This window comes from Mastigoproctus giganteus, chromosome 14 (genome assembly GCF_048544385.1).
Source record: "Mastigoproctus giganteus isolate SK-2022 chromosome 14, ASM4854438v1, whole genome shotgun sequence".
In the NCBI taxonomy this organism is placed as follows: domain Eukaryota; kingdom Metazoa; phylum Arthropoda; class Arachnida; order Uropygi; family Thelyphonidae; genus Mastigoproctus; species Mastigoproctus giganteus.
Window position 1 is genome coordinate 102216506 of NC_143588.1, and position 65116 is coordinate 102281621.

The 65116-nt window shown below is 34.2% G+C and overlaps 1 protein-coding gene across 1 annotated transcript; it reads left to right on the plus strand.

Moving 5' to 3' along the window:
• Positions 1–375: 375 nt before the first annotated feature.
• Positions 376–51926, plus strand: LOC150075452 (dynein axonemal intermediate chain 3-like). Its single transcript, XM_090388491.1, has 11 exons — positions 376–480; positions 10745–10935; positions 11605–11733; positions 12130–12309; positions 19309–19464; positions 28684–28841; positions 29511–29622; positions 33960–34038; positions 41787–41911; positions 46224–46403; positions 51786–51926. The coding sequence occupies exons 1-11, from the start codon at positions 450–452 to the stop codon at positions 51924–51926; spliced, it is 1482 nt and encodes a 493-aa protein (XP_090244617.1). The 5' UTR covers positions 376–449.
• Positions 51927–65116: the final 13190 nt, after the last annotated feature.

Consider the following 65116-nt stretch of genomic DNA (forward strand, 5'->3'; position numbering starts at 1 on the left):
TTCACAAGACAGACAGAATACAAGAAACAGCACCGTATTTAGCAGTCATGGGCTTGAACCCCGGTCACTCAAGGCGCGTGTACTTATGCACCGGCGCGCTGACCACTCGACTACGGCAGCCAGAATAATTCATTTTCTTTTCAAGTGAAGTATTCAACTAACTTCTCGGGGGTGAGGTGTTCCAACATACATTGGATGACAATAAAAAAATATGCAGTAAGATTTTGGGAAATTTAATTTTTTCTTTTTATCGTATTGCTCCATTATATTTTTCTATCTCTTGGGATGGTGGATCTGGCAGTACAGTAGTTTCGCCGCTGTTATCATCAGGTACCCTGTTTGGGTACAGGGAGCCTGCTGTCATTGGATATCTTCGGCGCCTTAGCAGCTGCAGTCACGCAGGCGTCTATGAGATTTCTTTTTGATTGTAGGAAGCCTTCTATTTTCAAATGATTTTTCACGTTGATCTTAGATTGAAAGGTATGAAACTGTAACCAATTGGAAATTATTTATGAATATACTACGAAAATTAATTATTGGAGAATTTCTCTTAATATTTGAAGTTTCACGTTGCAGGAAAATGTCACAGTTCATTACACTATGTGGCACTTTTCGTTGTTGCCCTTAGCAACGGCGCCACGCTACTTGTTTGTGTACTTTGGAACATTTAAATATATATTTTTAAAACAGTAACGTAATTATAACTTTAGTACATTAGATAAAATATTCTTGAAATGTAATTTAAATTTCGTTTTTATTAGTAACATAATGGGAGCGAAAAAAAAGAAAGAAAAAGAAAAAACACCACCACCACCTCCAGCTGAACTTACTCCCGGTAAATGAAATCGATATTTGGGCAAATTATACGAAAGTTGGGAATTGTAGAGCTGTGTTATTTAATCGCGGAGGGGGAAGGGGGTTGAGAGGGATGATTTGGCTGTGTTTAATTTATGCACGAAACTATGCAATTACAGATATATTAGCGCCGAGAGGTAATTTTCCTCAAGATAAATCATACAAAATGAAATTTATATGTAGGTGTGCTTGCCTTCAAATTATCAAATTGAGTAAGGATGAATACAATAACAAAATAACATGAACGTACTTAGGTGCTGGACTGGTAGTTTGTTGATTCAGCAGTTGTGACTCATTTAAAGTACAACATGATTTCCATTAGAGGCATAACATAAAAATTTGAGGACTAAATCTGGGAAACCCAGGATCACCCAGGGTCCCGAGCTGGATATCATCATTCTTCTCTTTCTTGGTGATTCCTTTCTACTACTTCTCTCTCTCTCTCTCTCTCTCTCACTCACAGGGTAACTCAGGAATTTTTTTTGGCTGGTGCAGCATAAGCCTCAGGCTTCCTTGCACAATATGGCTAATAATAAAAAAAAAAAAAAAAAATATTCCATCCCCTGACTAAATATGCACCCACACACATACACACACAGAAACTCTTGAGTTGTGATCTTGGACTTTGATTTTACAGTTGGGCTGGCTTTTATTATTATTACTGAAATTACATAATAATGCAAGGAAACAAACTTATTATACATCTACTAAGTGTTAAATCTTTCTGTAATGTAATTCAAAAGCCTTTTTTATCCAGAACATCCTTTAATCCCTCTTCCCCTAGTCTATAAATTACTACTAGGTTTTTTTTTCTCCAAGCGCAATAATTTACATTTGGTAGCATTAAACTTTAGCTGCTATTTTTTAGACTATTCTCGCAGTTGGTCTAAATCCTTTTCAATCCGCATAGCTTGGTTCTGATCATTAACAATCCTCTCAACCCTTTTAGTCATCAGTGAACTTTCATATCTTTAGCATTAGAAGTGGCATAGGATGCAAGAAAGCAAGCTTATGCAGCATCAGCCAAAAAAAAAACAAAAAAACTTCCACTTCACCCCTCCGGTCGTTCGAAATACCTGTCCAGCTGAGTCTTAAATTTATTTAGGCTATCAACTTCCACAACAAGGGATGGAAGTTTGTTCCACCAACCAACTACCCACTGGCTAAACGCAAATTTCCGCACATCTATAGTACATCTGTCTTTCCTCAATTTGAATTTATGCCCTCTCAGGTGATTATTCTGAGCAAGAGGCAGAATCCCATCAGCATTGAGCATGCTCAAACCATTCAAGGCTTTATACACCTCTATCAGATCACCTCGCCGGTGCCTATTCTCACTGTAATTTTCAAAACTTAAGCCTTTCTTCGTAAGAGCAACCCTTTGTTCCATTCAATAATCTTGTTGCTCTTCTCTGTACTCGTTCCAGCAGCTCTACATTCTTCTTGAAATGATGCCTCCAGACCTGTATACGGTACTCAAGGTGTGGCCTGACCATTTCCTTATACAAGGGAATAATCACCTCCTTATCCCTGCTCAGAGAACTTCATGTCTGCCTGTACAATTACCCCCAGGTCCTTTTCATTCCACAGAATTGATACGTTGCTCTGGGGTTGCTGTTTCCCATATATAGCACTTTACATTTGTCAATGTTAAACTTCATTTGCCACCCCTCAGCCCATCTGCTCAACCTTTCCAGATCCTGTTGCAGCAGCATAGCGTCGGTAGTGTCCTTAACAACCCTGTCAACCTTTGTATCCTCTGCAAACTTGGACATTAAGCTTTATATACCATCATAAATATTATTTATAAATAGAGAAAACAACGATGGACCCAACACTGAACCTTGAGGGACTCCACTAATAACATTAATCCACGATGAGCAGTGTCCATTGATTACCACTCTCTGTCTTCTCCCCCTCAACCACCCCTTTATCCATAGCAGCAATTTGCCTCCAATGCCACACTGCTCCAATTTGTGCAGCAGTCTTCCGTGTGCAACAGAATCAAAAGCCTTTCTAAGATCCAAGTATATAATATCAAAGTTATACCCTGCATCCAGTTCTTTTGTGACTGCATCATAGTATCCAATCAAATTGGTCAAGCAAGACTTCCCCTTAACAAAACCATGCTGTGTCCGAGCTATAACTGAAGTCTTGTCCAGATGATCCTGCAGTGCTTCTTTAACCAGGGCCTCCATTAATTTTCCGGGAACAGAAGTTAAACTCACAGGTCTATAATTACTTGTGTCCACCTTTGATCCTCCTTTGTTAATTGGGGTAACATTTGCATATCTCCAGTCTATGGGTACCTCCCCTGAGTCTAAGAAAGCTCTCATAATTATGGCTAAGGGTTTGCTTACTTCCTTTGCTGCCTCCTTTAATATAACTGGATAGATCCCATCCATCCCAGGTGCCTTTCTTGAGTTTATCTTCAACAATTTCTCCTCCACTTTACTCTCAGTTATTACAAGATTATCTAGCTTAATGCCAGAGTTGAATACACCTCTGGCATTCCCCTCGCTGAATAACTCCTCATGTGTGAATGTCGATGCAAAATATTCATTTAGTTTGTTAGCTACCTGAGTAGGATCCTCAACTGTTGAACCATCAATATCCTGTGGACCAATCTGATTCATCCCTTTCCTTCTAGAGTTTACATAGGTAAAGAACTCTTTGCTGTTTTTCTTTGCATCCCTTGCCAAAGATTTCTCATAATCTGCCTTCGCCTGCCTAACCTCCTTTGTAACTTGGTTGCATATCAACTTGTATCTATCATAGGCTTCTGTGTCATGTGTTAATTTGTAAGTATCCCATGCATTTTTCTTCTCTGCCATATGCCTCATCAGTTCATGTGACATCCATTTAGGCCTAAACCTTGAACAATATTTCTTAGTTGGTATGTAAAGCCTAATAGCTTCCAAGATAAGTTCTTTGAATGCTTCCCATTTTGCATTTGCTGTTGGTAACATCATCAGTTGGTCCCACTGTATAGAATTTAAATACTGTCTCAGACCATCATAGACGCCTTTACGAAAGCAAAAACCCTTCCCTTTACTCCTGATGGTAGTTACCTCTTTGAGTAAATTCCACTTCAGCACACTGTGATCACTGCCACCTAATGGTTCCTTTATCTGCAGATTCTTAATGCATGAAGAATCACTACTGATAATCAGATCAAGAGTATTACTCCCTCTAGTTGTCTCCCGATCATGCTGATGTAGAAAACAATCATCCAACAAATCCACAAAAGCCTTGCTAGTGTGTGAGTGACCAACCCACAAATTCCAGTCAATATCTGGGAAATTAAAATCCCCCATTATAAGACTCTCTGATTTACTGGCCCAATCTATTTCCCTGTACAGTTTTTTATTGTACTCATCAGAGTCATTAGGCCTATAGCACACTCCTACTCTCAATTTTGATCTCCCAATGCTTATGTCACACCAAACTGACTCGACACTGCACTGTCCAGCGATGTCGACTGGCTTCACTTCCTTGGATTTTATGTGTTTCTTAACTAATAGAATAACCCCTCTTCCCTTCCTATCCTGTCTATCCTTTCTGTAGATGTTGTACTCCCCAAATTTTCCAGTTCTGCATTCCTTTAATCTGTGTGACACCATGTCTCTGATATCCCAACAATATCCGCCTTTGATGCTTTGAGCAATACCTCAAGTTCATCAAATTTATTTACCAAACTCCTAGCATTGGTGTACACGCAAGTATACATGCACCTGTTCTTTTTCTTAGCTACCCTAACACAACCCATGTGTTTACTTGTACCATCATGACTCCCAGCAGTCTCTGAAATATCCTGCTTCTTGTTTTCCAGGCTTCTGCTCATTCCAATAGAAGCAGTGCAAGAATCACTTGCTCCTCTGCCAGTGGCTACTGTTAATCTATAAGTCCTTGTATCCCCCCAAGCTAGCAGTTTTCCGACCCACCTAACACTGCTTCGATAGCATCAGCAAATATTCTTGCACCCTTTCTATTTAAGTATATCCCATCCCTGTAGAAGCAGTCCCTTCTGTTAACAATATTTTCCGTGTATTCCCTCATTAGTATCATTTAGTAAGATTAAGTATAATTTAGAATAGAAAAGACCTGAGCACAGATTTCTGGGAGACTCCACTTGCTATTTCAGGCCACTGAAGAATGCCATTTACTTTTGTGTCCTGTATTTTTTTTGGCAATAATTTTTCATCATTTTTTTCTATAAGACTGCCCATATAGGGCAGTCTTATAGAAAAGATTCAAAAATATAACAAAATAAGGCTGTGATTCAGTTCACTTGGAAGTGCATCTCCTTTAATAGAGCTAATAAAAACCAGAGAATTAAAATTGAGGGGATAAAAAAGCTGCCCCACAATGTTTATATGGAAATGAGGGATATATCTCATAACCCCATCAGGTGTGGAGTAATGGTTGTAAAAGTTAAATAATCTTACATTTAAAAATGCTCCACATTAACAGCTTATTCATGGCTGCAGTTCTTAAAGAGTATATGCAGGATAGAATTCCATCATACTTTCACCAACTGCCAATAAGTTGCAGGTAAAAATTTGAAAAGGGAAATAATCCGGTTTTTTAAAATTACTTGAATATTTGTAGAAATGTTCCATATTAATGATTTATTCACTTCTCTAATTTTTAAAAACACCAGCATAAGAGGAGCATGTCCCTCTGCTCCTAATAAGTTAGTGGGTAAAATTTTGAGAAGTGAAATAATCTTATTTTTAATAATGTTCTTTATTAAATCAAGATGATATTATTGTTGTTATTGTATTATTTTTCCCTCATAGGGGGGATTTTACCCAGTAATGAGTACTGGTACCAAGTGCACAGCATGGTTGTTATGTCTGGTGTTGCTGTTGGTTGAGGAACTGTCTGACTATTCTACTCGTGTTCAGGATTACAACTTTTTGGAGTTTCTTGTAGGTGTTTTCTGAGAGACCTACTGCTGCTAGGCTGTTATGTAGGTTTTTTGGAGGTTGCCAGCATTGGGCAGCACTATGTCAATCAGATAGGTAGGCTTTTCTTTGTCTACAGGGTTATGTCTGGTCTGTTGTGCAGGATTGCCTTGTCCATTATTATGGTGCAGTCCCAGTACAGCTTGTGGGTTGGGGTCTCTAGTACGGCCTATGGTTTGTACTTGTAATACGGTACACTTTCTTTGATCAACTAGTGTTTCCCCACTAGCCGATATATTATCGTGGCTACCTGGTACTCAGTCTGGGTCATCACTCTGCATCCTGCAGTGAAGTGTAGGATTGTTTCTGAGGCCAGGTAGTATTGCTGACATATGTCATCTGACACATGTTGTGTTATTAATATTATTATAAACGTTTTCTCCTTTATGGGATTTTTTTCACCCTGTGATGGGTAATGATACCCAGTGCATGGGGTAGTTGGTTGTGTACAGTTACTAGTTGGCCAAGGAACTCTCCTACTATCCCACAGGTGTTCAGAATCATGGCTTTCTGGGTTCCATGTAAGTGTGGTCTGGAAGGCCTGTTGCTGCTAGATTCTTATGGAGGCTCTTTAGCCCATGCCAGTGTTTGACACTGTGATCGGGATGTTCATCACTTGTTCCATCACATTTCTTTGAGTACTTCCTGATCTTTGAGGTTTGAGTACTTTCTGATCTTTTCCTCTTATGTTTTCTGGAAGTTTCTGGTGTTGGGCACTGCTATGTCAATTAGTAATAGGTAGCCCTTTCCTTCTTGTATGTGAAGGTTATATCTGGTCTCTTGTGTGGGATAATCTTGTCCATTATTGTAGCATGGTCCTGGTACAGTTTTTGAGTAGAGATCTCTAGTAGAATCTGAGGTTTGTACTCTTAAGATAGTACATTTTCTTTGATCAACTGGTATTTTTGCACTAGTTTCTTATGTATTATTTTTGTGACCTTGTTGTGTCAGTGAGTGTACTCCACCTGGGTGATCACCCTGCATGCAGTGTTGTGCTGGATTGTTTCTGGGGCCAGGTGGTATCAGCAACATGTGTCATCTATTATTCTGGGTCCTTTGTGATGTATTTCCTGTTGTTCCTGTTGTTTCAGGATTACCTGGTTTGGATGGCAAGCATGAATACTGTGAGCCATGCATTAGAAGCCATCTTATCTATGTAACCTTAATGGAGGGCACTGTAATGATTACCATTGAGCATCTTCTTGGCCCATTTTTCTGCCCTTGTTTCTTCTGTCTGTGTAAGTGTGGTCTTTTTAAGGTTGAGTGTTGTTTCCTTTTTTTCCATCTTTCTTATGGCTTGGTAGATTGGTACTGTGTTTTCCAGGAAGTAATCTCATAGATTCTTAATTGCCTTCATCTGTTGTTCGGTGAGTTCAGTTGTAATAATAATAATAATAATAATTATTATTATTAGTAGTAGTAGTAGTAGTGGCATATGATGCAAGAAAGCAAGCTTATAAAGCATCAGCCAAAAATAAAACCCAAAAAAACCCCCTCCCACATCACCTCCAATAATTTGTTTAGTTCTTCCTTGAATTTATTTAAACTGCCCGCTTCCACAACACCATATGGAAATATGTGTCAACAATCAATCTCCTGCTGGCTGAAGGTAAACCTCTGCACATCTGTCCTGCAATGACTTTCCTCAATTTGAATTTATTCCCCATCATGTGTGCAGTCTAAGCAAGAGGGAGAATACCATCAGCATTGAGCTTGCTCTGTGCTGATGGCATAGAGCAAGCTCTATCCATTCAAAGCCTTAAACACCACAATCAAATAAACTCACAGCTGACTAGTCTTCAAATGCTGAAATTTGTAGAGTAGAACTGAAGCCTGTTTTGTTAAGACTACTCTTTCATTCCCTTCACCAATCTCATTGCCCTTCTCTGCACCTATTCCAGCAGATCTACATCTTTCCTAAAATGAACCCTCCAGACCTGTATCAGTACTCAAGATTTGGCCTAGCATTGCTTTATACAATGAGATAATCATCTCCTTATCCCTGCTAGCAGAGTTCCTGTATTTCATAGACAAAATCCCATGAGTTGTCCTGGTAGCCTGTGTGCATTGCTCAGAGAACTTCATATCTGACTGCACAATTACCCCCCCCCCATGTTTTTTTCATATTCCACTCCCCTGAATATAGTGTACCAAATTTATAATGTACCAAATATCACACATTTGGTACATTATAAATTAATATATAAATTAACTGTTGTAATCAACTAATTATGTCTTAAATTAAACACTTTTATGTCATGAATATTTCTGCTTAATGCAAAGTGAAAGTTGCAATATACTAACAGCCACTATCATATAAGCAATTAAAATGAACAAATTAGGGAAAGGTGAAATTGCAAAATGAAAAAAAATGAAGATCTAAATTAACAAGCATGAGCCAGTACTCACCTAGGAAGCATGGCAGCGTAAGATCTTGCAAAGGCGAAACCACTGCCAAAATAGTGCTAGGAAATCCTGCTAATCCTCTACAACCTATAAGCAAGTACCACAAAAGAAAGTTTTGTGCAAACTGCAGTGACATTGTGGGATCATCTGCCACTTGAAAAGTCTAAAACCTCAAGTTAGCACCACAAATATCACTTGTTGCATTCAGCAGCAATCTTTCATACATGCAATGGCACTACACAATCCTATAGTGCAGGTGGTGCAGCTGCACCACAGCTCTGAGTTCAGGAGAGCCCAAAATAAAATGAGAAAAGTTACCTTGATGGTCAATAAAGAAATGTTGTATCAGGCCTAAGCTTGTGATGATGTGCTACTGATACATGGTATAAATGTGTAAGTTTAGACACATTAGTTCTGTATTTATTTTGAGGGGTATATTATTATTGTTATTAGCCATATGGTGCAAGGAAGCCTGAGGCTTATGCTGCACCAGTCAAAAAAAATTTGAGTAACCTGAGAGAGAGAAGTAGGAGGGAATTGCCAAAAGAGAGAAGAAGAATGATGATATCCAGCTCAGGATCCTCCTGGATGTGCAGCCGACCGGGCTAGCCGAGTGGGTAAAGTACCTGCCGGCAACCCAAAGGTCGCGGGTTCGATTCCCGCCTCGGGCTTGGATCAAAGTACTGCAAAAACCTTGGGAGGTGCAATATGGCCACAGAAGCCGATGCGCCAACAACTACCAAATCAAATCAAATCAATCCTGGATGTGCCAAGCCCATACTCACCAGATGTGAGTCCCTTGGGGGTTCCCATCCTTTGGATTTTATTTCTATGGCTTTTTCTTGATTTACTTGTTTAATATGTTTGAAATGCTTAGAATGGGTAGGTGGCCAATGTTACTATCCTCTCCTCAATGGCTGTTATACACATTCGCAAACTCCCCTTTTATGTGCATTTTCACCAGGCCCTAAACTCAGAATGGGTCCAAAAGGAAAAGAGAAAGTTACATATAAAAATAATGTTGCACCATGGCCCAAGCTTGATGTGATACACTACCGTATAATACTGTATAAAAGAATAATACACTTACTAAAAATTAAATACATATAAAAATTAAATTAAATTTATGCTTAATCAATAAATTTTTTGTCTTTAACTTAGTGATGGGAGGGTAAACTCTCTTCATTAGCAAATTTAAAATATAGGTGGAGTAAGGTTACACTTCAGCCCTCAAAATTACTATATGTGTGGCTGTTGTTAACAATTAACAATCTTATAGTTGAGACAGCATACAATATATTATAAGATTAATTAATTTATTAAGGAAGCACTTCTATTGTGTGTTCTGCAATTAGGTGTGAAAAAGTATAAATTATATTTACAGTGACTGTATGCTGCCAGTTTTTTTCCATGCAGTTTGTGTATGTTTGTATCTGTCTTCTATAAATTGCTACACTGAGTCCTCTTTGTTTTATTTGTTGGAAGTGAAGTAATCTTATTTCTTATTTTAAACTTATAATGCTCAGATGTAATTATATCTTTTAATCATCATCAGAGTTGTAATTAAATATTTCTATGCCTTGGGTAAAATAAAAATTTTGCAGCTCCTAGCTTTTTTAAATAAATGCTATACATTAACAGGAATAAATAGATAATAAAATACTGAAAAATGTGTGTTGCACTTACCCTTTTTATGGTATTTCAAAAAGAAAAAAAGTAAAAATAAATAAATATATATAATATTATGTTTACCCTTCTGTTACTAACATGTTGCCTGATAGTCACCACTTTTTAAAATTTTTCTGTTATTTTTTTAAAATTTGTAAATGAAATAAAATCCTCCTATGTATCTTTGCCCACCGAAAATACTGGTTATACAGTATTTTCTGTTCTCATTTTGATATACTGTGAATTACAAGATATTACATTTTTGTTTGGCATTTAACAAACATCAGGTAAGCAAAAAAGTGGGAATGGGAGGTGCCTTCCTTCTAGGCATCCTCCAATCCCCATTGCCATTTGTGAAATACTGGCAACAGGTGTCTAATCTTGTTGTACAGCTTTTGATTTTATTACTTAAATATGAACAGCTGCCAAAAATACAGATGTTCACATTGTGTTTGCCAGATGCCATGTGAGTGTTTGGGTTTCAATTAGGAGAATCAGTGACCATGAACATTCTAAAAAATACAATAAAAACTTCATTATTATTGTTTTCTCTCATTTATTTTTGTTTGATATTTTTCTAAATAGATTTAGTAAGTCATAAATAACAGATCACTATTTTCAGATTAGAGCTAAAAGGGCTATGCCCTTCCTTTATGATGATCAAATAATGTGGATTTTTTTTACTGCTGTATGATGATTAAAGTTTAATGATTCTTTGGAACTGTTTTAGCCCCCCATTCATTATATACCATCCCTGTGTATGTTCATAGCATTTTAATTAGATGACAGAGCTATAAATAACATATTACTGTATATAGCTATATTATTATTATATATATTTTTAGAGGAGATATTGGCTAAAGGAGTGAAACCACTAGTCCTTACAGGCAAGACTCAGGAAGAATATAAGTGTGTTATTGATGAAGATGTAACTGAGGAAAACCCAAAATTATTCTTTAAAAAAGAAGATCTGATCAATGACATGAAGAAAAAAGCTGCAGTTTCTGATTTTCATCCTTTGAAACAATCAATTCTGGTAAAAAATATAATGATAAAAGCATCTTTTACAAAAATGAAATTTTACTGAATATTATTCTTTTATAAAAGTTATATAAAAAAAGCAGTCATTAAATGTTTTTGATACTCATAGTTTTTATTCATTTATAAAACATTTATAAAACCTTTGGAAATTAAAGGTGAAGTGTTGTGACAAACATGTGGAACAACAATATTTTGAAGATGTTGAGCGATTAATTCTTATTCATGATGTTGATTTAATTCAATTATATTATATTATTATTTACTGATTATTTTTATTAATTATGATTTCAATTTTAGTAAATAAATAATTATGATAATTATTGATTATTAATAAATTAATTGTGTGATGGTATAGTGGTTTTTCTACCCAAAAAAAACTCAAGCCCAAATAAAGTTGCTCCAGTCTATAATGGAAATTTATTTTCTTGAGACAGTAGTTAACTAGTTTTATCTAGAAATAAAAAAAAATAAAAAAAAAACCTGGATGAATTAAAAAAAAAGGAAACATAATTATTTTATTTAATCTTTATGACTAATATCAGCCTTTCATAAATGCAGTTAGATTAATAAAAATAATTAACTATGTATATCTATTATTATCTGTTAATATTAATTTATTATAATTATATTTATTGTTAACACTGAATGTTTAATGTTTAAATAGGATTATCCAGAAGAAGAAATTCTGGTAGTATATGATGTGGAATATAGATTTGGACAAAGTTTTTTTATGTGTATCACTAAGGAAGCTAAAGAAATTATTCTTAAGGAATTTGAAGCACAAGAAAAAAAGGTATTGCTTCTCTCCAGTTTTAATATTTTTAATTTATTATTTTAATCAAAATTTTTAATTGATTTAAAATTTTTAAATTTAAATACATGTAAAGTATTTTTAATTTAAAATAAAAATACTTTACATGTATTTTTATTTTTAAGATCACTATCATTTTGGCATGTAGTGTATACCTTATATACTCTGACTGTGTACCTCTATATAGATATATTGAGTGTATTGCTGGAATTATTAGACTGATTAAGTAATTGTAGTACATCAGTGACTGGCCACTTTAAAGTAACAACATTAGTATTCACAATAAAAATTGAACAAGATATTTACATTTTTCCATATGGTTCATTCATTATAACTTTTATAAACAGTGAAACCAAAATATTGTACTGAAATTTACAGGCTGAAGAAGGAAAACCAGCAGAAGCAGGAGCTGAAGGAGAGGAGGAAGGAAAAGTAGGTGAAGAAAGAGAACCAGAAATTGTTGTAACTGAATATGAGCCTCCTAAGTCTAAAGTGTGGGTTTCTTTAGGCAGTGAGTTAGAAGTTGAACAAGAAATGGTATTTGATTCTCGACCAAAGGTAAGTACTCATTTATTTATAGTGATAATTTGTACTTTTTCTACAGATACTGATGTTTTTCAGTTTTCATTTAATCATTTCAACTTATATTGTGTTTGAATAATAAACCATGTAGCAATAATTTTAAATAAAAACAAAACAAAAAAAAGGGTATTTATGACTTTTCATATATTCTCAAATATACATTTTTTAAAATTAAAATCATAATTGTTAAAATCCTGATTTTTTTTAAACATTTTATTTCATGGTTTTCTTAATTGTAAAAAAAATTTTAGATTTGTTGAATATCCCTCCATACCAAGATAAGATATACTGTGTGTATTATAAAACTGCTAATTATCAGCTGATGACCTCAAGCAGAAATGTTCAGATGAAAACAGAACTTATTTTTTTTCACTTGTTATCAGTGAAAAAAAAAAAAAAAAGTTATAGAAAAAGCAAGTTAGAAAAAGAAATAAGTTAGGTAATGTATGCATTGTTTTACAATTCAGGTAGATTCAGTTATCAAATAACAGGCCTAAGATCCTCTATACTATACTTAAAAAGGTTTATTGAGACCCGATGTTAATGATGCGTTGGGTAGTCATGAGGTGAGAATTGTATAGTGTGAGAATAGCATGTATAGTGAGAATTGTGTACATAGATTAGTGTGAGATTTGGTACTAAGGTGCAGAAGAATATTCCAAAAAAAAAAAAAAAAGAATTCTCGAAAAGGATTAGCACTGCTGTTCAAAATTTATTGCTCTATACCTGTGGGGAAAAGATGGATATGGAATTAGATTTAAAACTTCCCTGGATGGAATTGGCGTGCATTTGACATTTCATTGTCAAATGCTGATATATTTAACCACTACAATAAAACAAAACAAAACAAAAATAAATCAAAATAAATAAATAAATAAAAATAAATCGCTGCAGAGGAGAATCGATCGAAAGATCAGTCTGCCACCTGATCCCCAGATCGAACCGCCAATGCAGGGGAATTGAACAGCGGTGGTCCTGATGTAGCGAAAATTAAAAATAATTAATATTGTTATATAATATATTATATGTAATTGTATGTTATAATTATATTATATTATAATTATAACTTTATTTTAACTTAACTTAAAATTAATATATAATATATATTATATATTAATTATATTATAATTATATGTTATATAATTAAATAATATATGTACTCCCGCTGAATATCCCCAGCTCCTAGAAATTCTATTTTTTTAAAGCAGTTAGGTAGCTTGTGGGGCTTAGTGCTTGAGGGGAGCTGCTGTACGAAAATCATAACAATGGTCACTGACAGTGATAATAAGGTACAGGGAAATAAAAATTAATAAATAAATAAATATCCCCCTTCCACAACTTAGATTTTGTTTTCTCACAAAGCTTAACCATCAGTCCCTTTGTTTTGTTAATACAGATATAGTGCCATAAAAAGTCAAAAAGGAAATAGGATTTTTTGAAGATGAGGGAATGGGGGGGGGTAAACTGCAACTTGTAAACTACGACTATCTCAGTACAAAGCACCAACCAGCACAGAATCGAAAAAGACATTTTCTGCCACTAATTAAATATGTACCAAAATTAGATCCAGTTTAAACAATAACACTATTGAGGTTCTTAAGAGCTCACTTTATTCGGACAGGTAGTGTGAATGCTTATTTTTTTGTTTTTAGAATAAATGTATGTTTAATAATTTTTGCTAGAATATTTATTATTGTAATAAAAGTTTGATTTAAAATGTGAATTCAAGTAATTACTTGTTTTTTCCTTTCTTTATTGCACTTAATTGTCATCAAAATTTATTGCAAAAAAATGTTTTTTTTTTGGAATACCAGTATCCCTGTTTCATAAATTTAAAATACCAAAATACCGGTATTAAGATTTTTACCGATATTGTGAGCCTTATGTGCTCCCCCCTGAGGGCACCAGTTCATGGAAAAGTGATCATAGTAGAGTATGATTCAATTTTAGTGAAAAATTTTAGTGGCTATAACAGAAACTGCTTATGAAGAAGAGTTGAATTCTTTGTGATGGTTAAACAAAAGGATTTTGGAGACTAAAGCGCTTTTAAAAGAATAGAAAGAACATAGAGTGAAAGTTGATACTGACTAGCTTTCTCTTATTTCTCGTTTCTCTGATTTTTAACCCTTGCTCCTTCCATTTTACAAGCATGCTAAGCAGAAGAAGTGACATTGTTTCTATACCTTTACATAGACTAAATACTGAAGAGATCATTTTTAACTTCTGCTTATCCAAATCAAATATTCATATTCAGAAAAAATCATTTTTGGTTGATTCAGATTCTTTAAAAACTTTTAAGTAATCAACTTTAATAATTACTGAGCACATGTCTTTTCCTCTAAAATCCAAATATCTCAAAGCAGAAGTTGTAGTTTGAAAATACTGGAAGAATGAGTTACATGCTCATGAAATAACAGGAAGATCTGAATACAAAGATCTATATAGAAAGTTGGTCTTCTTAATTATTTACAAGTAACATAATGATGATAAAAGGAGAAGTAGTACAAAAATAGTGCTTCCTGTTTTTTTCCTTTAATAAATATAATTTCATATTCAACTATTTTTATATACAGATTGCATGATGAAAAATATGAGGTTGTTTTCCATACAGTCTCCATCAACTGTTGAATCAGGTACTATATATGCACCAGTGTTATCAAACTCCTTGTTACAGTGATGATGGAGCCCAAAAAAGTTCCATTTATTCTCCAGAATGACCACTAAGTCAGAGGGGTTTACAACTAATCATTTTGACAATAAATATATACATAATTAAATGGGCCGCCGTAGCCTAGTGGTTAGGCGCGCGGGTGCATAAGTACACGTGCCTTGAGTGACCGGAGTTCAAGCCCGTGACTACTGAATACGGTGCTGTTTCTTGTATTCTGTCTATCTTGTGAACTCCTCTGACCGTTTGGTCATCCCGGAGTATAAACAGAAAATTTATTTATTTATTTAATTGCATTTAGCAGACTGTGGTCCAGTGGTTACTATGTATGCCCATAAGTAAGAAGCTTTTGGATTCTAATGTTTCCACAAAAAATATATGGCCCATTCTGATTGTGGCATTGTAAATCTGGCTGCCTTTAATAATTCAATATGTGGTTACAATGAATTTGTAAACTCTTCTGATCTGATATATCTAGAGAATAAATGGAAATTTATTTATTTATATGGGTTCAAACCATAGTCAGCCGAAATGCTGGTGCTACTGTATTCCCATGCTAACCACTCAGCTACATAATATGTTATGTTGTTATTTTTGGTTTTTAGGAGCATTAGCAACTAAGGCCATATTGCTCCGGGGATATGCGGTGGTCATTCCCTGACCTTTCTGCATCCTCCGTATTTGGTGGTCACAGGCTTGAACCTCGGTCTAATCAAGAAGCTGCTGCTCCTGCCCACCTGGCTATGGAGGTGCCTTACATAATATGTAAGCTCAAGATTTCAGTTCAAAAATCAAATTTGTCATGTGAAAAATTTTTGTTGAAAAGTTCATAAATTGGAAGATTATTATAATTGCATTTGCACACTTTTCCAGTTCAAATTGGTCATGAATAATTTGAAATGTAGATAAAGTACTATAAACAGAGTACTTTAGGAACACATAAAGAACATTGAATTTTGTGTTCTGGCTGTACCAGAAGTCTCCTTCTTATCCACCTCTTTTCTCTGAGGTCAAGCAAGTAATATACAATTAAAAAGATCTGGGTTAATTGTATAGTCAGATATGAAGTTTTCTGAGCAGTGCAAGAGGCTGTCAGGACAGCTCATGAGATTTTATCAATGATGTCTGGGGGGGGGGATCAGAAAAGATTTGTATTCACACAGTAGTAGGCTGAAGGCTGAATAGAAGGCTGAAGCAAACACAATATTACAATTTTTCATCATAGTCACCAGACGAATGACACACTTTTGCCACCTCTCAATGCATTTCTGTAGGGCAGTTTTGTAGAAGTCCTCTGACTTTTCTTCAAATCACGACTTGGCAGCAGAAATCACCTCATCATCATCAGCAGCAAAGTGTTTTCCAAGAAAAATGTACTTCAGAGCAGGAAAGAGAAAGAAATATAGGGGGTGCAAGGTCAGGAGAATAAGCAGGATGCAGCAATATTTCAAACCCACTTTCAATGCCCCACCTCACTACAGCATGCAAGGAATGCACAAGGACATTATCGTGAGATAGATGCACACCTTTTGACAGCTTTTTCCATAATTTTTCTTCTATATCAGCAAGTAGCTTTATGAGGAGGTTGGAATAATGCTACCCTGTCACAGTACAGTCCTTTTGTTAGTATTACACCATGCTAATCTCAAAAAACTGACAGCGTCACCTTTCCAGTAGTTTTACCTTTACCTTTTTGTGAGGAATGGTAATTCGGCATGCTTCCATTGTTTCGACATTTGCTTAGTTTTGGGATCACAGTGATGGATCCTAGTTTCATCTATGGTGACTATCCGTGAAACAAATCTCTCTTGCTTTTCCTGGCATATCAACAACATTTCATGTGCACATTGTGCCTTTTCCTTCTTCTGGTAAGGGGTCAGGAATCTGGGAATCCATCTAGCAGACACTTTACTCATATGCAACTGTTGCTAGATGTTCTATGCAGACTCTACACTAATTTGGAGCTCTGCAGCTAGTTCTTTGATGCTAATACTGTATAGCAATCTTCCAGGATTAATGCCAGAATTTTGCAACTCTCTCTTCTGTTACAGTAGTTGCTGGCATCCTGGGATTTCTTCATAATGCAACTGAGGTTCTTCTATATTTGAACTGTTTATTCCAGTGTTCAACAACACTAATTTGGGCAGTCTTCTCCATAAACAGTGACCATTTCTTTATGGATTGTTTTGGGTGTTTCCCTTGCAGAAAGAGGAACCGAATCACTGATCTGTATTCCACTTTTTCCATTGTGACACTTCATTCAGTGCTGCAGAAAAAAAAAAAAAATGTCAGATCAAAACCAAAATTGTGTAGTTGTGCTGTAGAGATTTCAAGGTATCAAAAAAAAGATATTTCATCTTTCTATCACAACTACTTCAGAGTGAATACAAATTTTTTTTTGCACCTCCCTTGTACAAGAATTTTGCCAGTAAGGATAGGGAGTTGATTATCCCAGTGTATCAGGCAAAGGTAAGGGCCACATATTGAGTATTGCATACAGGTCTGTCAGCCTCATTTTAGGAAGGATGTGGATCTGTTGGAACAGGTGCAGAGAAGAGTAACAAGATTAGTGAGGGGAAATAAAAGTATGAGAAATGAAAGCAGAACTGAAGCCTTTCCTGGTAAGGAAAAGTTCTGAAAATTGCAGCACCTAGCAACTAGGCACCTGCAAGGAGATCTGATTGAAGTGTTTAGCCTGTAAATTCAAATTTACAAAGTGTGGTTTCAAGATTGATGTATGGAAATTTGCCTTCATCCAGTGGTTAGTTGATTGTCAGCACAAATTTCTGTCTGATGCTGAGGTGGGTGGTTTGAATAAATTCAAGGAAATGAGGAAAGGTTTTTTTTTGGCTGATGCTGTATAAGCTTGATTTCTTACATCATTGCCATTACTAATACTAACACTGCTAAGCCTGCTTGTATATGTGGGATTTCAAAGAGTAGTGTTATGGTATATTGCTATGTTATTAGGATGGCCACTTTACAACCAGGGAGGAGCAACATTAGGGAGGTCCTTCCTGGTTCCCATCCCTGCCATGAGAGGGTAGGCCTTCATCTATATGTAGAACATGGGCAAGACCTCTCCAGTTTGCAAGAGCAGGAAATGGAGAGCTGAGATGAAAAGAAAATAAACAGTAAATGTCTAGGAAATGGCTAGAACAGGAGAAGAATAAAGAAGACAGGATGGATGCAAAAAAAGAAAAGAGAAAGAGGGGACAACAGACCTTTTCTTAAATTCTACCTCTACTGCCAGAGGTCAGCAAAGAAAGTGAAAGGAAGAGAAGAAAAGGAAGAAATGAGAGATAAAGAGGAAAAGAATAAATAGCGGGGGGGGGACCCACAAAGGAGTGACTCATAGTATAGCATTATGGTATTCACAATGAAAATGGTGGTGTTACTAGTAACTGTGCACATGGCTCTGTAGTACTGAAAGTCAGAGTGCTTTGCCTGAGCCATTTTTATTCCTTTAATGATAAAGCATGATGTACATAAAATCACAAAACTGAGGCAACAGAACTGTTTTTAAAAATAACTTTTTTTATTATTATTATTAAATCAGTTTATTGACCCAATAGGTATGGTCTCAATCCCTTACACGGCCATTCAGCCAGGAGGGCGATCTGTAATGCAATTAATTATTTACATTCTATATAAACAAACAAGTTTACATTATATATGAAAAAAATATGAATCAGTTTTAACAATCAGTGGATGTCACAAGGTCAACTTACATAATAACAGCCATAAACAAGAAATATTTACAAATTTCAGTAGCTGATTTAACAGTAAATAAATTTACAAATTTAGGTACAACTTCAGCAGTGGGAGTCGGCGTGAACCTGGATACATTTCAGTACCTTGGTTTCTCAGACTTTTTCAGTGGGAGTAGATGTCATAGCTCCATCCACGTGAAAGTTTCCTGCAGTTTCTCTGATCTCTATACTTTTGAGTCGCAGAACTTGTCTAGATCAATTGCTAGTCTGTTGATAAGTTGGAACATATTACTTAGGTGACCTAGATTGTCTAGTCCTGCTTGAAAAGAATGGTCTGCCTGGCAGCATCCTGCTGTTAGCATTGTTTTTAGTAAATTTTTATTGGGACAAATAAAAACACACAAAAAATAGAATTCTTTAAAATTATGCATGAAAAACAAAGAACAAAATCAAAATTGAAGTTTCATTATATGATGTACGAGTTGATACATTTAGCTATATGGTTATTTGAATTTTTAAATCATTATTAGTCTTTATTAGTGATTGCATATATTTATATATATATATTTTTTATTTTTATTTTGCTAATGATAGATATCTATTCATGCTAAAAAGTCACAAAAACCAAAACCTAAAATGGTATTAGAACATAAAGGTCCATATCAGTTTAAAGACCTTTATGTGGAAATCCCACCTGCTGAAGAAAAACCTACGGGAGAATCAAGGATGTTAATTGATAAAGGAATTCAGGTAATGAAGATACAAGTAAATGAATTATATAATTATATGATTAATTGTATGTGATGATAAGAATCATCATATATCAACACATTTTTTTTATTGCACAATATCAGTTTAGCTTTTATCTGTTCAATTATTATTTATTGCATCTTTATTTCAATTTTTATCTATAGCATTTCTATTTGTTTACATAGGTTTATTTTCTGACCATTTTCACAACAAATTCTGAAAACAGATTGATTCCACTAGTCACAAAACTACCATACTGTCTATATTCACCACCATGTGTGCAGGGATCACATTGGGAGACCAGAATTTCTAGTTACACTATTGGAACCCATTTTTGTGATGTCTCCTGGTTATTATTCTTTAACCCATGACAGAAGAGAAAGTTAATTCTTCTAAGAAAATTAACTATGGTTAAGTTTCCATTCCATGCTTAGATTTTTTCATTTATTTAAAATAGAAATAAATTTTCAGTTTTTTATATTCATGTTCTTCTGTCAGCCTGCTTGTTTGCACCTTGCTGCATTATTTTTATTTATTTAGTTATTTATTTACATTGTGCCATAGGAGGCATCTAAAGGAAATGAGGAACAACAAGGTGATAAGTGGAGAAAGTGTGCCTGCACAACATAGATTGCTTGTGGTCGATTGGGAGGTTGCAGCGGACAAAAGTAGGAAATATTCAAGACAGAGGGAGAAAAGGATAAAATGGTGGAAATTGAAAGAGGAGGGTTTGAGGAAGGAGTTTAGGGAAAAGGTGCTAAAAGGAATAAAGTTACCAGAAGATGTGCAAGAGTGGTGGAAGTTAAATAGTTGTATCATAAGGAAAGTTGGAGAAGAGTTATTGGGGAAAACATCAGGAAAGGGGGTGCTGGAGGAAAAAGAGGCTTGGTGGTGGAATGAGGAAGTGCAATCTGTGATAAAACAAAAGAAGGAGATGAAGAAAAGATGGGATTTAACAGGTAGCCAGGAAGTTAAAGAAGCATATAAATTAACAAATAAGGAGGCAAAAAGGGCTGTGGCAATAGCAAAGGCAAAGGCAGTGGATGAGGCCTATGGAGAACTGGATGGAAAGGAAAGATGGGATAGGCAATTGATGAGAATAGCCAAAGCAAGAGACACAAGGCATCAAAGGACTTTTCTCATCAATAAAACAGGAAAAAGATGAGAGGGGAGTGGTGATACAGGATCAGGAGAAGGTTAAGAAAAGGTGGAAAGACTTTTAAGAAGTTATTAAATGAGGAAAACCCAAGAGCATTGTGCGAGGATGGAGAGATGAATGAAAGAGTTGTGAAAGGCATAAGCAGGAAAGAAGTGGAAAGTGCACTCAGAAAAATGAAGAGGGGGAAAAGCAGTAGGGGCTGATCAGATACCAGTAGAGGTATGGAGAAGTATGGGCGAAGAAGGGATTGATATCTTATGGGACCTTATGGAAAATCTGTGGCAGCAGGAGAGGATACCAGATGAGTGGAGGGAAAGTATACTTGTACCAATCTATAAAGGAAAGGGTGATGTGCAGGAATGTGGAAACTACAGGGGAATAAAGTTAATGTCTCATTCGATGAAGATCTGGGAAAGAATTGTGGAAGGAAGGATAAAGCAGGAGACAGAAATAGGAGAGGAGCAGTTCAGTTTCATGCAGAAGAGGAACAACAGATGCGTTCTTTGCTTTAAGGCAGGTAATGAAAAGGTACAGGGAGATGCAAGTAGAGTTGCACATGATGTTCATAGACCTGGTAAAAGCATATGATAGAGTGCCCAGACAAGAGGTATGGAGATGCATGAGGGAGAAGGGTGCATCAGAAAAGTACGTAAGGCTTGTGAAGGAAATGTACAAGGGAGCGGTGACTCAGGTTAAGAGTAAGGTATGACTGAGGGGTTCTCTGTAGTAGTTGGACTGCACCAGGGATCATCTCTCAGCCCATATCTGTTTGATCTGGTAATGGATGTGTTGGTGAGAGACGTGAAGAGTACAGCACCATGGAGTATGCTGTTCGTGGACAATATCTTACTGTGTGAACCATCCCAAGGAAAGGTAGAGAAGAAATTGGAGGAATGGAGGAAAGCATTGGAAAAGAGCGGTATGAGGATAAGTAGAACAAAGACAGAATATATGGCATTGAATGGAGAAGATGAGAGTTCTATGAAACTGCAGGAGGAAAAGCTACCATCAGTTTCAAAATTTAAGTATCTGGGATCGAACATTGAGATTAATGGAGGATTGAGTGAAAAAATACAGCATAGAGTGCAATGTGGATGGTTGAACTGGAGAAAGGTGAGTGGGGTGGTGTTGTGATAAGAAAGTAAATTGCAGAATGAAGGGAAGATTGTATAAAACTGTGGTTAGACCCGCATTGATGTACGGTGCTGAGACATGGGTGATTACAAGGGCCCAGGAGAAGAAGATGGAAGTGATGGAGATGAGGATGCTAAGATAGATGTGTGGTGTGACGAGGAAGGACAGGATAAGAAATGACTACATCAGAGGTATGGTTAAGGTGGGGCCTCTGAGTAAAAAAATGCAGGAATCTAGGTTGAGGTGGCTTGGACATGTGGAATGAAGAAGTGAGGAAGAGGTGCGAAAAGTTGGAGGTGATAGGGAAGAGGGGGAGATCTAAGCTAAGATGGAAGAACAAGGTGGCAGAGGATTTAAAAGAGAGAGGGAGGATGGAGGAGAGAGGAAGCCCAGGATAGGAAGGAATGGAGGAAAAGAATTAAGGATGGAAATGCCGACCCCATATAAATGTGGGAAGAAGGCGAAGATAAAGAAGAAGAGGAGTTATTTATTTACATTATTTGAAGTATATAACTTCACCCCTGTATGTCAGTATATTTTAGTGTGGGGTAGATAAAATAATACAAATCTGAATAACAGTACTGAATAACAGTAGCAGTAGGGTGAAATGTATAAAATAAATTAAGTACAGTACAATATATACAATACATATAAAAATGGCGATTGCTGGAGTGGCACACAAAGCTGTCCAGAGGTTCTCCACCAGCTAGTAAGTTTGCTAGAAAATAACAATTCTGTAGGTCATATTGGCACAGTTGCTTGATATTTGTATAGCCCAGCCAGTTCTCAAGATTTACTGCATTGTAGAGGAACATCAATTGTAGGCTTCTGAGCTGGTCATAGTTGGAGTGCAGTAGCATTGCCTTAGTTCTGTGTGCCATGCTTTGGCTGCAAGGAAGAGAAATAATTTCTAAATGGTTTGGTGCATCTATTCTGAATGTAAGCAGTTTTGCCAGGGTGATGATGTTGGTCCTGATTATGATTAATTCCCGGGGGGGGATCCAGTTAAAGGTGGTATATAGGATGCTTCTTGAGATTGTGAATGGTTTTCTAAGTGTCCTGTTTAACCACCTTAGGATCCAGTAGATTAAAGAGAAGGATAATTTATATAAATCTGTTCTCCAGTAGTACTGCTTCTTTTCTTTTTATTTATGATAGGTGTCTGTTTTCCTAATATTAATTTTCAGACCTTCCTACCAATCTGTGATGTTGCTTTCATCAAGGACTGCTTTTTTGATTTCACTATGAGTCCAGTAGTTATTAGTATTAGTAAAGCCAAAAGAAGCAAGAGTTTTGCTGCATCAGTCAAAAAAAAAATTGCCCTTCAACTATACCTATTCTTATTATATTTTTCCCACTACCAGAAAAAAGCAATCCAGTGGTCCATTAAATTAACTAGTGACAAAACTACCATACTGTCATATTCATCACTATGCAGGCAGGATATCACATGGGAAGACCAGAATCATCTACTCAGAGAGACAGTTTATTCCTGTGATCAACATTGTGCTGACTAATGTAAACTTACTGAGGTTCAGTCAGTTAGTTCCCCCCCCCAGTACCTTGTATATATATTCTCTATTTTTTTTGTACCATATCACTCACTTTTCTTTTCCCTCTTTAGTGCTTTATATGTCAGAGCCCCTTCCCTGTAAAATGCCCAATTTTCAAACTCTCTAACCCATATCTTTGTTGTCTCTCCTCATATAGATAATGCCATTCTCACTTAGTGAGAATGGCATTATCCCATCTTTATACCCATTCAAGAAGCTCAGTATGTTTGTCCTTTTTTAGGTGCCTTAGTTATGATAATGAATGAACAGTGATATCTGTTATAGGATCTTCATGATAGTACAGTGGTTTTGCCATTCGTCATTCATTTGGAGAGGTCTGAGTTCAGTTCCATTGATGACTAGAGGAAGTTCTAAAGTTCTGTTCAAACAGGGCTGGGTAGCCTATCTCGTGAAAAGGGAATAAGGTTTCCCCTGTGAGTTATTCTGAGTTTTACAGCACGCACAGCATGCAGATCATCCTTTAAACACATACTTGTACAGACATAATATACAATTATGCAGTATGGTCTAAGTCGCTGATGCATCTAAAATCCAACAACACTGTTATATCTGACCTTAGATATCAAAATAATTTTTTCACTTTAGCTCTCATTCTCATTGCCGTGTGCTCCATTCATATATTACTACAGAACTGCCAGTGTATATATATATATATACAATATTTTATTCGTAGTATTGAACTACAATAGTAGTGTAAAAGGCATCAATTTAATTATATCTCGTATTGTGACTACTTTCACAACAAGTTACCATGCACTACCTCGAATAAGTAACGCTTCGCCAGTGAAGAAGACTATTCTTACTTATTCTCAGAGGACACCACTATCCAGACAGCACCGTTTCAAGGCTTATTAGCATGTCCTTGGTGGGTGAGTAGGTACTCTGGTATTGCAATCATGCCAACGCAGTTGTTTTTTTTTTGGTAGTTGTTGGCGCATCGGCTTCTGTGGCCATAGTGCACCTCCCAAGGTTTTTGCAGTACTTTGATCCAAGCCCGAGGCGGGATTCGAACCCGCAACCTTTGGGTTGCCAGGTAGGCACTTTATCCACCTGGCTAGCCCGGTCGGCAACGCAGTTGTGCAGTATAATTCCACAATATGAGAGATGCCAAATGGTGTACATAGTAATAGTACTAGAAAAATAAATGAACAAGGTGTAATAAACTATGAATTTGAAATTCACTACAGAACTGCCAGTGTATATACACATTATTTTGTTCATAGTAGTGAACTATAACAGTAGTGTAAAAGGCATCAATTTAATTGTATTTCATATTGTAACTACCTTCTTAACAAGTTATGATATTGCACTACCTCAAATAAGTAACGCTTCACCAATGAAGAAGACTATTGTTACTTATTCTTGGAGGATACCACCACCACCCAGATGGCACCATTTCAAGGCTTATTGGCCTATCCTCAGTGAGTGGTTAGGTACCCTGGTGTTGCAATCATGCTAACCCAGTTGTGAAGTATAATTCCCCAATATGATTGCAACACTGGGGTACCTACCCACCCACCGAGGATAGGCCAATAAGTCTCGAAACAGTGCCATCTGGGTGGTGGTATCCTTTGAGAATAAGTAACAATAGTCTTCTCCATTGATGAAGTATTACTTATTTGAGGTAGTACAATATCATGGCAACTCATTGTGACAGTAGTCACAATATGAGATACAATTAAATCAATGCCTTTTACACTACTGTTGTAGTTCACTACTACGAACAAAATATTGTGTATATACACTGGCAGTTCTGTAGTGAATTTCAAATTCGTAGTTTATTATGATTTGTGAGTTTATTTTTCTAATTCATATATTACATATATTAGCATTAGCTTTTTTGGTTCTCTTCTTTTTTATTTGTAAATGGGTGACGTATAAGAAACCTATGATATACTTTTTTTCAAAATCTTTTTTCAAGATGATCTATAAAGATTTTCTGTAAAATTCAGTTCTACTTCAAACAGTTATAACTCTTTCAAAGTCAGCCATCACAAGCAGAAACTCCTATTGAAAAACCAGAATGTGCCTCCAATGAAATAAATCAGATTGCAGTACAACAATCAACAATGAATTTGGCATTTTATGAAGTAGAGAGAGAGAGAGAGAGAGAATATACTAATACAGTGGTTTTCAACTGGGGTGCCATGGCACCTTAGGGTGCTGCAACAACATTTCAGGGGTGACACGAAATTTGGGTTTAAGTTACTTAAACTTATTATTATTTTTAATTTATATGTTTATTTCATTATAAAAAGGTGTACAGTATCTTTTTAATTTTGTGGTGATCTATAATTGATGTTTACTTAGTACCTCTATATAAAGAATGAAATTATATATTGTATATATGTAATTTGTATTATGAAATGTAATTTTTATAATTGTATTATTGTAATAACTATCATATAACACACACACACACACACACACACACACACACACACACATATATATATATATATATATTGAGAAAATTGAGTAGGGGTGCCGCAAAATAAAATAAATTACTTAGGGGTGCCGTTATTAAAAAAAGGTTGAAAACCACTGTACTAATACAACAGTGATATTAAAACTTCCTGACAGAAGCAGCTGAAGGCAGTAAAGAACTATAAAATGAATTTTAAGACATTACTCTCAAGTGTTGAATGAACCTTTTGAGAAGTTCCAAGAGGGCAGAAATAGATCTCCAGAAATGGATACAAAATGATTTCCCACATCAGTGACATTACCTAAACTGGAGGTGAATATCTGAGCTTCTTTGAAATGAATGCTGCTTTAACACCACAGATCTATTTTCACACCACAGATATATTTTGGGGATGAGTTGGCAGAAGGGATAGAGTTATCATAATATGCTAAAAGTTGTCTTTATGGTACTACTGATTTAATGTAATCACACTTTGTGCCTCATTGTATTTAATTTCTTGTTAATTAGGATTTTCAGCTCAAATTTATTTTCTGGGGTCATTTCCAAAGGAATACACATAATTAAGAACCCCTCATGTGGGAGGTTCCTAATCCCTTTGGTAGTATGCCCAGAAAAATTCAGTTATTCACTTTTAATTTGTTATATCCTGGAACAGTTCCATGCTCAGTACAGTGTTTTCTCAACACATTATTTTCCTGAGATATTTCTGGCTTGTCTTAAAGCATTTAAAAGTGGTTCTTATTGTTACTAGAAAATGGAATAAAATCCATTACATTAGTATATTTTTTTACTTATTCTTTTCTAATTTCATATGTACAAAAAAAAAAGACTCATCCCACATGTGTCACATGAAGTGAATTTCAAGTCACCACCAAAAGGGTTAATTATGCATATTCTTTTGGGAATAATCTCAGAAGAATTTATCATTCATTTTAATTCACTGTTTGTATATGAGTGGCACTCAAAATATTATCTACTTTGGTAATAAATAAACAGCATGGCTTAATTTGAGTTCAGTATATCTTCTGTTTTGAGGAAATACGTGAAAAGAAAGGTTTTTATTCTTGTCTCTGATAAAGCCATTACAGCTTACTTGAGATCATCCTGCCTTGAAAACTGATACCCACACAAGCAGTGTATCTTCGTATTTCTGTAGAGGAAATAATCATCAGATCTGGATTGTAGGGTGAGTTTAACTCATGAAATCTGTAGTCTGTCAAAGCAGCAGCAGCAGCAGTTGTTTTATGGGACTTGTGTATAGGAGCATTATCATGAAAAACCAAGTCATCTTGTGTCAGTTTCCCTCCTATGTGCTTTATGGCTGGGGCCAAAGAGGCTATAATCTTCCTCCCCTTCCCTTATGATCAAAATAATATGGATTATTTTACTGCTGCTTGATGAATAAAGCATAATGATTCCCTTTAACTGCTTTAGCTCTAGCTTAGAAAATCCTGGTACTGCATCCATTTATGGCCACTCTTAAATTTTTAGAACAGCATCATAGCCATATCCAGTGGTTGTTTTCTTATGCAGCATGTAGCCTTTCAAAAGAATTCCTTCCATATTCTAAAAAATGGCGGCCATGATCATCCTGGTAGATGGTTGAATCATGAAGTTTTGGGTGGTGGTGGCCCATGATATTTCCTTTGTATAGACTCCTGTTTTGTCTTCAGATCTCAGTGATGAATCCATGTTTAATCACCAATTACAATTCTTGAAAAAAACCCTTTATGGTTCTGCATCATGCACTTGTAAATTTTCCTCAGAAATTTAAGCTCTGCACTGTTTTTTGAAGTATGAACATAGCATCCAGTGAGAAGTGGCCTTTGATATGGGTAAGTATTTGTTGAGGATGGTCAGCATTGACTCTTCAAAATATTACATTCTCTGGTTTGATAGGGACTTTTTTTTTTTTTTTTTTTTGGTGATTGTATGAGCTTATTTTCTTGCATCAATTGCTATTACTAATACTAAATAAGATACAGACTTTATGAGAGTATGGTAAACTTTGTTTTTTTTATATATCAAGCATATTTATAGGTCAAGGTAGTTAATTTATCGAACACCACTCATACTTGTCAGTCATGCATTTCATATTCTCTCTTTTTCATTTTATTATATTCTCTCTTTTCATTTTAATTATTAATTTTTAAAATTTTTATGGATTTATTATGTTAATTTCTCTAAAGTAAAGTTTAATAGTTTTTAAACTTTGGCAAAGTGTAACTATTTTAATATGAGTTTGAGAGTTAAACTTTTCCATTAACAACTTATTTAGCAATAATTCACAGCTCAAAGAATAAATATTTATTTTTATAAAAAAAGATAATTATTTTTATTTTTTTAGAGCAAATATAAATAGTATTTTATCAATCAATAAATTACTTAATTAAACTCTAAAAGCACATTATATGGAGCACTACTAAGTAAAATTAAAAATAAGACACTTTTCCTTGTGAAATGTTTTTAATTAGTTAATTGATATACAAAGGACGTTTGGTACAGTTAGAGTCCAGACAATCACAACGATTATGTGGAAAAGTGTCTTACTTTAAATCTTACTCAATAAATTATTTATTTCTAAAATCTGTTATTTGTTAGATATGACATGAAAAAATTAAACAGTTAAAAGAGTTCTGTGAAAACTAAAATATTAGGATTTGCAATTAAAAAAAACAACAAACCCTAAAATTGAATATAAAATATTTAGAAAAAAAATCCAAAAAATTATAAATATCATATCATGAATTTTTTTTTTTCTGTCACATTATGACCACTCTTAAATTTTTAGAACACCAGCATGATAATTTTAAAGAAATAATCATTGTATATTGCTAAAAAGATAAACTCTTTCTTGTTGTTTTTGATTTTGTGTTCATAAAATCATGAAAGCTAATTAAGTAAACTTTTCCTCTTCATGCTAGATATCTGTTTCATCTATGCCCAACGAGAGCCAGACAATATCCAAGGAGCCCAAGAATATTGGCATCCAGTACGAATCTCAAGAATATACCGAAGAAAAAAAAGAAGAAATTCTAACATCAGAAGGAATGAATGTATTTCTTCATAATGTGGAACAAAGGCAAGCCATATATGTTGTGCATGCTTAAGTTATGCTTAATCTGATTCACCATGAAAATACAGCAGCCAAGGCAGAGGTGAAACTATAAATTCTGAGCCTCCTTGCCCACCACATTGCAAGACAGCCCATATGATCTTTAACAGTGATACCAAATCATCCATCAGGCTCCCTGACTCCTCATCCCCTCCCATACTTATTTTCTAGGGATTAGCAAATAAAAATGTTAATTTATTTAATTTTTTTTTCATTTTTGTTTAATTTCCCTCTAATATATCAGAGTTTGTAGTTTTCTCAGATAAGAAATCAGTATTTATTAAAAATTCTTATTATCTCTGTTATATATATGATTTTTATTGTACGGTTCCATGAAATATGTCTGTTGTATTCAGTAAATTAAATAAGTTTAGGATTTATTGGACTTTCTTCTTTAATATTTTAAATGCTTTATTAAATTTATAATTTTATCGAGTACTTGTAAGTTTTTATGAGTATGTTATGGAGATAATTGTTGGTATCCTGAAAAATATGGTTTGATTAATTCTAAAAAGTAAAAAATGCTACATTTGTAGTTGTCTAGATCTAGAGAGTAATATAAATAACCTAAGCTGGTACTTTTTATATATATTTTTTGAAGTTTTATTTAAATGCATACTTAAAATTTATATTCAGGTTAGAAGAAGTTCTTCAGTTGAATGAAATAGCAGATATTTTTAAGGATGATTGGGAGGCCTTGGGAGATGAAGAATTTGTTTCTTCTTCCAAGCAAGATGAAAATTTTAAGGTTTGTATAATAAAATCTACTTTTTAATCTTTTATTTTTAAATACTAGAGTGAACTGAAGTGGTATTTATGAAGAGGAATTTATGGATTCAAATTTATTTATTGCTATATTTTCAAGTTTGAATCTGTACAAGTCAAGAGCTAAAAAACTTAAAGCTGTGGAAGGCATGTAACTTTTTGTACAAATAGTACAAATACATTGTTTTTCTGTAGCTATAATGGAATATTGCATATTGTAAAGCATGAGATGAGTTTACTCACCCGTGCACTTCCATGTGAAGAGAAATATATTGCTATTTTTTTTTTTTTTTCATTGATATAACTTGAATAGTTCAACTGGAGTGGCACTCTGGTTAATGGCACTCTTCACAGGAAAGTACTATTAAGTGCAAGAGTAAGACTACTTGTGATTTTTTTTTCATTTTATGAGATATATGATGTTTTCTGTGCAAACTTTGGTTTGTTGCCGTAGCTACATACAAAATGATACATTTGCACAAATTGTGTGATAATTATCAGATTTGTTATTTAGGCTTATGTTTTTGAAGTTTACTTTTAATAAGGTTTGGGTAAATATTTAATTTTGGTAGCTATCACTGCTAATATCTATTTATTCATTTACTGGGAAGACCTGGTTTGTTGTGGAGTTCCATTTTATATGTTTTTAACAATGTTTTAAATATGTTTTTATTTTTATGGATTTTTTGGGTTATTTTCTAATGTTTCATTGGTGACATTTATTCATTCATTAATTTTACTTTTTGTTCACTGTAGTCAACTGGTCAGGTGTGGGGCTGCATAAATATGCTTTCTTTGAGTGACTGGGGTTCAAACTCTTGACTGCTAAATACTGTGCTGTTTCTTGTACTCTTTCTGTCTTGTGAACTCCTCTGACCATGTCACTGTCCTGGAGTGTAAACAGAAAATTTAGATTTAAATATTTTTTTAATCTTTAAATTATTGGAAGAAAGCTGATTATTTAAGAAATACATAATTAAGAAAATGAGAGAAAAAAAATTTTTTGAATTTCTTTTCGATTTAAGATTTGCACAATTTAAAAATAAGACAAGATGTTTGGTTTATAAATTGGGTATTTCCAAGTTTATAAATTAATATTTTCACTTTGGAGGACTTTTCTTATATGAATAGGCTTTATAATTAGCAACAACATAATGTAAATTGCTAACTACTTTATGGCCATAAATTACATATGTAATCTTAGAGTATACAATTGCTGTTTACATAATGGGTGCATTGTAACTTTCAAATTGTTTATCATTACTGCAAGTAATAATTTGCTTACTAACTGACTGTTGATTTATAGTCTTCTTCCTTTTACCATTAATTTTTTTCATAAAATACACTCTTTGAGTTTTAAAATTTTTTGTTTAATATTTTTTCCATCTTGAGAAAAAAAAATTACACAAAACCCTAGGAAAGGATGTTATATGGTTGGATATTACTGTAAATAAAAACAATTTAAAATTTTCAAATATAATTTAAAAAATTAAAATTTTTTTGCTTCATAATGAAATATATTAAATATCAGGATGTCACAACTTACAAGTGGCCTTATGCAATTATTAAAAATATATATTTATGGTTATTAGCCTTCTTTTTCTTATTTTCTTAATGTTTTTTTATATTACTAACTTTTTCCCACTCATTTATACAAATTTTTTTATCATATTAAGCCTGTTATCCCTATGCTTGAATGGTACATATAGGAAGAAAAACTTCCATCTTCATTTCATTCTTCTAGAAACTTTGGTTAATCACTTTCTTATCTTAGTCTCTTTACAAGAACTTTTTTAAGCCTGAGCTACAAATAGAGGTTGACTAGTTGAGGCACATGTTTTGACTGGTTTGGAAGAAGAAGGAATTAGATGCATAATTCCATGGAAATATTCATAGAAAAGGCATGCAGTGGACTTAAATGTCTGTATGACAAGAGTGGAATGAGAGTTTGTGAGATATCATTAATTAACTAGTTTTAGGAATTCTAGAGAAAATTTGGGGGCATCACCCTAGATGTGAGAAAAATATGAGGATCGTCAGTAAGTTCTGTATAGCCTTCAATATTGTTTAAAATATAAGTATTGTAAATTGTGTTTATATAGCATTTTGTTTGTTGAATATTAGGAAATATGCACAGATACTGGTGGTTGCATGAATAGAGTTGACCAAGAAGGAGCAGAAAACATTTTTTAAATTGAAATAGTATATCAAATGCATATATGAAATTCACTAATCTTTTAAGGGATTTGTCTATATATAGTACTCTTAATAGAACTGTGACCTTATTCGGAGACATAATTTTCTAAAGGTTGGAATCAGTGTTGAAGACAAACTCCAAGCTGAAAAACCTTGTCATGCCACAGGCTTACTGACGAAATTCAAGAACTTGTAACCAAGGGGCTCACATCTGGTGAGTATGGGCTTGACACACCCAGGGTCCTTAGCTGGATATCATCATTCTTCTCTTCTTGGTGATTCCCTTCTACTTCTTCTGACTCTCTCTCTCTCTCTCTCTCTCTCAGGGTAATTCAGAATTTTTTTTTTTTTTTTTGGCTGGTGCATCATAAGCCTCAAGCTTCCTTGCACCATACAGCTAATAATAATAATAATAATAATAATAATAATAATAAAAGAAGATTGAAACTAGCTTGTGAGAATGCACATGTTGCTGGCATCAGTCATGATATAGCTTATACCATTTTAATGGAATATTTTGGGGGGACGAGAATTGCATCTTGTTGGGTATCTCAGCTTATGTCTAAAAGTCAAAAAGACAACTGGTGAATTTGCACCCTTGTTTTTATTTCAGAAAAGAGAAAGTATTTCCTTTTTACAACAGATCTTTTCAATTGAATTATTGTTATGGTGTTTTAAACCTCATTTATAATGACAATCTGCTGAATAGTGCTGTCCTTCATCCCCTAGAATTCAGAAAGTTCCATAGGAAATAATAAAAAGAAAAATGAGAAAAAAAACTTCATTTGGTCTTTTGACATTTTTTGTGATAGTTGAAGCAAGAACACTGAAGAAATGGAGAAGGAAACATCCAAATAAGACATGAATTTTAGATTGTATTAGTAAAAAAATAAATTCTAAACTTTATGCAGGTGAGGTGCTTTTAATTCAAGTATTTTGATTAAGATGACCTGTGCAACATGCTATTCAAACATTATATTTGTCCAGATCTTACTTCCCCAGATTTTGATTTGTTTCCACATTGGTGAAATGACCAATCTTTGCTGAAATTTTATCCACTTGACTCACAAGTGGGACCTGAATATCAGCTCCATCAGCATTTTAGACAGACACCCAAGTTGCAGCTTTAATTATCATCACTGGAAGAATATCCATGACAAATCTTGGAGATCACATACCTGATCTCTCATGATTATTGTTAGATCTTTATAAGTACATACTGGAAAACTCTTAAGTTCTTTATAGATTATGTTGTTGATTGTATTACCTGGTAAAGCATATACAAATTATTATGATTATTAGCTCTTGAGCATGCTATCTAAAACTGACAAAAATAAAAACAATATGAATGTAAAATCACACCAGAAACTTTCAGTGATTGACTTTGGGCCTTACAGACTTTGAGTTATTGCAAAATAAGCCATTATGGGAAAGTGAGGACGACTGAATTCAGAAAGGATATCACTGGGAATCATAAGGATAGATGATACAAAAATACTGCCTTTTTGCTTATCCCATAAAAATAATGTGAACTTCGTATAAATTGTATGATGTTCAAATAAATATTTTTGGATTGCTTAAACAATTTGCAACTTTCACAACTTTTCCTTCAGTGAATATTGCCATAGTATCTATAAGAAAAATTTCAACCTTATAGGTCAAGTGGAAGTATATTAGAATTTAACAAGTCAGACATGCGAACTTTCTGTTTATTAATATGGATTAAGTTATAATTTTTATATATTTGTAAATAGTGAGCATGTTATGGAGCTAATAAAAATTTTGCCCTAACTTTTTCTTAAAGTTACATGAATATTTTAATTTAAAAATCATTCCGTATTTAATTATATAATTTTTTATAAGTAATTTGCCTCAATGATTTTAATTTATTTTAATTTTATATTTAAAAAAAAAATTTAAGTATGCATTTGTAATATCCATTATGTCAAAAATAAAATGTAAAATACTAAACAGCTATACATTCTGTTTGCTAAAGTCAATTCAAAATTAATTTTAATTTAAGTACTACTTAAATGAGCAATAGAATATTTTTATTGTAGTTTTTAATTTTTTTTTTTTAATATCAGTAAATTCAATTGTGTTAACCAAATAATCATATTTCAGGAATTTCAGTCCTTTACTTATTTGCAACAAGGTGAAAGCAAGATGATAACATGCATTGCCTGGCATCCTCAGTTCAGTGGTATACCTATTATTTCATTATTATATAACTCTTTTTTAATTATTACTACTATTGAATTCTGCAGAATCTAATGAACCTTATGGAAATGTAGCCTTAGTTATTTGTATGTTCATATATTTTTTTAAAATTAATTTAATGCTTTTCTTCATATCTATTACCTACTCTGATAATGGTTGTGGTGATTATGATATGTATGGGCATGTTGGTTTTATGGTGCATCAGCATCTTAGGCCATATTACATCAGTGTGTACTCTGTCTACATAAGTGTGTCTTTGCAGGCTGGTTTGTATGTTGCGCCAATTGAAAATCCCGGCATAACTCACAGGGAAAAAATCTACTCTCCTTGTGCAAGATTGCCTAACTACAGCTGTGATTGAAGAGGCCTTTAGAAATTCCTCCAGCCTCTGATGGAATCCAGACCTAATGAGTGACAAAATGATTATATTGTTGCAGAGGAAATGATATATACATGGTTATCCATTTAAAATGCAACTCAATTTGAAATAATTCAGTTCAGCAACAGGTCTCTGTTTTAGTCTATGGTTCTAGAAATGGGACTCTGGATATTACATGGATCCGAAGCATGCTTATATAATAAGTAAATTGGCAAAATTCCAATACATTCAACTTAATACAGGGTGTGATTATTTTAAATGAGAACCTATGAAAATGCAAAAACTTCAAGTAAAAGAATGTTGGAGGCATGAAATTTATAAGTAACATCCTTTTTTTTTTCTGTGGTTGGTGTTGCCAACTGTTGGCATCCTGTAAAACTGTAGACGTGCATGTGCAGTGTAAACAGTAAATGATAAATCAATATAGGGGAGTGTGTGTTTGTGGCAGAACGTTACCTCAAAATAGTGTAATTTAAAACTACTCAACATGATTATTATAGGTAATTTCAATGTCATAAAGTACCATCAAAATCGGAGATATAGAAGCTTGTGAAAATGTTCAGGGAGACTGAGAATGTGAATGTTGTGAGTCTATTCAAACGTAAGACTATTGTGATTGAGGAACATATAACATAGGTTAGGGAGAGCCTGGCAGTAAGTACACATAAGTCACTACTGAAGCTTGCACAACAAAATAGAATGTCATATAGCAGTTGTCACACAGCGATGTGGAAATTAAAGCTGGTTTCATACAACGTGCACATCATGTAGTAATGTTTACCACCATGTTACAGAAAATGAAGTGATTACTAGAAAAAGGATGGATGATTAGTAGAAAAAGTGGATGAAGATGATCATTATACTGGACTTCATTCTTTGATGAGGCCTGGTTATGTAAACTCTTAGAATAGTTGACTGTGGTGAACAGAAAATCCCCATGCAGAACATGAAGTTCTCCTACACCCTGTGAAGATTGGAGTATGATGTACAGTGAGCTACCACAGGATTATTGGGTCCACCTTTTACATATAAACCATAACCTCTGAGTAGTACATTGACATAGACTGTGAATTTCTCCTCCTATCTCACCGAGAAGAGGGGGGATTGTTAAAGTGTGGCTTCAGCAAGATAGTGCAACGTCACATTTCTTGTGTACCTATGACCAAGCTATTGCTATTGGTTGAAGATCACACAATTTCAAAAGGAATATAGCCACCACATTTGCTAAATTTACCACCATTGGACCCCTTTTTGTGGGACTATGTCAAAATGCTTACAGCAATAATCTCTGTGCACTCTCTGGAAGACTTTAAAAGCAACATATCCAACACCATTTCCAGCATCACTCTTAGCATAATGTTTTCTAACATGTTTTGTCATACTCATTATGTTATGATCATGATAGTGATCATTTTCAAAGGCGCCTCCATAGCCAGGTGGGAAGGAGCAGCAGTGCGCAGCACATGCTTCTTGATTAGACCGGGGTTCGAGCCCATCACCACCAAATACGGGGGATGCGGGAAGGTCAGGGAATGACCACCGCATATCCCGGAGCAATATGGCCTTAGTTGCTAATGCTCCTAAAATCCAAATAACAACAACAACAACAACATCATTTTCAATGTCTTTGTGATACATTAAGCAATGTTAGAGAATAAAAATTTGCTGCTTGTAAATTTCATGTTTCTAGCATTCTTTTACTGGAGGTTAATATTAGTGGTAGTGAAAAATGGTACAAAGAAGCAAGCTTACACAGCATCAACCAAAAAAAAAAAGTAAAAAAAAAAAAAAACTACATGCCTTTTCTATGCATTTTCTCTAACAATATGTCTAATCATTTGCATCGTTCTTTGTTATTCTCATATTATGCTAAGTTATTATGCATATTTTAGTAGTAGTGGTAGAGCATGTGATGCAAGAAAGCAAGCTTATGTAGCATCAGCCAAAAAAAAAAACCATTTCACACATCCAATCCCTCTAAAAGTTTGTCCAGTTCCTCCTTGAATTTATTTAAGCCAGTGGTCTCCAAAGTTGGATGCATGAGATAATCTGCAATAAATCAATATTTATTAATTATAAAAACTTTAGTTTTTTGAAACTTTATTGAAAATAAAAATTACAAATAAAGTTTTTTTTACTACTTCGGTATGCTGCTTTGTTTGATCATGTGACTTTATGATCATGCAGCTTTATATGATCATGCCATCAGTTTTGCCCATGTCTGAAACGAAGCAGTCACGTGCTCGCTTTGGACTCAGATTATATCCTCCATCCTTGTTTAACTTACTGAACAAATGTAGATCAAGCAAACAATCAAAACAAATGATTTTATGAATGTGATTTTAGATATAATGCCTTTCATGTAAATGATTTATAAATAAAAAAATATATTAAACTTATATACAGTCAGTCCTCGTATAGCACGATAATTGTGTTCCTAGAAACCCTCGTGCAATGCAAAATCGTGCAATATAAATAACAGGCCCTATGGGAAAAATAGGGTTAGGTGGTGCCGACCACCCAAGATTGGACACACATTTATTTATTTATTTATTTTTAACATAAAATATACACAGCAGGCATGCGCCCAGTTAAAGTGTATAACAGAGTAGAAAAAAAGATAACAGAACAAAGATTGTACAAAACGTAAAAATAAATAGTAGAATAATACACTTTGTACAATGAAAGTTCATTCAAACTGGAAAAGTCCAATTCACGGAAATTATTTGTGATGTCAAGTCCAGCGCCATGAAAAATCGCAGAGAGCAGGTTGCTGCAGGAGACATCATCACACACACACACACACACACACACACACACACACACACACACACACACACACACACACACACACACACACACACACACACACACACAAATTAATGAGGACATCTTTAGCCCAGAACTCATCCATCAATCAGTCAACCTACTCCAAATAGTTCTGTGAAACTGTTTCTTGTTCACAGCCATGTTCATGAGTGCCAGTGTTCTTTTGAAGAAGGAGTTCCTCGATATCTCTAATCTAGAGTTACCGATGTGGAATGTAGTCTTCTGTCTAGTAGCCACCGCTGGAATGTGAAGGTCAATATGGCATAGTAGATCCGGCAGGTAGGTTGAACCAGCAAAGATATGGTTAAGTCAAGAACAGTTTGCCGAGTTTCCAGAGATTGAAGCTTGAAGTAGGAACAGAGATTCCGGTAGAAGATTCTGTGGTAAAACACGGGATTACGTCTGAAAAGATAGTGGATAAATTTCATCTGGAGCGATTCTGTTTGCTGTATCAATTATGAATGGTGTGGGTTCCATATAGGAAAAGCAAACTCCAGTATAGGGAGTATAGTTGTCTTGAATAGGAGCACAGAGAACTGAGGATCTTGAAATCTGTATGTCTGCTGTTTAATGAAGCCAATTTGTTTTTTCACTTGGTTTAATATATTTCTAACATGTTTATCAAACCCACATGCAGCGGTAAAAGTAACTCCCAGATCTGTAACTTCATCAACTCTGGAAATTGGCATCTCCTTGATGTAATATTGATTAACTAAAGCCTTAATTTTCCTCAAAGCTGCAAAGAAAATAGAGCTGCATTTCCTAGGATTAACCTCTAACCCATTCAAAGCAACCCAATCAGCAAAAGAGTTGAGAAGATTAACTGCCTGAAGATTAACTGCATCATCTTGACTGCTGATACTTGAATATAGTTTCACATCATCGGCAACATTAGGATCTTAATACCACCTCTCTCAACAAATTCCGGTAGATCGTTGATAAAGATGGTGAATAAAAGAGACCCAAGAGATGATCCCTGTGGTACTCCTCTTGATGGAAAAAATTCCCTTGAGACTTCCCTGTCCAATGATCACTCTATGTTTTCGATATGAAATATAATTCATCAACCAGGATAGTAAAGGGTCAAGTATTCCATAGTGGCTTAGTTTTTTTAGTAAGTTGATTGTGTGGGACACTGTCAAAAGCCTTAGTAAGGTCTGTGTAGATCACGTCAACCTGTCCTAAGCAATCGACGGTGTCTAGAACCTGCTGCCAGATAGTGAGAAGATTAGTGGTAGTTGATTGGTCCCTGCCATGTTGGCAGTCGCAGATGAAGTGATGAAAATATTCCATTAATTGGTTGTGAATGACAGTGCCCAAAATTTTTGACAGCAAGTTCAGAAGGCAGGATGGGACAGTAATTCCCTAGTGAGTGGATTGCTCTTCTCTTTGGAATAGGAATAACATTAACTGTTTTGAAGTGAGCAGGGTAAATACCAGTATTAACAGAAAGATTGAATATATGCAATATTATATATTTAAGTTGTGGAAAGCATTTCTTTCACAAGATAAGTGGAATCTTATCTGGGCCAGCTGAGAAATCTTTTGTAAGTTTCCGAAGCGCTTGAATGATATTGTCTGTGTCCACCGAGAGATTATTCAGTGTATCATCCTTAATGACTTGAAATTGATAAGTTGAAGCAGCCATAGCTGCAGTTTTCTCGGAAAAGGAGGAGAAAAAGGTCGCAAAAAGATCTCCTTTAGTTTTGTCACAGGTTATATCAGAATCGATGATCCTGGTAAACCAAAACATTACCAAACAATAAATAATTGTAATAAAATACGTATTTTATTATGATTATTCGTAGTCGTAATATTCGATTATTATTTGTAATAGTTGTAATAAAATACTTATGTATTTTATTATGAGTATTATGTAATAAAATATTGCTAATGCTTTTGCGTCTATCGTAAGCAAACTTGTTCTTTGTTTGATCTTCTGTCCAAACAGATGACAGCCTTTCCATCTTTTCCAATTCTTTGTGTCTTGATCTAATGGATTTTATTACACTTTGAGTTGTTCCTGCTATGAAAGTTATTTTTATTTTCTCTGCATTCTTTCTAATTCTTGGCATTGCCTCATTTAGGCCTGTAGCACTTGCAATATCATATAGTTTTTCATTTTGCTCAAAGCATTTCAGAATTTCATATTTTTTTCTTTGTGGGCAGAGGCAGACTGGCCATAAACATTACTGGGGAAACCCTGGTGGGTTGGAGGCCAGATGATGATGATGGAAGCCGGTGTGGTTTTGGCCATAAACGCTAGTATGAGGCTGCTACAAATTTTCCCCCATAAGAATTTTTGACTCAGTCCACCTCTGTCTATCCATATTGCTTTTCTTACTCTCTCTGAATCTGTAGCATCTTCAGCAGTATGCTTCCTTTTCACACCTTTTAAGTATTTTACTCATTTTTAGGGAATAAAGCACAATTACAGAATGAGGTGGCATGCTTTGATACACATAAACAAAGCTGTGCAAGTGTAGCAACTGAATAAACAACACCATAAAGGCAGAGACACACTATTAACACTTCACTAGCTCACATTTTGTTAAGCACATTTCTGGAGCACTACCATAAAACAATAAAAACAATTTCCAGTTGCATTTCTGCTGGTGGAATCTGTTACAACGGGTAGTAAATTCGATCTAATTGCATTTTTGATAATACCGATAGCTGGAATTGTGTGAGTTTTTACGTTATTATGGTGAAATGTGTTTCCCCTTCACTGATATAAAAACATAAATACATTTTCAGAATCTACTCTTCATTCCTATTTTGCATTCAGTTGGGGTGATTCCACATTGGACTGCCATTTCTTGTAAATACAAAGGCGAATCGTGCATAAGCGAATTTGGTTCGTGCTATATACGACATCATTCCCCTATTTATAAATTATGTATGATTGAATTCGTGTAGTGTAAACATGTGTTATACGAGGACTGACTGTATTTATTGTTTTATTCCAGGGTACACGCTAGTCCTTTTAAGTAAAATAAGGGTCACAACCAAAAAAGTTTGAAGACCATTGATTTAAGCTATCAACTTCCACAATGACAGATGGAAGTTTGTTCCAGTAATCAACTACCTGCTGGCTAAAGGCAAATTTCCACACATCTATTCTACAACTTATGCTAAATTTTCATGGATTCCTATTTAAGGTGATCACACTATACAAACCAATCAATGCAGATAGCAGCCTAACTGTTTATGGTTGACAACAAAATCAGAAAGCAGATCAAAAGCTGGGAGGGAACTCAGTTTTCAGGCCATTGTTGGTAGCTCACTAATTACTGTTCTTCTGTAACATGTGGAAAAGATCTGGTTCAATTTTCCTGTTATGTTGTGAGAAACTTTTATAGAACTTTTCCACACTATGTCCAAATTAGTCAATCTCAGATAAGGGTTGAGTGATTTTCTCTCTTGGAAACTTGGTTTTTCATCCTGTTCACAAGTAAGCTGACCATTGCATATAAGCAATTTACAGACACAATATATTAAAGGTTCCTAAAGTGTGGAGTATCTCCCCCTCTCAGAGGGCACACTTTGTGTTTTGGAGATTTGTGTTGCTTGTATGAAGCTCATTTTTACTGAAATATGGACAAACATTTTTTTAACAATCCTTTGCTTGGTTTATGTACTTTAGTTAAATATATTGAAATATATATATATTAATTTATAAAGTATGTACAGTCATAACTAAATTTTATGTCAGTTATCTTTATTTGCACTTGTTCTGGAGGGGGACATGAAATTTATGAAATATTTTAAGGGGGTACAAATTATAAAAGGGAATTATATAATATACTCATGGCTACCTTTTTACTGATTTAAAACAACTCATATCCTCTATTTCCTCTATTCTCTAACGACAACTAAGAAATAGAAATTTCTTAGTTGTCTTTAATATCAGTGCTTCAATTGGAAAAACCAAAATGCTGATATTTTGGCAACAAAGAGAAGATTAAATAAATAAATATATTTTTTTTTATGAAAAGCATTTCCAAAACTCGTAAACAGTATACCCATTAATTTTGATTTGGACATCGCAGTTAATTATGAAGTACTTAAATTTGCAATTAACAATGATCATCATAATTTTGGAAAATTTTTTTAGAAGTTTAACAACCCAAATGCTTTAAGTTTAATTTAAAAAGGAGACTTATGAATCAGAATTACAGTGTATTTCAGCCCAGTTCGAGTACTACTTAACCATTTCATTACTGCACATTCTAGGAATGGCATGTTCTGATGACAGAGGATTATTATCCTCTGATTTGTAATGCATCTTTAGTGCTGTATCCTTCAGCTCATTTAAGGTGGGTAGATGTTTAATATGCTTTTGTCTGCACCAGGATTTTTCATATTACATTTTTTTCATTTAGATTGCATTACCAAAGTTTCTTACAGTTTGGATATTTAAAATTACTTACTTTTACACCCAATTATTAATGAAATGTACAAAAGTTTTAATATTTAAATTCATGATTTTATATATATATATTATTATTTTTTTAATTTAGGCATATTAGCTGTATCATGTGGAGAAAGGTGTACTTTTGAACAACGTATTGACAATTTTTCTAACCTTATCCTTCAGCCAAGTTTAATTCTGATTTGGAGTTTTATAGATTCTCTTGTGCCACAGGTAGTTTATCAATTATCTTTAGTTAATATGAAGCATACATATTAAACCTAAAATAGGTCTTTTAAGAAATTATTTGTAGTGGTGTTAACTTAATTTATTAAAAGCTAGTAATCCTCTGGGTATCTTTAGGGCTGGCTGTAGGTCTGGGGTAATGTATGCCAACATAAGTACACATATTATGAGATCATGCCTATTATGTTGTCATGAAAATTGTGCAGCCCATTGTTAACTGTGGCATTAGTATACTGGCTGCCAAAAGAAAGCTACAGTGAAGATGTGAACTCTTCTAGACATCTTGGAACTGTATAAAACAAATTAAAATATAGGTAACCCTCATATAACACGGTAGTTTGGTTCCTACAGAATCTTGTGTAATGCGAAACTGTGTACAAAAAAGGGGATTATGTTCCAAAAGCTAACAAAAATATGCCTTTTTTTTTTTTTTTTTGTAACTATTGGAAACTTAATTTTTATAGTAGTAATAACTTAATATTTTAACTTTATTTTTATAATAGTAATAACTTAAATAGTAATAACTGAACAAACATCTTACCTTACAAGCTTATATTGTGATACTTATATGTGAGATAACATACATTAATTTCATTTTCTTCCTCTTCATTCTAGATGCTGCAGAAGAGATTGTGCTGCTAAGCACAATCTCTTCTGCAGCATCTAGATTTCATTTACATTCTGCTCTCTTTAAAAGTCATGAACTGCACTCTTCAAAGTCACAATTATTTTTTATGGTCTCAAACAAGCACAAGTTCAATAGCACAGAACCTAACCCAGGGATCTCCCAACTAAATGATATGTGAAAATCAGAAGAATATTTTTCAGTTAGCAAAATAAAAATAAATTTACGTTTACATACATAGCTTAATTAATACATACTGTAATATGTACATACTAATTGCTTTTTCTGTTCACTGACTTTTTTTTTTTTTTATTGTAAAATTTAAAACAGTAAAAATGATAAGCAATTAATAACAAAGCACATGGCACGCACAAGTTTCAACAAACACAACATGGAGTAATGAGTTTCTGAAAATTTATTTATGTTTTTTATATGATTGAATATTTCATGGAAGGGGAAACATTTCACCATAATAACGTGAAAACCCACAGAATTCCAGCTATCAGTACTATAACAAATGTAAGGAGATCGAGTTTACTACCCACGTATAATTAATTACACTAACAGAAAAGACCCGTAAACCAGAAACTGCAAATTGTTTTATGGTAGTGACCTCCAGGAATGTGCATTAGAAAAATATCACGAAGGCAACAACAACTAGCGAGTCAACAGCAGGGATTCATAAAAAGGAATGGAAATGTTGAAAATTACATCTAACATAATAGCAGGGTTTTCCCAGCTCAAAAATACCATGTTATGCGGGATGTCCAGCAATCCTCACACTGTGTTGGAGCCAAACCTTGTTGTAGAAGTACCATGTTGTGTGAGGATTGCCACAATTTATCAGTCATGTTGGAGTGAAACCATTTTGTAGAAGTACCATGTTATATGGGGAGTTGCCTGTATATGAATTTTTCTGCATTGAAATCATTATTGATTTATTGTCGGCGCCTCCGTAGCCAGGTGGGAAGGAGCAGCAGTGCGTAGCCACATGCTTCTTGATTAAACCGGGGTTTGAGCCTGTCACCACCAAATACGGAGGATGCGGAAAGGTCAGGGAATGACCACCGCATATCCCCGGAGCAATATGGCCTTAGTTGCTAATGCTCCTAAAAAAAAAAAACCAAATAACAATAACATTTATTGTCATAATATAATAAATTCACATTAAATAGCAGTCCTCCTACATCTAGATGCTAGGAGAGTTACAAAACTCATTGAGCAGGTAACAATGAAAATAATTACATACTAAATTTTGTATTTTCATTAATCTTAATATACACATCTCATTAAGCCTAATATACTTGCCAAATCATTGAATACCTATTTGATATTTAGTGATTTGGCTAAAGAACCTGTATGATGAAAACAAACCTTAATTGAATTACTAGATTGGCAGTAATGCTGTGTTAACCTGCATCTTATATTATTCACACTTACCATTTGAAATACCTCCTATGGTAACTAACTTAGATCATTCATTAAGACACATGTATGTTATGCTGTGTTGCTATTTGGCATAGAAGTACATTGTCTGCTTCCTCTATAATTAAATAGTGGTTATATCACTTTCCACCCATTTGAAAAATCCAGGTTCAGATTGCATTGATGATGTGAGGAAATCAGTGTAACTTTTTCAAGTAGGGCTGGGTTTTCAGTCTGCAAACAGGTAAACTGGCTATAGAACACAAAATTTACACACACTGCATGTACTGTTATGCCTTATATCCTCAGCAAACCATATAACTTGCTCAGGTTGAATTTCTAGATGTGAGAGAGACACCTGCAAATGCAAAAACATTTAACCTGCCAGAAGGTACAGAGGTTTTTACAACACTCTTAGGAATTTGGATAGTGTCTTTCTGCAGTTTAAAATTCTTATACCACTGTTTTTTTTTTTTTTTTTCAATATTTCACATTCGTTTTTTTATCACCCATTTCCAAAATTACAAGGACTCCAAATAAAAAATATCATTTTCACATTCTAGCAGCCTTATTTTCATAAAAACAATTTCACAAAGAAGGCAGATTGTTCACCAGCTTTAAAAGAAAATAGCATAGAAACAAATAGATATTTCTCAATGAAATTTCTTCTGTTAGTAAAGATTAGTATAATCTTGGAGAATATAATATTATATTCATATCTACAATAGCTATTTTTAATGAAATTCTTATATACATAACTGTCAAAATGATTATGGTGCATATAAAGATTTGTTATTCATTCAGTATCCTTGACATTTTTTTAAGGATACTGTTATCATTGAAAATATATAATTTTAAGTTCACTATCAAATTGAAATTTTAGCAGTAGAAATTTCAGCAGAATTAAAGTCAAATAAACAGTAGGCAGATGTTATCATGTGAAGTGCGAAACAACGTAGACAGCTGCCTCCAGTGAACTGATGCTAGTCAGACAGTGAGACTGCTTTCTTTCTGCACAATAGCTGCCATAATTATTGTGTTATTGGCTTCTGAAAAATTGTGGAAGTTATAAAATAATGGTTTCTTTCAAAGCTGCTAGAACTAATGAGAAGTAATGTGTTGACTGCTTTTGACTGTATTTTGCTGTATAGTGACAATGTAAAGAAAGATTTAGTATTAGTAGTGACAAATGATTCATGGAAGTGAGCTTATACAGTCTCAGCTAAAAAAAAACAAAAAAAAAAAAAAACAACCTCATCTCTCCATCAGTTTGTTTAGTTCTGCCTTATATTTATTCAGATTATTCATTTCCACAACACCAGATGGTAGTTTGTTCCCACAATCAACAACTCTCTGTCAGAAAACAAATTTTCAAACATATATCCTTTTTCAATTTAAGTTTGTCTCCTTGTGTGTATTGTCTGATCAAGAATAAGAATACCACCATCATTAATTTTACTCAATTCATTTAAAGCCTTAAATTCTTTGATCAGGTCTCTTCACAAGTGCCCAATTTCCAAGCATTGCAATTGCAGCAAATTTGTCAGCAGTGTAACTAGAAAACTCAAAATATTTCCAGCCTAGCACTTAATGAAAAAGTGCTCTCTTACTTTTCATGACCAAGAGAAATAGCTAACCAAATGTAGGCTCCATGTAGGAGTATTGTTCCTTTATATTGATTACATAATTATAAGAGAAGTCTTATAACTATGTAAATCAGATGTGGGAGAAGTACTTTCTTTTGTAGATGGTAATATGTGAACATTTAGGAGGATTCATTCTAAAAGACTGAAAAAAATTAAGATACAATAGTAAACAATGAAAAGTTGTATTAAAGCACGGATATTATTGAATATATATATATATATATATTATATGCATAAAAGGATGATTTTATGTAGGATTATTGTGAGAAAAAAATTCACTACACCATTGTGATGATGATGGACATATTGTATTATAGATGTTGCTGCATTCTTGAAGTGCATTCCAACTTGATTTTTATTGCGTTTCTTTCATAATTTTTACATTATATATTAGTTTAATATAAAACTGTGGAAATGTTTAAGTATCTGTAAAAAAATTACAAAATAATGCAGAAGCAATTGTTAAAAGTTATAAATGTTAATCAGAATTTTTAAAAATTTGCTTAATTATGTGAGATGTAGATTCTTTTTTTAATATGGCATTAGCCAAAACATTTCTCTCTTTACTATAATTATGTATTTTCCTATCTATTTCTGTACCTAGTTACTTCTGGAAGCACCAGATGATATTTTGGTTATGAGGTTTAATCCAACCAATCCTAATCTACTAGCAGGAGGATGCTATAACGGGCAGCTGGTTCTTTGGGATCTTACCCCATATCAAGACAGGTTGAAGAAACCCACAACATATGAATGGGCACAAGAGGCAAAGGCTTTTAAGCTGGTATGTACAACTAATTAAATTTGTTTTTAATCACTGAGTAATTTATAAAATTGGAATTTAATTGCATTTGTGTCAGCTGGGGGTTACAGTTAAATTACAATTAAAATCATAAAAATTAAAAAATTAAAATCATAAACTTATAAAAATACCCTTTCAACTCACCCTTAGAGTTTTCTACCAAAATGTCCAGAGCCTCTGAAATAAGCTTGAAACCCTCGAACAACTCTTGTTGTCCAACAGCATGGATATAATTTGCCTATCAGAAATATGGCTTGAACCTGCCCAGGAGTCAATAGCCTGTGCTCCGGCCACTGGATTTGCATCATTCTTCATGTCAAGATCTCAATCTAGAGGCGGTGGTGTTGCCATCTTTGTCAAAAATTCCAACCTGAAATTTGTGCACGTTACATCTAGCAACTACTTATTTTATGAAGCAATACTTGTGACTGTGAATTTTAATGCCTGTTTACTTGATTTTATGAAGCAATACTCGTGACTTGAAGTTTAATGCCTGTTTAATCGATTTAGCGGCAATCTACATATCCCCAGCTCCAGATATTGCAACAATTGATGATGTTACCGGCTGGATAATGAATAAGTTACACCCTTCTGCTACTCACATTCTCTGTGTCAATTTTAACCTTCCACACCTTCTGAGCCCTCTCCTTCAGCGACTAATGAAAAATCTTTGTCCATTAAAGTTTATGAATATCAATGAGGAGCCAACGAGAGGCACCAATCGTCTCGACTTGATTCTATGTTCTGGAATTTGCAGATTCGACATTCCACCAGAAATTTCCTTCAAATCAGATCACGACCCAAATTGCATTACTTCTTGTTCTGCCTATGCCCAGCTTCAATTGCCATAATACTGTAGAAAAGAAAATCATATTTTCTCCGACTTTTCTGGATCCCAAAAAGTGCCTCAAGGCAGCGCAGTCTATTCTGTGGCATGTTCTTGATGGATGTGACCCAATCCTAGCAGTTGATTTAATCACAAGATGAATAAATACAGCCACCCTCTATGTGTCAGCCAAAACTGTACATTTCTCCAAGGACTAGAGCTTGGTGGACCAAAGAAAAGTGGAAAATCTCTGGCACAACCCAAGATCGAATCATAGAGCAAGAGCTATTTTCAACAGACTCAAGGCATCAGCAATAAAGAGATACACCAATGCTACCTTGTCTAAAGGAAAAGTGCTATACTCATCCAGACACAGTCTCATTAATTCAAATCTTGATCTAGATAACTGGATGGACTGTATTTCAAGATTCAAAGCCAATTCTGCTTCTGCTGAAATTCCTCCCCAAAACTCTCAATTTGCTCCTACTGATGACCTTTCCATAATTTCCATCACAAGACAGCAACTGATATATGCTATTAACTCCCTACGTCCATCTAGTACCGCAGGCTGAGATAAGATACGTCATTTCATAATTAAGTGCCTTAGCCTCCACATCCTAGATGTATTGCTCTCAATCTACAACTCTGTTCTTTCCACACGAGTTTTCCCTGCTCAATGGAATGAATACTCTGTGACTCCACTGCCTAAGGTTAAAGTGCCGAGAAGCCTAAAAGATTTCAGACCAATCTCAACTTCTTCCACTCTCCTCAAACTTCTTGAAAAGATACTCCTTCCAGCATTAAACAAACAGCTGATGCCACAGAAACTGAAACAGTTCCATTTCGCAGTCGCAACTAGATCCACCATAACAAACCTCATGGCTGCACGGACATCAATTCCTCAAGCCTTCAAACTAAATTCGAATTAGCTATTGTGTATGCCGATATTGAAGCTGCTTTTGACAACCTAGATGTCACAGCCCTTCTCAGTCTTCTGCAATTCTTCTTGAGGATTAATGGAGACCTACTAGCTTTCTTCACCGCCTTATTGAGGAATAGAAGTGTCCACCTCACAATGAAGAAGACCCACTTTACAAGAAAAATCAATGCAGGAGTCCCACAAGGTGGTGTCCTATCTAGCCTTCTTTTCTCAGTCATTCTAATTCCTTTCATGCATCCCCATGATGATGCTCTAATATATGCCGATGATATAAAGTTTCTTACCTTAATCTCATCGTCTGCAAACCCAATGGCAATTGTGTCTTCAATCACAGAGAACTTGACCACTCTTTCAACTTACTTGAAGATGTTTGGGTTAAACCTTAACCCTTCAAAATCTGCAATAATGATTTACTCATTGAAACAGCAACCAACAGTAATTCAACAATCAGTTTTGGGTACTCTCATCCCAGTGGTTACCTGCCATAAGGATCTCGGTGTCTATTTTGATCCGAAGCTGAAATTTAATGTTCATACAGAATTCCTCTGGAAGCGATTTAATGAAGTAAGTGTTGTTGCTACGCTGGAGAGCAAAGCAACACTTACTTCATTCCAGCAATGCCACAACCACTACCAGATATCTTCAAGCCATTGTTTATCCAGTTATTTTATACACTGCTGAAATTTGGGCATCTGCATTGCCCTCACTTCAAAAACCGGCATTCTCGTATGAATACTGGACCCTGAAATGGGTCACAAATAAGCATCACCGACCCCCTCAATTGAGAACAACTGACACGGCTGAGCAGCTAAATGTACCCAGGCTCCCAAGGTTAATTGACAGCAGGCATTTAATGACTACATTAAAAATGTACAAAGGAGTTTGTTTGTTATTTGGTTTTTAGGAGAATTAGCAGCTAAGGCCGTATTGCTCTGGGGATATGCAATGGTCATTCCCTGACCTTTCTGCATCCTCCGTATTTGGTGGTCACGGGCTCGAACCCCAGTCTAATCAAGAAGCATGTGCTATGCACTGCTGCTTCTGCCCACTTGGCATACAAAGGAGTGATAAACACCCCAAACATTTGGGATTTCTGTCAGTGGCACAATCCTCTGCCATCCATGAGGTCAGACCCCACACTAATCCTCAAATACAACCAGTTGAAACTGTGTAGTCAGTTCCTACCTGCCCAGCACTCCAAAATTCAGGCACTGCTCCGTCTTGGAGTCAACCTACAGAAAATGGCTACTGACTACAAATACCTTCACATGCTCCTCGAGTGGATTGCATCTGTTAAACTGGAATAAATCCCTCCAAATTGGGTTACAACGTTCAGTTCCTCTTTATATTTTCCTATTATTATAATTTCATTTTTACATGTTTAATTTTGTGTAACTCAATTTCCCATGAAACTGTAATTTTTTACCAATTTATTCACATATATAATATAAAACTCCTGGCCATGTTGCTATGATGAGAATTATTGTTCCTAGTACTGTACTTAGCAGCAATAAAGAAGTTTATTATTATTATTATTATAAATTTACAGATCCAATCACACCTTTAATCTCACAGGGTACAAAAAATAAAATGCTTATAAAGTTGCAATAATTCAAGAACTCAAATGCTTTATTGATAGTATATCTATCACTGATTTCATACAACTGTGGCCCTCTATGTGTTGCTTATTTGTGCTTAGCCATCTTGAAGACCTGGATGGCTAGGCACAAATATTTGTGGGTGGCTCTATCTGCTAGTTCCTTGGTTTCAATGATTAGTGATTCAGATAATTGACATCCCACTGCATTTTAAATGGGAATGTTATATTCCAGACAGTAATAAAGTAATAGATTTAAATGAATAAAATACACATTCTGTTTTTTAGACACAATAGTCTTTTTAGAAACCTATTGTCTTCAATATGTCCATCTGTTCAAATGTAACAACTCAATTCCCAGTGAATAGATTTTCATGAAATTTTATATTTAGTTCATATAGAAAGATTTGTTGAGCCATTCCAAATTTAATTAAAATTATACAAATAGAAATCCAGAAATCGTTATTTCTTTTTTCCATATAATTTGTATTAGGTTAAATGTGATACAAAGATTAAATGTAGTTTTAATGCAATATTGTTAGTTTTAGACAGTTTATGAGCACATTACATGTATTGTAATGTAAGACTCATGAATGTGGTGTTGCTTGTAAAAAGATACATATATATATAGAGAGAGAAAAGAGACTTAAAAAAGTATACAGGAGAAGAGAAATAAATATTATACAATTGTAAATAAACTAAATGGGTAATTTTAAAGAATGTAAACCTATAGAATTTTATGTTCTATAAAGTTATAATCTTAGTAATTAATTTGATAAGAACAATGACTGTATTTACTTTTCACTTCAGTTAATCACAGATTAAGAAAAAAATAGAATGTGCCTGAAATATAATGCAGTGTGTACATTACCTAACATGGAACTTGTATGTGGTAATTCCCAAAATCGAACATCACCAGTTACCAAAAATACTTGTAATGGAAGTATGTTATCAGATGTTAAGGCATTACTTAAGAAGAAAAAGTTCAATTGTATCACATTTTCAGCATATGTTTTTATTGGTCCCTGAAAAGCTTTTCAGATCAATTGTACCTCCCTCCCAACCACAGAAATCTATTCATATAAATGAAAGTACATTTTATTACTCTAGAGCAGTGGTTCTCAAGTGTCACCACCTGTGCAGCCACCAGACAATTTTCATAAATATCAAAATTTTTTATTTATTAAATCTTAACGTTAAAAAAATTAATTTTTTTAATATAAAACAATTTTAGATGATATTGTTTTACAAAACTCAAAAATATATATGTTTCTCAGCTGACGTCAGGATATAATCTTAAATTACTTGACTTCTTATTATTATTTACAATTTTTACAATCTATTTAGGAATTTTATTATTATTCCTATATTATTCATATGCATATAAATTCCATCTAACTATCATTCTTATTGGTCAAATAAATGTCTTAATAAAAAAGGAATTGTGTGGCCATCAGCAAAATCTTGTGGCCATTTTTCCAGCCACCAGCTAAATCTTGTGGCCACTTTTGCGGCCAATAGAAAAAACTCTTGAGAACCACTGCTCTAGAGCAATCGAATTGAGGTAAAATTTTTTACCTATATTCTGTTTTGTCCTTGGGAAAATTCCAGGTCCATTTACAATTTTAGAGCTTTCATTCTCCCTTTCCTTACAAAAAATTAGCATAAATGAAAGTATGTTTCACATTAATCAACCAGGAAAATGTGGATTACTACCAAATTTGCAACATATGTTGTGTCGGTCCCTGGGATAATTTTAAGTTCAATTTTGATTTTATAGCATTCTCTCTACAGTTTTTCATACAGAAATATTACTATAAAGGAGCAGGAGCTCTGATTCATTTCAGAATTTCAATGCTTACTTGGAATATTTTAGGAATATATTTAACAAATTTTCATGTTGATAGGTTGACTTATTTTGTTATAAATCATGAATTATTACTATTTGTTAATGTTCCTGAAATTTATTGCAATTCATACTAACTTGTTTGTGTTTTGTAGTCGCTTACTGATGAAGATTCTGAAACCAAGGCTCCAGTTGTGCGATTCACTGCACTTTCAAATATTGATAATAGTCACCTTTTTGCCATTGATTGTCTTGAATGGTTGCCAGCTTACAAAGAGGTAAAACAGATGTTTTAATAAAATATATGTACTGTAATATCTTACCTAATTTACCTAAAATTAAAATAAGATTTTTGATATTTATTTTCCTGAAAAGTTGGGTTTTTTTTTAAATGCTGCAAAAGTGTTGTCAGTTTTGAAAGATCGCAATGTATGGGTCTTCTGCTGAACTTAACCTTATTCCAAGTCTGCAACTGCTGAGTGAAAAAATGTTTGAACCAGATTTAAATAACAAGAATATTGTTCATTTATTTGTATTTCATTCCTAATCTCTAAAAACGAGCTATTGTAGTTTAATTTATAATTTTTAGCCCTGCTTCTGTTCTTTCTGTTTAGTACTCTTTCTCCAATTTTTTCCGTCTCCTCTCAAGTTACCTAAACTGTTCTGCATTTATAATATCACTTCCTTTTCTTATTTTTTCATTTCTTCTTAGCAAAATTTAATCTCCATTATCCTTTTTTTAAGACTATGTGTGGATTTTAGTTCTTATGCTGTTCAGTTTAGCATGTTTCATGTTCTTCAGCCTTTACAGTTTAATAACCTTTTGCTTGTTTTTATTTACTTTGTTTTCTGATATGTTTTTATTTCACCTTTTATTTTCAAAATATTTTAACTTATGTAGGTATCCCTTGGTTCCTTTTTCTCAAAATTAATTTCATTTGAATATATTCGTACTGTTAGGGGGGGGTTCCCTTTACTACAGGGTGTTCGGAAAGTCACTGTACACTTATATATTTATTAACAGACGTGTTTCAATATAGAATACAGGAGGTAAATATGAATGACAATTATAAACAATGTTGAAAGTGACTGACCCTTAGCATCAATACAAGCTTGGACCCTTCTTATTTTGTTTCTAAACATCCCCATAGATAAAAGGCTGGTGGATTTAGATCTGTTGAGCGTGGGGCCACACGTCTGTTGAAATAATGCGGTCTCCAAAACATTCCTTTAATAACTGCATAGATCTGTGAGATGTGTGGGCAGTAGCACCATCCTGTTGAAACTATGAGTAATTGATTTCATCACTTGTCATCTGACCGATGAAGATTATTTATTGTGTTCATAAAGAAAATAGGGCCAACAATTCGATATCTGGAAATCACAACCCACACACCAACCTTGAAATCACGTAGGGGTGTTTCGTGCAAAGTGTGAGGATTATCGGATGACCACAATCTTGAATTTTGCGAATTAACATAACATGAGAGAGAGATGGAACCATGCTTCGTCAGTGAAAAAGGTCACATCCAACACATTAGCTGTATTCTCTTCGATAAATTGGTTAAACCATCTGCAATAGCGTATTCATTTTTCGTGATCAGTTGCTTTTAGTTCATGTACTGCCATTATTTTGTATGGGAAGAGCTTTAATTTCTTTCTGACAGCTTTATGAGCAGTTCCAAGACCAATATTATGCTGCTGAGCTAACTTTCGTAATGATTTTAATGGACTCTGCAGCATGCTGTCAGAAATATCCAACAGTTTCTCCTCCAATAGCTTTTCTGGCCTTCCACAGCATTTGACCACTGCTCCTGTTTCCTGAAATTTATGAACAAGGTTACGAACTGCATTGCAATGTGGAACAGATGTATCTGGGAATTTGTCAGCAAATTGCTGTCGCACCACATCTGTGTATCTACCACCTTCTCGGAATACGTGTTTGACGAGCCATACACGTTCTTCAGTTGTTAAAACCATATTGGGATCAAAATCTGAAATATAAACAAAATATGATTAGAAAAGTGCACAGTGACTTTCCGAACATATTGGGATCAAAATCTGAAATATAAACAAAATGTGATTAGAAAAGTGCACAGTGACTTTCCGAACATATTGGGATCAAAATCTGAAATATAAACAAAATGTGATTAGAAAAGTGCACAGTGACTTTCTGAACACCCTGTATTTTAAGCTTGACATGTCAGATATGTTATCCTCTAGGAATTTTTAATATTTATATTCTGTTTATGCATTTTCTATTTCATTTTTCACAGATTTAAGTGTTTTGCTGGTCAGAACTAACTATATTTGCTTACAGCCGCTCAATTCTGAATCTTCCGGGTTTGAGGAGTTATTGAAAAAACACCATGTTTGTCCTTCACCTGCTGGAGTGCTTTGTAGCTTTCCCTTGAAAAGATGGGCTATTGGCTGTCGAATTTCTTTTTCTATTCATTCCAGATATTTTCATTTAGTTGTCATTATTATCTTCCGTTTATTCATTGTAGTATCTAAATTTTAATTTCAGTTGGTGACAGCTTTAGCCAGTCAAGAAGGAGACACGCTGCTTTTCACTGGCACTCTGGAGTTTTCATGTCAGAAAAATTTTCTTTCATTCATTTTAGTTTTTCATTTTTAGAAACCCTAAACTTATAAAAAAGACATACTGTCTCATTGGTTTTTAGTGTTTCCTTCTTTTCGGGCACCTCTGTAGCCAGGTGGGCAGGAGCAGCAGTGCATAGCACACGCTTCTTGATTAGACCGGGGTTCGAGCCCATGACCACCAAATACGGAGGATGCGGAAAGGTCAGGGAATGACTACCGCATATCCCCAGAGCAATATGGCCTTAGTTGCTAATGCTCCTAAAAACCAAATAACAACATCCTTCTTTTCGTGTTTTCTTTTTTTATATAGGGAGACTTTATCACTTTAAATTTTTTAGGTCGTAATTCCTGTCTGGTCAGTTGACAAGAATATCAGTCAATCAAGCACTGACCTTATATTCAGAAACTCCTGAAGATCAAGGGAACAGGTTTGCAATTCTCATTATTAATTACTTATAGTTTACTAACCCAAGTCAGTCATCATGATCTAGGGGTTGAAGCAAAAGTTTATCAGTCAGGAAGCTACAGTTTGATCCTAACTTACATTAAACATACATTTTTTGTTTCTTATTTTCTACATTTTTATTTGACCATTATTTTTTCTTTCCTTTAAGTGAGTTCATAATTTATATTTTATAATTTATATATATTTTATATTAGAACCAATTTGCTCATTAAAACAAAAGAACTGTCTTTTAATTATAAAATTATAATTTTATAATTAAAAGACAGTTTTAGGATATCTTATAATTACAAGACAATTGAGAATAAATATGTTAACTATACTTAATTGTATTTACATTCAACCAGTAACAAATCTATAAATTTTATACCCCAACAATGAAATTCCGAATTAAATCCCCCATACACACTGGCAGACCTGGTGACAGTGTTATTTTGCCTTTTTTCTACTTTTATCAATTCATTACTAATATTATTTTATTTCAACGCTGTTGCTGTTGTTGTTATTTGGTTTTTAGGAGCATTAGCAACTAAGGCCATATTGCTCCGGTGCTGTGGTCATTCCCTGATCTTTCCGCATGCTCCGTATTTGGTGGTGACGGGCTCGAACCCCGGTTCAATCAAGAAGCGTGTGCTACGCACTGCTGCTCCTTCAACGCTGTTGCACATGACACAGTGTTGAAAAGGAATCAAATAATGAAAATAACCTCTACATAATGATGAAAGAAAGCAAGCTTAAAATCAGCCAAAAAAATAATTAAATAAAAAAATAAACCTTGTCCAACAATTTGTTTAGTTCTTCCTTGAATTTATTCAAACTACCGACATTTACAACGTCAGATGGAAGTTTAAGACAAGCTTCAGCATATCTGTCTTGCAACCATCCTCCCTCAATTTGAATTTATGCCACCCTCATATATGTAGTCTCAGAAAGAGGAAGAATGCACTGAATGGACTGAGCAAAATCAATGCCATCAGCATTGATTTTGCTCAGTCCATTCAAAGCCTCAAACACTGCAATCAGATCACCTTGCAAGTGCCTAATCTCCAGACATTTCAATTTGCAGAACTGAGGCTTTTCTTGGTAAGAGCACCCTTATTACTATTATTATTACGTATGCTAATAACATTCTTATTATATTGTTTTAATAATATTGTAAATATTGAGGAAGATGCATAAATCGTCATAAGAAAACAGAAGAACTGAAAATTACTGAATATAAAGTCACACTGACTTTTGAAACATCCATTTTTACTAAAAATGGATATTTTCAAATGTCAGTGTGAAACTATAGTTTCTGACATGTTAATTTTAAACTTAGGGAAGGGGGGGAGAGCTTGTGACACTTAAATAATGTTCAAACCCCCCACCAGAAAGCTTTCAAGATCAATCATACCCTCCCCTACCCCCAACCACAGAAATCGATTAATGTAAGCCAAAGTACATTTTGTATTATTTTAGAGCAATTGAATTGAATCCAAATTTTCTACCAATGTTGGTCCTTGGAAAAATTTCAGGTGCAGTTACAGTTTTATTCCCCTTCCCTCTTCATCACACAATGTGGCCAGCACATTTATTTCTCAGTACTAACATGTAGGATACATTGTGTGACCTACATGACTGTGGACACAACATAAAGGATGGGTCTTATACAGCATGCAGTTTGGACATCCCTGATTTAATATATCTGAAGGCATTGACCCTAGACATGTAAGGCTTGTAAAGATCATGATGAAACACCTTTGTTTATATAAAACAAGAGAATATTGATGACCATCACTCTTGTTTGTTTGTTATTTGGAGCATTGGCGACTAAGGCCACATTGCTCCAGGAATACGTGGTGGTCATTCCCTGACCTTTCTGCATCCTCCGTATTTAGTGGTCATGGGCTTGAACCTCGATCTAATCAAGAAGCGTGTGCTATGCACTGCTGCTTCTGCCCACCTGGCTAAGGGTAAGAGTGATGGCACCGCCATCACTCTTACCCTTCAATCTACTCTGAATGAGTAATATTACTATTTTAGTTATTATTAATATTATTAATATTTTAGTTATAAAAATTATTAGTGTTTACCTACAGTGTTATTTTTTTATGGGTGACTTCCACCATTTAAACTCTCATGAGATGTCATTCTCTCTGAACATTCACAAAAGAAAATTTACATTTCAATTACTTAGCAACATTGCATTCCCATATTGAAAATGGCCAGTGAGACTATTAATGGCTTACAATAGTGATTTGTAGCCCACCTCAGAGCTACATTTATGTGGAGAAATGCTGGAATGGTATTCCAGCACTTTCTCGGTATTTACAATATTATAACAGAATACTAAGAATATTTGTTGGATTTTCATGTTTAATTATTAAATGTAAAAAAGAAATAATAAATAAACTGTAAATATAAAGGGTGATAACAAATATTAAAGTCTGTTTCAAAAAGAAACTTTTGATAAAAACTGTTCATGATGGCTCTATGGAACCTATGCAGTTCCCAACCTTGAGCATTGTATCTGCTTTAGCCCCTAGCCAAGAAAGGTAGGGTGCCCCTTCATTAAATTCTTTTATGAAATATAAAAAGAATATATGGCACATTTTTTTTTTTTTTTTTTTTTTTATGTTTTTATATTGAACAAGAATATCCAAGGCAATTCACCAAAACTGTTTCAGTGAAGAAGTAAAGATTAATATCGAAGTAATTACAAAAACCTTTTAATCAGTGCTAGCTAAGATGTCAGTGGGACAGACTCGAGAAAAAATGCAATTTAATAATTTTTTATATGTATGACTATATTTTTCTTTAAAAAAAATTAGTTATTGCACAAAAATTATCTGGACCTAGAACCTGCTGCGTAAAGTTATCCACGAGCAGAAATGCCAACTTTATTGAAAGTCTGACCCTGAGGTTTGTTGATGACAAAAGCTAAGAAATTGTCTTTTCTTCAAAATAAACAGCAAGTTAGTTTCACTGGAAGCTAAATCAATTCTCGAGACTTGAAAATCGGTCGGAAAATATTTTGGATTTTTTTTCTTAAATTTACTGCTAAATAAAACCTATTGCAAAAAGAAGCAAGTCAAAAGATTGTTTAGTCTTTGAGTTATTCAAGTTCATGGAGCATTCTGGACAGTCAGGGAAAAGGCCTACTGCTCAGTATTCATGATACAGCAATAGTAATACTATTGCTGTATAATAGTAGTAATTGCTGTATAATATTAGTAATACTGTCACTGGAAAACCGAGAAATAAATATAAATGATTGGATTAAAATCATTTAATGACTAATAAAATGAAATAACAAAAAATAAAAGTAATATACACACAAAAGCTTTCAGACGGATGTCATCCTTCCTCAGTTGTGATAGTTAACCGTTATTGTAAAATACAGGACATCATGTGCATGCCATGGTGGTCATGTGTAGTGAGAATCGCATGCTACAGGTGCTTACAACAATTAACTGGTTGAAGTGGAGGCTTGCAGTTGTAGTTGTAATACTCGGGAATACTCTGATCACCAATGTTTGTCAGCTAAGAGGATGGTTTCCTCAGTTATGGGGTTGATGTGACAACCTCTGTTCCTGTTGAAGGAACCGCTACAACACAAGATATGGAGCGATTCCAATAAGACATGGTGACAGTAGTTGCGGGATCAGTCAATGATCTGAACGATGCAGCATGATCTACGCTGCATCATTGAGATCATTGACTGATCCCATAAAATATTGACTGATCCTGTTATTGTAAAATATAGAACATCATGTTCTATATTTTACAATAATGGTTAACTATCACAACTGAGGAAAGATGATATCTGTCTGAAAGCTTTTGTGTGTATATTACTTTTATTTTGTTCTATTAGTCAATAAATGATTTTAATTCAGCCAATTATATTTATTTCCTGGTTTCCCAGTGATGAAGTATTATTGTACAGCAATACCCCATCTAGCAGTGATAATTGGTACCGAAACTATTCCGTGTTATGTGACACCTGATTGAGGTATAATTATAATGGCTTTTAATTGAATGCATACCAGAGAAACAGTCTATAAACAAATTATAATAAATCTATAAACAATTTTCACTTGATAGCCAATTAAAAGAATTTGAAATTAAAAAAAAAAATTTCAAAAATTTTATTAATGAAAAGGTAACATCATGAGAGATGAGAAAAAGGCTTTAAAAAAGCAGTTGTTTATTTAGGTATTTCAGTAATGAAGTCTGGTGAAGCCATTTCTTTTGTAGTACAAGTCTTTGTAGCATCAAATCCCATCTTGTAAAATTTGCCATATCTTGATGCTACGTTCAACATTCAGATCTCCATTCGTAATTGCCTTGCAGGCCATGTCAACTCCCCAAAAAACTTTCTCCAGTTCTGTTGAAAATTGTTTTGGTGGCACTTCAGTGTTATCCACTTCAGAATTGTTTTGCTCTTCTGTATATGCAGTTTGCTCGTCAATTTCAAGGAGAGTTGCATCATATAAGTCGCATGTGAGTCAGTGCAGTCATGTACATTGGCAATGTCCAAAGTTTCAAATCCCAAGTCTTTTCCGACCTTCACAATGTCTTCGACAATTATCTGAACTTGCGATTCAAAACCAGTGAAATCATTTACCAAATAGGGCAGTGATTTCTAACCAAGATGCAGATATATTTTCGATCATATTTAAAGGGGTAAAAAATAAATTTTGAAATGAAAAGTTTGAAAAGCTATCATGTCGTCTCGTCAGAATGAAATTAAGAATACTGTTGCACGTTGCAGCTGACTGCCTGAAAGGAGCTGTTGTCACATGTGCATGGCAGACAATAGAGTTGGCACTGCAGCATATATGTACCATACCTAGGGTACAGCAACGCAGCATATATGTATAGTACCTGTTTAGGCTATTGAATGAGTTTTAATATGTACAGTAAATTTGTGACTTAAACTTAATTGAAAACCATGTTATAGTGAAACCCGTGCTGTTTGAAGCCGTGCTAAGTGGGGTATTGCTGTAAAAGCAAATAAATATATGGATTTGGCTTCTAAAACATTCTATAGACCTTCAGAGATTATTCAAAGTGTTGTTATTGTTTTACTAAATTGTTAGAGATTCATAAATTAGTTCTTATTGGAAGCAGAAAAGTTTTTTTTTTTTAAACTTTTTAATGTTCATTTAATTTTAGGTTTCTCGTAATGGAGAAACAACAAAAGGAGAATCTTCTATGTCTTGCCAGTTGGTGACCTGCAGTATTGATGGGTGAGTTTTAATATATCAAATTTAATAGCGTTTTCTGTTTTTATATCTTAGCAACACATTATATATTATAACATATAAGGCAAAATTAATTGTGGTGAAATATATTTACTTGGTAATTTTTGTGGAATTTTAAAGAAAGCTGTTAAAGAAATATTGGTATTGGTGCTTAGGGCACAAGGGCAGCTGACGCCAAAATGTGCCTGTTAAAGAAGTGAAATTCTGATTTATGTACCATTTACCTACTACTTATCAGGATATTTGTTAAGTTAAAAAAAAAAAAAACACTTTGCAAAACTGTTAAATGATGTTGCCATAATGATAATAAAAAAATATGATCCCCAGGTGGGTCTATGGTATATTAGAATAAGCCACCTGGTGTTTTTTTTGAACCTGTCTGAAGCCTAGCATTTGTTTACATGGTCATAGTGTTATGAATTCTGTTTACAGATGTAATGGGGAGGAGTAGTTAAGTTAAGTTTTGATATTTCCATGATTTCTACTTATAAATTTTTTGTTTATTCTCTGAGACTGTAATATAGAACCATAGGAATTTACAACTAAAGTATTACTATTAGCAATGAAGTGTGTAGTAGTTCAGTAGAGTTAGCATTAGTAGAGGCATATGATGCAAGAAAGGCAAGCTTATGCAGCATCAGCCAAAAAAAAAAAAAAAAAACACCACTCCCATTTCACCCCTCCATTCATTCCAAATACCTGTCCAGCTCAGCCTTAAATTTATTTAGGCTATCAATTTCCACAACAAGGGACTGGCACCTCCATAGCCAGGTGGGCAGAAGCGGCAGTGCGTAGCACATGCTTCTTGATTAGACCGGGGTTTGAGCCTGTGGCCACCAAATACGGAGGATGCAGAAAGGTCAGGGAATGACCACCGCATATTCCCGGAGCAATATGGCCTTAGTTGCTAATGCTCCTAAAAACCAAACAACAACAACAACAAGGGATGGAAGTCTGTTCCACCAGCCAACTACCTGCTGGCTAAAATCAAACTTCGCACATCTGTCCTACACCTGTCTTTCCTCAATTTGAATTTATGCCCTCTCAGGTGATTCTGAGCGAGAGGAAGAATCCCATCAGCATTGAGCTTGCTCAAACCATTCAAGGCTTTATACACCTCAATCAGATCACCTCGCAGGTGTCTAGTCTCCAATCACTGCAATTTGCAAAACTTAAGCCTTTCTTCATAAGAGCAACCCTTTGTTCCATTTACTAATCTTGTTGCCCTTCTCTGTACTCTTTCCAAAAGCTCTACATCCTTCTTAAAATGAGGCCGCCAGACCTGTATACAGTACCCAAGGTGTGGCCTGACCATTGCTTATACAAGGGGATAATCACCTCCTTATCCCTGCTAGAAAAATTCCTGTATATCATTGACAAGACACCATGAGCTACTCTTGCAGACCATTTGCACTGCTCAGAAAACATCATATCTGCCTGCACAATTACCCCCTGGTCCTTTTCGTTCTCTACCACTGTCAGTGTAGTACCACAGAGTTGATAGTTTACTCTGGGGTTAACAATCAAGTGTGTAGTATTTCAGTATAGTTAACAATTGAGTGTGCAGTACTTCAGTACAGTGTAGTATTTTAATACTATTAACAATGGAAAATGTATTTTAGTAGAATTTTGAATGCAATGAGTATTTCTAGTAGTCTTGATAAATGGCATGTATAATATTTTAGTACTGTTAACAATGGAATATATAATATTTTAGCACTATTAACAGTGGAATGTATATTTTAGTAGAATTTAGAGGAATTAAACACAGCACATTTATTTCTCAGTACTAACTTTCTAACTGCTCTGGTATGGATCTAGGTCCATGTTAATTTCTACCAAAGTGGAAACATAAATCATTTCACTTCTTTTACTTATATTTTACTAATATTTTAATGAAACCATAATATTTTAAAACATTAGCAAATGCTAATGTTTTAAATTCCAGTTTTCTCATAAATTGCATAGATTTTGCTCTGAGTAGGATGGTTAAGGAATGTTCTTAATATAATAGACAATATTCTTTTTTTATATATACCAGTTCCTTTATGTTCTGGGATTTACGACCTAGAAAAGAAGGTCCAGATGCACGAAAACAAGAGAAACCTAGAGCCCCTGGAGAATCACCTTATGCATTTTTGGACATGACCTGGAGGCCTGTACATATAGTATGTTATTTATTAAACAAAAATATGTAAATGAAGATTAATTTTTTAATTAAAATAAATTTATGTTATTTCGTCAAGAGTTTTCTTGGCATTGCGCCACATTACACTTTAAATAGAAAACACTGTTTCAATGAAATATATTGTTGTTTATTTAAAATTTATGCAGTTCCCCATACCCGAATTTTGATCCTTTATGGGATGTTATCAGTGAGGAAATAGGCACCATGAATGAATGATTTGATGACATGGCAATGAGAAATATTCACAATATGTGAGATTCCTGATAGTGAGAAAGTTTTAAAATTTCAATAAATTTATGACCATGGCTTCATATTTCATATTCCAAGAGAGTAGCTATAAAACATAATTGTAAACAACATTGAGTACGTTTTATAGCTTTCTTGTTGCATGAGGCCATTGCTGTAGATTCTTTGACCTTTTAATAAAATTTATGTTAACATTTCAATTAAAATTTTAATTCTATTAAATTAGAATTTTCTCTGTAATAAATAAGAACTAATATATAAAAGACAAAAATTAATTTTCATTTTTAATTCAACAATTTTTTATAATGGGAATTTGTTTAGAAATCAAATATTTATATTATCTAAGAAAAAAAAATAATAATAAATTTCCAAAATTGCTTTAATTTGTATTAACATCTTTTTAAATAACATTTTTTAGGAAATTTCACTGACACTCATTGTTTGTGTTTTGAACATAAATTGAACATCGTATATATATATATATATATATATACACGATGTGCTATCAAAAAAGTTAATGAAAAGAAAATTAACGTATTTGAAATGTCTTTGTGGAAGTTTCTCCACATTGGTATTTTTTGCAGGTGGGATTTTATCTTGTGTATATATTTGTTGCTTACTTTCAGCATTAAAAAAAAAAAAAAAACTTGCTGATAGTCCTTTCTCTACACTTAAGTATAAAGAATTACTAGTTTCTGATTAATTGAGAATGAATTGATCTTTGTCCTTGTCATACTGTGTTCAGGTACGGAGATTGCACCTAAAAAAGACATTAAGCTTCTTGAAAGGGTCCAAAGATGGGCAATGTACCTGGGGAAATCAACAATAGGGCACACATATGTGGGCTGCACACATATGAGATTTGAGAGGCAAAAGTAAAATGAATGCGGTTGAAATTTTCACTGTTATAAATGATTCCAGAACTAGGGACCATAAATTGAAATTATGGGAAAAGAGGTTTTGACTGGATTGAGGAAGTTTTCTTTAAGAAAGTGAGTTGTTAATTATTGGAATAAGTTGCCTCTATGGATAGTTGAGGCTGACAGTTTGGGGAAATACAAAGACAATCATTGACTCCACCTCCTCAGGTACTACACGAGGATACTACAACGAGGAGGTGGAGTCAAGTAGATGATTTATTATTATTATTTTTTTTTTTTTTTGGCCGATGCAGCAAAATCCCAGTGCTTCCATGCACCCATACAGCTAATACCAATACCAATATTTAGGTTTATACCCTTTATTTTGTTGGCCCACAAGCATTTTTGTCCCTTGGATTTTAATTTTTCATATCTTTTTAATTTAATTGATCCAGGTAAAATTTCATATAATTGAGAATGAATGTTTTCAAATTAAATAATCTGGAATATATAATTCAAATAAATTATTCTGTCAAATTTTTTATTTGATAGAATAATTTTTTCAATGTCATTATATTAACATTAGCAACATTAAAAATGTTATAATGTTAACATTAACAATATTAACATTATTTCTGTTTTAGCTCAATGTATTATTTCTTATTAGGTTAAGCTGGAGGATGAAGTGGACAAGCGGAAAATTTTTAGTTGGACTGCCTTTACCATAGAAGCTGAAAAAGAAGTCAAAATATCTGGTATTAAATGCCATAATTTATCTTTTTTGTTTGCATTTGCAAAGGCTTGAACATACCATAAGTTACTTGGTTGTAATAACCATAAGTAAGGTTAGAATGAGTTATATATAACTTTAGAATGAGTTATATATAACTTTAGAATGAGTTATATGAATGCTGGTATAGTTTTATAACAAATACAACCTGTTTTCCACTATTCTTTTTTATGAATACATGAATTTTTTAGACACATTTTTATACAAAATTTTATGATAATTTTTTTTTTAGATTTATTAGTATGAAAAATATACTGTGATAAAATTATGGAAATATTTCAGTTTTATAGGACGTCACATTTTATCTGTTATATTACTGTAATTTAAATTCTACAAGGTAGCATAGTTTTTTTTTTTTAAATGGTTAACCTACTATCACAGTTAATAATAGGTTTTATCTCTTTTAGCAATAGTGACAACATTCCATGGCACTGATTCTATCATATGCACTGATTATAAAGCGCCTCCGTAGCCAGGTGGGAAGGAGCAGCAGTGCGTAGCACATGCTTCTTGATTAGACCGGGGTTCGAGCCCGTCACCACCAAATACGGAGTATGCGGAAAGGTCGAGGAATGACCACCGCATATCCCGGAGCTATTAATATGGCCTTAGTTGCTAATGCTCCTTAAAACCAAAAAACAAACAAACAAACACTGATTATACTATAAATTGATCTTGTTGAGAAAGAATGTTTCAAATTTAACAATAATAATCATCAGGATACTTGATTTTTAATGTGGTTTGTTGCAAAGGGCATTATATGCAGGTGGACAAATAGAAGAATGAAAATTCCTTTTGCTGAATAGAAGAAAAAAATTTAATAGCTTTCCTGTATTAACTAACTAAAATATAAACAAAGCTATATATTATGTGCTCTTATATGAAGGCTTGAAGAATAGAGTTGATGCACAAAAAAAGCATTAAAAGAGAAGGATCAATCAAGCACTCAGCCACCCACCCCAGCACTTAAGCACATGCCTCAGCATCAAATGATACAATGATATCCTCTGCAACAGGGATCCTTGGTCCCACAGGAAGTCTGGGCCATTTTAATGCATGGGTGCACCCGGTGGATGCCGGGGTCCT

Coding starts and splice junctions, on each gene's coding strand:
- LOC150075452 (XM_090388491.1), top strand. CDS start 450: ATGATTTTTCACGTTGATCTTAGATTGAAAG. Junction 10,936..11,604: donor CTTTGAAACAATCAATTCTG/GTAAAAAATATA, acceptor ATGTTTAAATAG/GATTATCCAGAAGAAGAAAT. Junction 11,734..12,129: donor TTGAAGCACAAGAAAAAAAG/GTATTGCTTCTC, acceptor TGAAATTTACAG/GCTGAAGAAGGAAAACCAGC.